The sequence below is a fragment of the Vigna unguiculata genome, chromosome 11 (assembly GCF_004118075.2).
Source record: "Vigna unguiculata cultivar IT97K-499-35 chromosome 11, ASM411807v1, whole genome shotgun sequence".
In the NCBI taxonomy this organism is placed as follows: Eukaryota; Viridiplantae; Streptophyta; class Magnoliopsida; order Fabales; family Fabaceae; genus Vigna; species Vigna unguiculata.
The window spans coordinates 9715725-9787813 of record NC_040289.1 but is presented as its reverse complement, the minus strand read 5'-3'; the positions used below and the strand labels follow the sequence as shown (position 1 = coordinate 9787813).

The 72089-nt window shown below is 35.9% G+C and overlaps 5 protein-coding genes across 9 annotated transcripts in view; 1 reads left to right on the top strand and 4 right to left on the bottom strand.

Moving 5' to 3' along the window:
* The window catches only part of LOC114168511 (dynamin-related protein 5A), a 6703-nt gene extending 1619 nt beyond the window's left edge, over positions 1-5084 (bottom strand). For 2 of the 3 annotated variants that reach the window (XM_028053356.1, XM_028053358.1), the window contains exons 1-6: positions 4631-5083; positions 3006-3197; positions 2707-2913; positions 1764-2192; positions 1165-1392; positions 882-1077 (exon numbers count right to left, since the gene is read on the bottom strand). In XM_028053356.1, the coding sequence (XP_027909157.1) occupies positions 882-1077; positions 1165-1392; positions 1764-2192; positions 2707-2913; positions 3006-3197; positions 4631-4975 (1597 nt within the window). In that variant the 5' untranslated portion in view covers positions 4976-5083. Of the gene's footprint in view, positions 1-881; positions 1078-1164; positions 1393-1763; positions 2193-2706; positions 2914-3005; positions 3198-4630 lie in introns of all 3 variants that reach the window. The other variant, XM_028053357.1, reaches the window with a different exon arrangement.
* Positions 5085-28687: 23603 nt separating this feature from the next.
* On the bottom strand, positions 28688-32170 carry LOC114170164 (beta-glucuronosyltransferase GlcAT14A-like). Its single transcript, XM_028055644.1, has 5 exons — positions 32118-32170; positions 31679-31956; positions 31208-31283; positions 30956-31071; positions 28688-29349 (listed from the first exon to the last, which is right to left on the bottom strand). The coding sequence occupies exons 1-5, from the start codon at positions 32168-32170 to the stop codon at positions 28847-28849; spliced, it is 1026 nt and encodes a 341-aa protein (XP_027911445.1). The 3' UTR covers positions 28688-28846.
* Positions 32134-36999, top strand: LOC114169913 (tubulin-folding cofactor B-like). The gene is made up of 8 exons (XM_028055304.1): positions 32134-32336; positions 32406-32560; positions 32628-32746; positions 33022-33083; positions 33254-33295; positions 35379-35512; positions 35643-35712; positions 36709-36999. Exons 1-8 carry the CDS (start codon positions 32235-32237, stop codon positions 36754-36756), a joined length of 732 nt encoding a protein of 243 aa, XP_027911105.1. The 5' UTR covers positions 32134-32234; the 3' UTR covers positions 36757-36999.
* A 6259-nt stretch (positions 37000-43258) lies between these two features.
* On the bottom strand, positions 43259-47676 carry LOC114170005 (SUMO-activating enzyme subunit 1A-like). Of its 3 annotated transcripts, none has more exons than XM_028055460.1 (11): positions 47469-47676; positions 46961-47076; positions 46720-46771; positions 46346-46541; positions 46149-46231; positions 45909-46025; positions 44978-45028; positions 44305-44371; positions 43908-44011; positions 43725-43829; positions 43259-43650 (listed from the first exon to the last, which is right to left on the bottom strand). In XM_028055460.1, the coding sequence occupies exons 2-11, from the start codon at positions 47047-47049 to the stop codon at positions 43546-43548; spliced, it is 969 nt and encodes a 322-aa protein (XP_027911261.1). In that variant the 5' UTR covers positions 47050-47076; positions 47469-47676; the 3' UTR covers positions 43259-43545. The 3 variants fall into 3 exon arrangements, with proteins under 3 accessions (XP_027911261.1, XP_027911260.1, XP_027911262.1); XM_028055459.1 differs by having other exon boundaries at positions 47436-47653; XM_028055461.1 differs by having other exon boundaries at positions 46152-46231; positions 47436-47653.
* A 4006-nt stretch (positions 47677-51682) lies between these two features.
* LOC114170162 lies at positions 51683-63243 on the bottom strand. The gene is made up of 7 exons (XM_028055643.1): positions 62491-63243; positions 55944-56009; positions 53152-55587; positions 52933-53070; positions 52282-52854; positions 51952-52125; positions 51683-51835 (listed from the first exon to the last, which is right to left on the bottom strand). Exons 1-7 carry the CDS (start codon positions 63241-63243, stop codon positions 51683-51685), a joined length of 4293 nt encoding a protein of 1430 aa, XP_027911444.1.
* Positions 63244-72089: the final 8846 nt, after the last annotated feature.

The following is a 72089-nucleotide window of genomic DNA, read 5'->3' as shown; positions in this document are numbered from 1 at the left end:
ATATACACAAAATCTAGAGGATAAAATTGAACAAGAGCATTCTCAAAATATACACGAGATAATAAAAATAATTCCATGAAATTGACATAAAATGAAAATGAATTATTACCATAGGAACATAGTGAAAGAAGATAGCACAATACTTTTTTATTGTTGTATCATTTCAGTTCTCGGAGGACAAGAAAATTTTCAAACGCTAATTCCATGAAATTGACATAAAATGAAAATGAATTATTAACCATAGGAACATAGTGAAAAAGAAGATAGCGTAACACTCTGTAATTGTTGTATCATTTCAGTTCTCGAAGGACAAGAAATATTCAACTTCCTAAACAAATTAAATTAGCGTTTCAACTCCTCCCAATGGCATTTTGTAAGAATCTTTAAGCTGAAGAAATCATAACCTCTGATAGAAACCGGTATCTGACTACAAATCTTAATGAGTTTATGCCTAATCAATCTCACAAAACTAGCCTGTAAAGAAAGAATTGCATTGCACTTATACATTATAATTTGAACTTATTCCTTCCTAGTGCATATGGGACTTCCAACAAGAAAGAATATAGGATTTCTCCCTCAATACACTGTCTACCCTGCAGAACTTCAAGGCCCTCCCATCCCAGAGGCCTAAGTTTTGAGTTGACATGACATCCCTCCTTTATTTATATACAGCTGGTCTACCAACAAAATCCCACCTTCAATTGGACCTAATGAATTGCTGTCCCATTAAATAACCCGTTGCATTTCTTAGACTAAAATAGCTAACTATCGAAGAATGACATGATGCCATGATTTAGAACAGAAAAAGGAACAGCTATCGAAGAAAATTGTAACATTTAAGTAATGAAGACAGAACCTAATAACTAAGGTTCTTCACTTACATTCTAAATCTTGAATACGGTTTCTTTCTAAAGCTAAATCAAATAAACTTCCCAAGACAAAAGCAAGTCGGTCACAAGCAGTGTCAAGAAGAGGAGATAGCCATGATTTAGCAGCCGCTCGAGCAATCTCTGCAGCAGCTTCTGTTCTTGCTCTTCCCCCACCTCGACCAGCGTGGGCGAGTAATATATTTGCAACCTGTTATAAAAGATACCTAAGAATTCGAAGTTGAAAATTGAATGATAAAGGAATATATTCCTCACACGTTTATGAAAAGTAAATCACCTTCTCCCTCGACACTGAGGGGCATTCTATGGAATATGCTGCACAACGAAATTCATGCATCACCCTCTCAAATGCAGCTCCTCCATAAAGACGAAGAGTAGCATTGGGAGGATTTACAGAGGCAATGACACCAGGCCAAACGCCAATACCACTTTGTGACCTCTCTTCTACTGTTGTTTTCCCCCACTGCTCAGGGGAAGGATCTGCAGCACCATCGATCAATGCACCCTGGAAAAGTGCAAAAGAAATGGTTATTAACTTCAAATAAACATCCGTAATCCTTGAAACCATTTTCTAAAAGGATGCTTAATATTGCAGGTCATTGGTGTGCAAAGAAGCTACATGCCTATAGTTTACTTTAAACCAGTGTCCAAAGTTAAAGGTTGTAAGGCAATGAAAACCATTATTCATACGTTATCCATCAGAAGAAAACAAATGAAAACGAGAAGAAACTTGTTACGTATAACTAGCCATCAATGAAGAAAAAGTTTCAAATAGATAAGTGCTATCACAAAAAAAAAATGGTTCAATACTAATTGTTAATTTAGTTCAACATCAGTTCATGCCTAGCTAAAATATTAGACATAATGATTACCCACCACATGGTTGCTGATAGAAGCCACGTGCATCATTGCAAATTTCCTGAGATGGGAAACATCTGAGGTGGCCTGTATTTTCGAATCCATTCTAGCAAGTTCAGAAGTCACTTCACTGCAGCGTTGCTCTAGTAAAGCAAGCGTTGCTGGGGCGGCTTCTTTGTATTTCTTCTGAAGCTCCGACTCCAAATAATCTCTCAAACGGCCAAAGCCAATATAAGATTTGAATTTTTCTTCATCGAAACCTCCCTTTACACCCTCACGCAGATGACGAAGAACCTCTGAATCCACCTGAGAAATCTGCCTCCGGAACTCATCATTTGAAACATTACCCCTATCCTTTGGAAGTGCCACAAAAAAGGGGTGAGTGCTATCCCCAAGGTAACCACTCGCACTCAAATAGCGATCCACTTCCCACCGGTCACCAAATTCCTGCAAGCATTGCAAAGCTGATCATTAAAACCAGTCTCTAAAAATACAGCGTACTATGTGACCATTATATGCATCAAACTATGGTGTGATGAAGGATGAAACATCTCAGTGGCTGCCACTACTACAACCACATCAAGTGGCCGTTACGGCTGACTGCATTGCCACAATGCAACCACAACTGCAATCACAATTTAAATCCATGCTTATGCAGCCTAATGGCAATATCATCAACCTCAAGATATACATCGATTGTTGATTACATACTAATAGTTTATTTTCCTTTCCTGTCATAACTTGATGAGTAGTGTGATTCATTAACTCCTGAGCCAAAGACATACCACCACAAAAGTCTTATCACATTGCGTGAAATCGACTACATGGATCACATTAAAATGAATACTAAATTCTCAGGAATAACATTCAGCATAAAATCTCTCTAACAATTTCTGCCAACCAACCAGTAAAATAGATTTGTCAAACTTTTACTGTTGCAACAAAAAGGTTTCGTCCATACCTTTAGACGGTTATCAAATTTGGAGACAACAATCACTGTCCGTCTATATGTTGGGTCAATTTCGCGAATGGCATCCAACCACAATGAGGAGCACCACTCAACACTACTCTGCTGAAGGAACAAGAGAATGCGATGAGGAGGACTAGCCAAGGACTTCACCATGGAAAGGATTTCATCAGGTGTGTTCTCTGGCTCACCCTTCTTTGCCTGCAGTGTCAGATGAGTTCCCATAAATACAATTCAGCGGGCATAAATGTCAAACCTTCACTTCTCACAGGCCAAGAATTTCAAGAACTCACCTTAAGAACAAACCCAGGTGTGTCAATAATAGTAAGGTTAGGACAATGTGCATACTCGGCTCTCATTACAATTGGCTTTGGAGAAACTGCTGCCTTTGTTTTCTTCAAAAGTGCCTCAGTTCTGGACTTTATAACGTCAGCAATCGCAGATGCCAAAACTATGGGACTTCCATACTCTTCTGAATCCTCCTCCTGTGTTTCCAATACTCGAGAATAAAACATATTGGCAAAACAAAAAGAAATGTAAATTCAAAACCAATGCTGCCAAATGGTCAAACTATGAACCAAACACCTAACTAATTTTAATTTAATCTCAACCAAATTAAGTTATGCCTTTTCAAAGAGTCAAAGCTTAGAACCAATCAACCCGAACCTAGCTTGGCGGCATATAAACAATACAAAATAGAAGAACCCATTTTAATTTTTTGTTTTTAGTTTTGTACTTTTAATGAAATTAAAATCTTATCACTTTTTAATCTCGTGATCTGAATTTCTTTTGAAGTACACCACACATTATACAAAACTCTTGATATATTTCATTCTATTTTTTCACCAAAACCTACCTTTGTGAGTGTTTAACAGACAAATAGATTGAAATGCAACATGCTGCAATGTTTTTTTTTTTAGTTTTATTGACTAAATTGACTGATACTTGTTGAAGTTAGGAATCAAATTGGTTAACTTAGATTATGCTTGGATTGATAGAATGAGAAAGAATAAAATGGAATGCATTATTAAAATTAAAATGTGATGAAACAAACATCTCCATTACATTTTTTTGATGTTACCATTGAATGACACAAAACTTCAATTCCATTTACTCCTTAAGATGAAGGAGATAAACATGAAATAGGATTCACTAGTTTCTACTATATGCTTCATTATGTCTTTAGTTAGTGAAATTTGGAGTAAATCCGATTTTAATCTCCTAAATTTAACAAAAAAGAAATTTTAGTTCATCAAATCTGAAAAGATGTTCATATTAAAGAAGTATTTTATTCAAATTTGAGGAACTAAATTAATTTTATCTTAAATTCGAGAGATATTCAATCCCAATTTTAGAGAAACTAAAAGCATAGGTCTTTCCATTGTATGTCATCCTCAATTTACCAATTCATATGACAAAAACACATTTGCCTCCATCGGTTCTACACCTGAATTAATGGAACATGACAACAGTATATTCCATTCCCCTCAACAAATTGTTCGAATTTCCAATTTCGGGCAAGAAAGTTTCCTTTCTAAACCAAATCCACCAATAGATAGAACTTCGAGAACTTAGTACATATTTGGTTGAAAATTACAAAAGTATTCTTTCAAATTCCAATAGAAATATGCTCGTTTCAAACCATGAATCGAGAAGAAAATATATGTTGCTTCTAGAGTAAAAATACTTTAACCTCTCCTAACTTTAATACAAACTAGTATAAGTATATTGCTATAATACACCCAATGTCACCCTCCTCTCTGACTCAAGCAGCAAATACAAGCCCAATGAGGAAAGAAACATTCAAAATTCAGAAACCCAACGGAACCAAACAATATCTCTACCAAACTTGGATTCTTGAAAGAAGATCCACTCTGCAACATTCAATTCACTAAAAGAGAACGGGAAAATTGAAAACCTGGAAGCGGCATCGTGGTTCGAGAGCGGAGGCGTCGTGAACCATCTGGAGTATGAGGGGTCTGCGCGTGCCCATCTCGACCTCGCGCACGTTGAACCGGAACCCGAGGAGCGCCTCCAAGAGCGAGCTCTTCCCGTCTGACTGGCCTCCGACCGCCACGATCTCTGGGATCGGCATCGTCTCGCTGAATGCCACAGCCGCGGCCTGTAGCCGGTTGTACGCCTCGAACCGCGACTTCGACTCCGCCTGGCTCCGCCGACTCTTCATTTTCGACGACGGGGTTTTCGACGGTGTTGAGGTGAGTGAGGGGGGAGTGTCGGAATCGGCGACGGTGAAGGACGACATAATGGAGACGGTGACGGTGGTGTGGAGGTGATGGAGTGGAGTTGAATGGAAAGAGCGAGGGAGAGACTTGAGTTTGAATTTGAATTTTGTGATGGGATTAATGCGGATTTCTTTAAATGGGCTTTGAGATGCAAAAGACCCAAAAGAAACGACCCTTTTGCCTTCTGAGTGCGATTACTCTTTTCGATAAGTAAGAAAATAATAGCCGCATAGGCTTTTTTTTTTTTTGGTTTAATTATACCTTTGGTTTCCATTTTGGAGTTAAAATCCCAAAATGATACCCAAATGTTTAAAAGTCTCAAAATGGTCTCCTTTTTTGTTGACGCCGTTAGAGAGAGTGCCACGTGTCAGTTCCTCGATTTTTTGAATTTTTTTATTAATTTTTTTTTTGAATTTTTTTTATTTTTAATTTTTTTATTAATTTTTTTAAAAAAATTAAAAAAATTGTCACGTGTCAAGTTGTCATCGTGCCACGTGTCAAGTTGTCATCGTGCCACGTGGCAATGACAGTGACACGTGTCAGTGTTACGCCACATGTCATTTTCTTAGTTTCAATTTGGTCCCTTTATTTTAATTTGTCTAAATTTAGTCCCAATTTTTGTAAAAATGGAGCAATTTTATCCCTCTCCAAATTGAAATCAAATTTAATTTCTGTATAAATGTACACAAATATTTCCATCAAAATTGATATTTCAAGTAAATATTTTTAACCAAATTAAGTTCATTTAATTAATATTTTACATTGAACTTTATTTAAAATGGTTTAAAAGTTGTTAATAGAAAATAATGTTAATAGAAAAAAAAAATCATAAATTACTTAGTTCATGTTACAATAAAACACATATAAATTTAAAATTTGAAAACAATTTTAAGTAAAGTAATTTAATAAAAATATTGGTATAACATTTATATAAAATTAAATTTTGTTTCAATTTGAAGGGGGACAAAATTGCTCCTTTTTACAAAAAATTGGGACTAAATTGAGACAAATTAAAATAAAGGGACCAAATTGAGACTAACAAAATGACACGTGGTGTAATATTGACACGTGCACTGTCACTGCCACGTGGCACGAGACACGTGACAATTTTTTGATTTTTTTAAAAAAATTCAAAAAAAAAATTAAAAATAAAAAAAATTCAAAAAAAATTAATAAAAAAATTCAAACAATTGAGGAACTGACACGTGACACTCCCTCTAACGGCTCAACCTTGACTTACCGGGAAGGGCAAATGTGAGACGTTTCAACAAAAAAGGAGACCATTTTGAGACTTTTAAAAATTTAGGTACCATTTTGAGATTTTGACTCCAAAATGGGAACGAAAGACATAATTAAACCTTTTTTTTCTTCCTCTTCACCCTTTTTTATTACAAAATTTTTATTAAACTATAAAATGTTTATAGTTTTCTGAAATAAAAATATTCATAAATTATAAAATAATTGTTATAAAAAATAATCATAAAATAAATATTTTTTATATATTTTTTATTTTGTAAATAATTTTTTATTATGACTAATCATTTGAATTTAAAATAATAGTTACTTGAAAAATAATTTTTTGAGTAATTATTTAAATTTAAAAAAGTAGTTATTAGAAAGATAAATTAGAAAAAAAAAATATTTTAGTCATGTGTCTTGTTTGAATTTTTTGTTAATCATCTTCTCTTTCGTGAACAAGTTCTTCAGATCTTGATTCACATAAATTATAGTCCATGCTTTATTGTGACAAGTGTCCTCTTATTATTCCCTTTCTATAAATTTTCCTAATAATAATAATAATAATAATAATAACTAATGTGTTTCCACAAGTTATATATATATATATATATATATATATATATATATATATATATATATATATATATATATATATCAATGATTTTTTTAATCAAGCATAAGTCACAAAACAATCATCATATGAACAAAAGACACAGCAATCCCTTTGATCCATCATACTAAAATGGATACGATAAATATAATACTTCAGCATTTCATTAGCCAACCAAAAAGTGTTATTTAATATTTGTTATACAACTGCAGAATGATATATATTCATTACTTGGTTACTATTTTACCACATATTAAGTTGTTATTAACAATTTTTTACTGATATGTGATTAGATATGTTAGTGCACACAAATAAATTCTGATAATAAATAAATACTAGTAGATGAAGTGGCGCAAACAACAATGGATTCATACATAAGATTATATATTTTTTTAACTTCAAACTATATTTGTATTGAAAATAATATTTAATCTTTACTAAATACATATTTTATATATTTAAGCATTACGAAGATATTAGTGATCCCCTATTTCAATGTGAGCATTACAAAATCAATATGTGGTATCATAAAAGGATAAGGAAACAATCTACTAATCTAAAGTTCCAATAATGTAGTAGTAATGAGAAAGTTGAACTACCATTGTTAAAAGAACATCCTTTTGTTCTGAACCAACTTCTTACTGATATTAATTCATTATAAGTAAGAACTACTAGTAAAACATTAGAACAAATTACATGGTGTTAGCGTTTTTCTCCCATGGAGCAAAGATAGATAGGTCTATTAATAACGGACGAGGTCCACCAAATATAAAAAATATAGGGTCAATCATGCCATAGAATTAGAAGTCTCTTACCACCAATTAGTGTAATTTCAAAGTTTGCACAACTATACATTTATGATATTGAGAATGAATTGCATAATAGAATCCAATCAGAGGTTAGTTTCTACATATAATAAATTATATGTAAATGAAATACGTATCAAAATCCAATCTTCGAGGTTAGACACCAATAATGCAACACAAATTAAAGAAATGAAAGTCAAACTTGGAGATGGTAAATTGTGTGAACCAAATGATGGTTTAGTAGAAATTGAAATTCCATAAAAAAAAGTTATATTAGACTTTAATGATCATATTCAAGCAATAGTCAAAAGCAAATACCCACATTACTGGAAAAATTACTCAAATCATAACTTTTTGCAATCTAAAGCAATTTTGGCAAGTAGAACTGAAACTATGAATGAATTAAGTTGGTTTTTTATATTAGTTTGGTTTTAAATAGCAAATTACATCCAATTCTTCATCAAATGATAAATGATTAGGTTTTGATGATAACAAAATCTATTATGTAGTGAAAATATATATTAAAGTGATTTGATAACTTAAAACATAACGTATTTAAGTCACAGATGAATAGAAAGTGTTTTACACAGACTAGACAAAGAAAAAATAACCAATGCTAGACTATAAGAAACCCATTACATGAATGTGTTGATTATAGTTATTGAAAAGATAATCGTTAGAATTTTGCTGGATTTGATTCTTTATTAACTTTTGTTGGTGTCATATCATATAACTCTTCATATGGAAAGTTTTGATAATATCTTCAAAATGATCTTTATTTAAAATTTCAAATATCTTCGTTGACACTTTAATCTTTTCCTTTCCTTCTTTGAGTCAGCAAGAACTTGATTTGAAAACTTTGATTTTTATCTCCTTTTCAATTTCTAGAAAATATTTGTTAAAGGAAACTTGTGCAAAAAATTATGTAATATCTCATTAGCAACATTATCAAAGTAAGATCAAAGTAATATTATTCACATATCAAAATATATAAAATATTTCTATATAAAGATAAAAATGGCTTAACATTTAAGGGAATTTTTTATTTGAAGGATAATTAATTTAAAACGTCTTTTCAATAATTAACGTTAAATTATCTAGAAATAATTTGAGCATTGTAACTTGATGAATTAAGATCAATTTAGTAACTTAAAAATGTGTATTTATCAATGCTATGGTCAAACAGTTGTAGTTTTGATGACTAAAGCTTTATAGTATCATCTGATTAGTTAAAGATTTAATTATCTAGTCAGCATGAGTATGATCTTCAACATGTATCATCTTATCGATTCAAGATTTAACCGTCTGGTTAGATGTAATGAGTTTCAATTGCAATAGTAAACATTAAACTATTCAAAGTATTTATGTTGAATCAATAAACTGTGATAAACCATTGTATCGTTTGATTAATGTTTGATATTGTTTCCCAACATAATATTGTTTTATCAGTGTATCAAACTGGTCATTTGATTAATGAGCTTGCAACACATATTCTTTGAATGACTATACTCATGTTATATGAAAAATAACATTTGTTATCATTAAAATTGCTTCATCTAATGGGGTTTATTTTCATTTGGTTCTAATATTTTTTACATTCAAGATTGGCACGGATGATGTTCATATAGAACTTAAGAAAATAAAGGCTATCCAAGAATGATCCACCTCTAAATATGTATAACTCTAAAGTTTTCATGGTTAACTAGCTTTTATAAAATATTTGTGAAAGGATTCTCTATTCTCGTTGCTCCTTGTAATGAACTTATTAAGAAGGATGCACGCCTTTCATATTGATGGGGGAAACAACAACACAAACAATATACCAGAGAATGCAACGGGTATAATTTCCCCTAACTTGCAAGAATCTATGAGGAGCAACAATCAAAGAGCAACAATACAAGATTAATGGACTCAAAGTCACAAAGAAGAACAAGATCACCACTTGTAGTAGTAGTGACATAATCATCCTCTTTCTGCTTGCCCTTCTTGTCTACATTGTCCTTTTTCCACTTAAAACAATATTTCTGAATGTGCCATGTTTTATTACAATAATGGCACTCTATATTCTTGTATCTTGACTTTGACTTGCTCCTGTTTTTCTCTCAACCACCTTTCGGTTCCTTTTTCTGACTTCTCCCCTTAATTTCTATAACAAGCATATCAGATTGAGATGAAGAACCATGTGTCTTCCTTCTCATCTCTTCATTAAAAACATCGCTCTTTGCCATCTGTAAAGAAATAATGCCCTTCAGGATGGAGTTTGTTATTGAAACCCCAAATATCTCCCAAGACTCTGGTAGAGTATTCAATAGCCATAGTCCCAAGACTTCATCATCAAAGTTTATACCCATTCCTGATAGTTGATCAAGGAGCCCTTGAAACTCATTTAAATTATCAGAAATAGAATAATTCTCCCTGTACCTCAAATTCATCAAGCAATCCAACAAATACAGTTTATTATTGTCCGACTTAGGAGCATACAAAGACTCAATCTTCTCCCACAAAGTTCTAGCATGCATCTCATTAGCAATGTGATTATAAACATTATCTTCAACATATTGTCAAATAAAACCACATACCTGTTGGTGCTCAAAGTTCCATTCTTCATTAAACATAGAATTTGACTTTTGTGTAGCAAATACGGGAAGATGCAACTTCTTCACAAACAAGTCTTTCATCTTGCCCTTCCACAAGTGATAATTTGAACCATTCAATGCAACCATCTTTGCATTTTCCTCCATCATTCAAGCATGTAAATATAGCCTAACCAAGAGCTCTGATGCCACTTTGATGGGGAAAACAACAACACAAACAATATACTAGAGAATGCAGCAAATATAATTTCCCCTAACTTGCAAGAATCTATGAGGAGCAACAATTAAAGAGCAACAATAATAAATCACCACAATCACAAATAAAGGCACCAAGATTTTTAAAGTGGAAAACCCATCAAATCAAGGGTAAAAACCACTAGTCGTCCAGACAAAAGAAATAGCTCCACTATGATCAACAAGAGTACAAAAGAGTTTCAATCAACAATACAAATTAATACCAACACTTGTAAGACCCGAGAAATCTGAATAATTAAATTAATTATTATTTAATAAATGCTAGTAGTAGAAGCCTTTATGACATTTAATGCTAATTGTTGTGACATGTAAAAGTACTAGCTTAAATGGTTGAGAGTACTTTGGTTGTGTGAGAGGACTTGGGTTCAAGTCCTATGTATGCTAATTGTATGTTATTTTTAATTGTGCATTTTTTTATGTTATATATTGAATGGGAATAGTGATAATGTAATCCTAAAATTATAGGAATTATCATGAAACATGAGTTCGTTGAGAATTGGTTGTGTTTGACTTTGTGATTCCATGGTTGTGTGTTCAAACCTTGTTGAGGACGAAATTGACTTCTTTATTTTTGCTAATATAATTGTGGACTGAATGTGAAAGGTTGGGAAAACCCTAAAAGGCCATTTTTCGTTTTTTTGTCATTTACCATAATTAGGGACAATATAAAAGGGGAAAATAAGGTAATTAGGAGGTTTTTTGAAAGTCTGAAACCTAGAGTTAAAAGAGAGCACGAAATTTGAGTGAAAAGAGGGTTAGAGGGAATCAAGAGAGCTGTGTTGGGAGAGCACTAAGGGAATCCAATTTGGGGCAAGAAGAACTATCAACCTTCTCTTCTTTTTAGGAGCAAGGATCTTCCAGGTTAGGGGAGCTCTTTTGCATGTCTATATGATTATGAAATTGCATGTAGTTTGAAATGCATGTGTGAATGTGTTTGGCCATGAATTTTTGTGCTCTATGTGGTATGATTTAGAGGTTTCATTGTTTTAATGCTGTATGAGTAATCCCTTACGCGTTTGTATGAAAATGATGAGGGGTTTCTGTTCTATGGATTGTTTATTGTTCAATCTCGAATTTTATGGTAAATTTGTGGTCTAAATCATATTCATGAGGCTTGAACTCTGTGGTGAATTGCTTGGAATGATTGAAAACGTTTTGGGCATGAAATTCTGGTTTCTGTGCGCGTACACAAGGAGAATGCCGGCTATTCTTGCTCAACCGAGCAAGGCTCGTCCATGCGAAAATAGCAGAAACTCGAGTCTGGTTGTACTCGAGCATCTCATTCAGGCGAGCGTATCTCACCTAAGCGAGAACTCGTGAGTACTGAGAGGTTTTGTTTAAGCACCTCGCTCAGGCGGAGAACCCTATTTTTTGGGCGACAGAGCACCTCGCTCAGGCGAGAGGTTCTCGCTTAAGCGAGAGATCGTGAAAGGTCTTGTGGTTTTGCTTAACTCGCTGGTTAGGCGAGGGTTTTGGTTTTAGGCGAAGGACGATCTTGCCCAAGCGAGGACAGGCTCGCTTAAGCGAGACTCCGCAGTCAGCCACTATAGCACGCTCGCTCAGGCGATAAAGCTTAGCTTATGCGGGATAGGCCTGGTCGCTCAAGCTAAGGCTTCTAGCCTAAGCAAATATAATGCAGTTTGTGTGCGTTGTTTGTACGCATTGATGCAGATGTGGATCAGAAGATGTTGTGCCATGAGCGGGTAGGTTCATGGATGGTGGTTAACATGAGATGGTACGAGCGGGGAGTTTCATACTCAGTTACTCTCATGTGGGGATACGAGCGAGGTAGGTTCGTATGTTCCGTGCTCACATTTGAGAGATGCTTCGTGCGAGGAGGTACGTAGCTGGTTGGTAGAGGTCGTACCCCACCAAATTAAAACACTTAAAATGCAGTATGTGACAGTTGAACCAAGTCGTCTCCCAACGACCAATATTTTCGTCCAAAGCTTTAATTTCCAGATGAACACAACAGTCGGGGGGTTTGGCAGATTCAATATGCTAATTAACAGATTAAATCCAATTCGACAATGATTAAAAACGTATTGACATCCTTGATTCAAACACAATTTCACTTATCATAGGCCACCAAATTAACACCTTTGTCTTCTCTCAATGCACTAGATAATAATCCTCTAAGCGAAAATTACAATCCAGCTTCATTATGCAATTAAGCAATGCACACATCCTTAAATTCGTGACAGCCAAGCTACATACATTAAGTATAAACATAACTTAACCCAAACACATGCATTTACTCTATAAATTAAGCACAAACAGATTCACCACATACATTCCCCAAATTCAAAATAAAGAGACATGGCAGATTTCACAAAACAATCACAACCTCAAAGCTTCATTGCATTTTTCATCAAGGAGTCAATACACGAATTTAGCTAGACATGGAAATGGGGTAATTAAACACTTCAAATATGAATGCAACAAAACAGAACATCAAAAACCCTAACCTACGAAATGTTAACACAAATCAAGAGCAAAAGAGAGATTTTAAAGCTTTAATGGAATGAAAAACGCTGCTGTGATAGATAAATCTGAAAACCCCATCAAAGGGTGTTGTTCCAAGTCAATAAAATCCACAAAATGAGCTACCCAAGCTAGAAAACGAATTCAAAACATAAAACCCTCATTGGGAGTTGTCAAATGTGCATAAAAACAGTAAAAACTAGGCAAAAACGTGAAAAACCGCAAGGAGCACCTCCATGGACACCCACCAAAGCTTCGAGAACGAAAATGGAGGTTGGAGAAGAGTGAAGAAGAAGGTGTGTGCGGCTGGTGCATGGTCAAGACCTAATTTTCGTGGTCAAATCAACTCTGCTAGCACTATTTACAAAAATGTCATTCTGCCACTCAGAATTACAAAAATGCCACTATTGGACCTCAAATGTTGGCCATCTCACTCAAATGACATGGAAATGACGTGGAAATGATGTGGAAATGATGTGGCAATGATGGTAAGTTTCTTCAACTAAATATTAATGTCCAAGCTCCAAAATTGCTTCACCTAAATACCTAAAAATAATTACAAACGAAAATTAGGCCAAATAATGTGAAATTAACCCTAATTCAGAACAGTGGCCAAATAAAGCCTAGCAGATGAAAAACACTAAAGATAAAAAATTAAGCACTGAACAACTATCAAATGGGTAGACTAAGGCTAGTGGAATGGAGGAAAATTATGACTCATCAAAATCGACCACAGTTACCCTTTTGCACTCTTGGGCAAAATTAAAGAGTAAAGCAAAGCAAGGACATCACAGACATAACAAGAGAAACAAAAAGAGACACAAGACAAACAAACTTGACACACAAATGGAAACACATCCAACACAGAAGGATTCAAAGTTGCAAGGTCTCCATGAACATCATCCAAGCAATTTAAAACATGTCAAGTACTCAGGTCAGCTCAAAGAGAGAATTGAAAGCAACATAACCTCACAAAATATGCATTGTATCACTCAAATCTCTAGGGTAATATTTACTCTCAAAGCACCCCTGAAAAACAAACATCAAACAGACTTGGCAAGCCTCTAGAACCAACAACCAAACCAAAACACATGCAGGTCAAGATTAGAAGGACTTTTCAAGGTTGTAATGGGGCTGGGGACAAGGTGTGGAACATATGGATAAGTAGCTAAGCAACAAAGGAAATAGAGGAGCAATGGGGAATAAGTCTCAATCAAGCATGAAAGTAATCCCAAACACCAACACTTCCAAATTCAGTTCTCACACAATGCTCAAATTCAAACTCCTTTTATTTCTTTTCTTTGTTTTCTTTTCTTTTCTTTTTGTTTTCTCTCTTATCTTTTTTTTTCTATACAAAGAACATGCAGAGAAACAACAATTTTGAAATCCCACCTGGGTATACAAATGAGCAATTTTAAGAACCAATAACAAGTGCGCGCACAACCACACTTGTGCGCAACCACACTTAATTGAGCACCCAATCCCAAAATAATTCCAAAGCTCCAAAATTTCCTAAGGTAGGAATAATAATGGGTTTTCATGCTAAGGGCTTATAATGAGTTGTAGATCAATGAAAAAGGGTACGCAGGCTTAAAAAGGGGTTATCAAAGGAAACAGTTCAAGGTAGGCTCATCTGGCTATAGGCTTACAGAACAAAATTGCCTAAATCATATCCAAACATGCATGTGAATCACAAAAGCATAAGAAAGAGTCAAGCCAAGTCCACTGTGAAAGCATTCAAGAGGCATATATCACACATCAAAGAATAGAGAGTGGCTCAAATCCTCACACAGGGTAAAACAATTCAAAAGCAACTTGACATGCAAGCAGAAAGCAAAGATATCAGTCCATAGAATAACCAACAACTCATTCTCCAAAAGTGAAGTGAGTGTTCCAAACATAAAACAAAAACATAATTACAACTTAACACAAATTAATAAAAAGGAAACAAACAAAAGAAAATAACAGCAGACAAACTTGGACAAGTGCAATAAAAGTAAAGAAGGAGAAAGAAAACTTCCTGAATCATGGTGAAATAGAAGTGGGGTCAAGCAAGGAAATCTCCTCTACAACAGTATCTACCAAGGCAAGATTGTTGAGGAATGGCTTCAGACGATGCCTATTCACTTTGAAGCTCTTATCGGTGGATTGTCTTTTGATCTCAACTCCACCATAAGGATAAACATTAGTCACCACAAAAGGACCAATCCACTTTGACCGCAACTTACCCCCCATGAGTCCAAGTCTGGAGTTATACAATAACACTTGCTGACCAACAACAAACTCCTTTCTAACTATGGAGCTATCATGGAATCTTTTGATCTTCTCTTTGTAGAATATAGAGTTCTGATATGCTTCTAGACGGCTCTCATCTAACTCGTTCAACTATAGCTTCCTTTCCTCCCCAGCTTGATCAAGTAGGAAGTTGCATGACTTGACAGCCTAGTAGGGTCAGTGCTCAATCTCCACTAGAAGGTGGCATGGCTTACCAAAAACAACCCGATAAGGAGACACCCCTATAGGTTCCTTGTAAGCAGTCCTATGAGCCCAAAGAGCGTCCTCAAGTCTGTTGCTTCAATCCTTCCTATTGGGCTGCACAATCTTCTCCAAGATTCGCTTAATCTCCCTATTTGAGATCTCGGCTTGCCCGTTAGTCTGGTGTAGAAATCTTGTGCACAACCCCATACTTTTGAAGCAAAGCCCCCATGGACCTATTGTAGAAATGGGTGCCCTGGTCACTAACGATAGCTCTAGGAATTCCAAACCTGTAGAATATATGAGACCTGACAAAGTCTATAACAACTCGAGCATTGTTAGTCTTGGTGGCTTTAGCTTCCACCCATTTTGAAACATAATCAATAGCCAACAAGATGTAAGTGAAACCAAAAGAGACAAGGAAAGGGCCCATGAAATCTATACCCTAGACATCGAACACCTCACAAAATAACATGGGTTGTTGAGGCATCTATTGTCTCCAAGAAATGGCTCCTCCTGCTCGTTGGCATTCCTCACACGTGCTACAAATTCTCCACGCATCCTTGAAGATGGTGGGCCAATAAAATCTGCAATCTAGCACCTTGGGAGCTGTCCTTTGTGTGCCAAGATGACCACCAGGTGTAGATGAATGACAAACTTTGAGGATCGAGTCAATCTCATGGTCCGGAATGCATCTCCTGGTAACTTGATCATTGTATATTTTCCACAAATAGGGCTCATCCCAAATGTAATACCTAGCATCGCTCTTGAGTTTATCACATTGAGCTTTGGATGCCAGGGGAGGAAAAACAGAAGGAGCAAGATAATTCACGATGTTAGCAAACCAAGATGAGGGAGAAGTAGAGAGTGTCAACAAACTTTCATCGGGAAAGTCATCCCTAATCGGTGAAGCATCATCAACAGACCTCTCAATCCTGCTCAAGTGGTTTGCAACCAAGTTTTGTGCTCTGCTCCTATCATGGATCTCCAAATCAAATTCTTGGAGCCAGAGCATCCATCTTATAAGCCGAGGCTTGGATTCTGCCTTCTTCAATAGGTACTTAAGAGCTGCATGGTCAGAAAACAAAACAATAGGAGAACCAAGCATATAAGATCTAAACTTTTCAAGTGCAAAAACAACCGCAAGAAGCTCCTTCTCTGTTGTGGTATAGTTTGCTTGGGCAACATCCAATGTCCTAGAGGCGTAGTAGATTACCATCGGCTGCTTGTCAATCCTTTGAGCTAGAACAACCCCCAATGTATAATTGGATGCATCGCACATCAGCTCAAACGAGGTTGTCCAATCGGGCGCCTGAAGTGGTGGTCAGGGCCTTCTTGAGGCAATCAAAAGCCTTTTTACATCCTCCATCAAAGATGAAATCAACATCCTTTTGCAGCAAGTTGAACAGTGGAAGGGCCTGCTTACTGAAGTCCTGAATGAAACACTTGTAAAACCCTGCATGGCCAAGAAAAGAACGAACATCTCACACAGAAGAGGGGTAAGGAAATTATGAAATAATTGAAATCTTGGCAGGGTCAACTTCAATGCCCTTACTCGAAATTATGTGCCCCAATACTATGCCTTATTCTACCATGAAATGACATTTTTCAAAATTGAGAACAACGTTAGATTGGATGCACCTATTCTATTCACAACTTTGTCCAAACTATCTAAACATGCATCAAAAGAGGACCCATACACAGTAAAATTGTCCATAAACACCTCTATGTATTTTTCAAGAAAATCACTGAAAATGCTAAGCATGCACCGCTGAAATGTGCCAGGGGCATTGCATAGGCCAAACGACATCCTCCTATAGGCAAAAGTGCCAAAGGGGCAGGTGAATGTGGTTTTCTCTTGGTCCTCAAGTGCAATATGAATTTGAAAGTAACCAGAAAACCCATCAAGAAAGCAATAGTGGGACTTACCTGCCAAACGCTCAAGCATCTGATCAATAAAAGGTAGGGGGAAGTGGTCTCTCCTGGTTTCTTGATTTAGCCTTCTATAGTCAATGCAAACTCTCCAACTATTTTGCACTCTTGTTGGTATCAGCTCCTCTTTCTCATTCTTGACCACAGTAGATGACCCCAACTTGTAGAAGCTTGGTCACCTCCTTCTTGACAACATCTGAGATGACAAGGTTGAGTCGTCTTTGTGGTTGTCTCACTGGCTTTGCTCCATCTTCCAACAATATCCTATGCATGCATGTTGATGGGCTAATACCAGGAATGTCAGCCAATGTCCATCCAATTGCCTTCTTGTGCTTTTTAAGAACATGCAATAACCTATGCTCTTGTTCAGCAATGAGGGAGGTGGAAATGATGATAGGCAGTTTGTCCTCCTCCTCTAAGTAGACATACTTGAGGTTGTCTAGCAGGGGTTTCAACTCTAGAGTGCTGGATGCTGGCTGAATATTAGGAACCAGAGGGGAGGGAGAAATGGGTTCCAAATCCTGTACCTCAACATAATAATCAGATGCGTATGTACTTCCTGCAACATGGTTAGTGCAATCTGATTGTATAACATCAAATTCAATAGGTACGACACCCAAAGAGTCAAACTCAACAAATTCAACATTATCCACATCATATTCAACATCATCAGAATCATAATCAAGAACATCAATGCATGCAAACTCAGATAGCTCAAACACAAATGAATATTTTAATGCATGTAAAGAGTGGAAATAAGAAATGTGTCCATCAACAGCATGATCAATGATATCAATGTGAAAAATAGAATGATCCTCAGAAGGATGTTTCATGGCATCCAAAATATTAAAACGCACGACAATGTCATCAAACTCCATGGATAAAGTGCCAGCATGGACATCAATGTTGGTTCAGGCTGTCTTTAAAAATGGTCTCCCTAAAATGAGTGGGGCAAAACCACGGGAAAATCCCTCTTCCATATCAAGGATGTAAAAATCAGCAGGAAAAATCAGTTCACCAACCCGAACCAAGACATCCTCAATGAAACCGACAGGGTGGGCAACACTTCTATTTGCAAATTGAATTACCACACCCGTCGGTTGCAATGGTCCAAGAGATAGAGAATTGAAAATAGACAGAGGCATGACATTAATCGAAGCACCCAGATCAAGCATAGCATTCTCAAACTTATTATTACCAATAATGCAGGGAACACAGAATGTACCTAGGTCTTTACACTTTTCAGGGATTTGAGGAACAAATTTACCTATTAGTGCAGATATGTTTCTCCCCATGCTGATCCTCTCATTGCCCTTCAGCCTCCTCTTGTGCGTACACAACTCCTTCAAGAACTTGGCATATCTGGGAATCTGTTTGATGGCGTCCAAAAGAGGTATGTTCACCTCCACCTTCCTGAATGTTTTTAGGATCTCCTTGTCAACCTCTTCCATCTTCTTGTTTGGAATAGCTCTTGGAGGGAAGGAAGAGGTATGGAAGGTGCAACAGAAGTAGAAGGCATATTGGGGGAAGGTACAACAGATGTGGAAGGACGGGCTACATGAGCATCATCATGCTTTCTTTGATTTGTAGCAGCAGGGTCAACTTCCTTGTGAGGTGTAGGCTCAGGAGTGAGAACTTTAATGTTCTTCCTAGATCTTAATGTGATGGCACTCACATTTCTCAGATTCTCCACTTGTTATGGCAACTTATCAAAATTTTGAGCCTGTGCTTGATTAAGTTGCGTAGCCATCTGCCCCATTTGATTTGTCAAAGTCTGGATTGAGGCTCTAGTCTCCTGCTGGAATTGCATATTCTAAAGTGTCATCATTTGGACCAACTCTTCCAATGAAGTAGAAGTGGAAGGTGCAGGTGCAGCAGGAGCTGGTGTGGGTACAGGTGGAACATGAACAGCTTGTGTAGGTACAACTCTTTGTCGAGGAGGTGGCTACGCATTTTGAAATTGTTGGTTTTGCTACTGTTGGTTGCCCTAGTTTCCCCATCTCAGATTAGGGTGATTTCTCCATCATGGATTGTATCTATTTGTTGACAAATCATGGTTTTGTTGCTGGTGTTGGGGCCTATTGTTGTTGAAAATATTAGTTGCATACGCCCGAGGAGTATCCACTGGTGTAGAAGAAGTAGTAGCCTGTTGTTGCAATGCTGGGCAAGAGTTTGTAAAATGATCAACAAATGTACAAAGGCCACAAACTCTTGCAGCTAGAGCTCTCTGATTGGAAGCAAGTTGATTAACCAGTGTGGTAAGAGCATCAATCTTACTCTCCAACTTCTTGGTGTATTCGACTGCCCCTACATCATGAACTCCTCTAACAATTATGACATCACTCCTTGTGCCAAATTATTGAGAATTGGAAGCCATGTTCTCGATTAGTTGCCTGGCTACTGCTGATGTCATGTTACCAAGAGCACCACCGCTTGCGGCATCAACCATATTTTTATCCATGTGGTGCAGGCCTTCATAAAAATACTATAGAAAGAGATGTTCAGAGATTTGATGGTGGGGTGGGGGCAGCTTGAACAAAGATTCTTGAACCTCTCCTAGTACTCATAGAGGGTCTCCCCAGATTGTTGCTTGATGCCAGAAATTTCCTTCCTTATGGTTGTAATCCTTGAAGTTGGGAAGAATTTGGCAAGGAATAATCTTTTCAGGTCATCCCTGCTCGTGATGAACCTAGGTGCAAGGTAGTACAACCAGTCTTTTGCATTGCCCTCCAAGGAATGAGGAAAGGCCTTCAAGTAGACATGGTCTTCCTGGATATCTGTAGGCTTCATGGTGGAACACACGACATGAAACTGCTTTAAGTGTTTGCATGGGTCCTCACCTACAAGACCATGAAACTTTGGCAACAAGTGTATTAATCCAATTTTTAACACAATTGGTAGGATTGTCCTTTGAGTGCTCAAACAGTACCATAAAAAAATCAACTCAAAAATCAAAGTGCAAGTTGTTGGCATGAGAAGACAAGGTGGTTTGCTTCTTAAAGATTTGATGAAGATTGAATGAAGCTCTTTTGAACTATTTTGAAGCCATTACCATTGGAATGAAGCCTACATTGATGAAGGAAAGGATATTTGATGATAACCATGTTGATCAAGGCTAGAACGTGTGCTCTCCATGTAGTTATATCATTTAGAAAGTGTATTTTAAGTTTGTAATTCATGTTGTAGACCTTATAGCATTAATTAGATATTTTTGGTCTTAGGTGTGTCATTTAATCTGTTGAATGGTTTTTCAACAGGTTAAAATGCCTCTTTTAGTCTGTTGAATGGTTTTTCAACAGGTTAAAAAGTTGGTTGCAGTAGTCTTAATCTACAACAAATTCAATCAGTTGATTTAGTTTTTAATCGACTAATTTCACTTAAGACAAGTGAAATCAACCGATTGATTTGAAAATCAACATGTTGAGTCATGCACCAAAATACATTAATTCTACTGGTATTGGCATAACATAGGGTATAACTACAAGTATACTCAAACAAACTCCAAATGACTTGAAAATTGGTAGGATTATCCTTTCAGTGCTCAAACAGTACCACACAAAAAAATCAGCTAAAAAATCAAACTGCAAGTTGTTGACATGAGAAGACAAGGTGGTTTTCTTCTTAAAGATTTGATGAAGATTGAATGAAGCTCTTTTGAACTATCTTGAAGCCATTACCATTGGAATGAAGCCTACATTGATGAAGGAAAGGAGATTTGATGATAACCATGTTGATCAAGGCTAGAACGTGTGCTCTCCATGTAGTTATATCATTTAGAAAGTGTATTTTAAGTTTGTAATTCATGTTGTAGACCTTATAACATTAATTAGATGTTTTTGGTCTTAGGTGTGTCTTTTAATCTGTTGAATGGTTTTTCAACAGGTTAAAATGTCTCTTTTAGTCTGTTGAATGGTTTTTCAATAGGTTAAAAGGTCGGCTGTAGTAGTCTTAAACTGCAACAAATTCAATCAGTTGATTTAGTTCTTAATCGACTGATTTCACTTAAGTCAAGTGAAATCAACCGATTGATTTGAAAATCAACCTGTTGAATTTCGTAACAGTTTGACTATAAAAGCTGGGATTTTCGAAAGAGAGGTTTGTTGATCATTTTAGAGCACGATTTTGTTCTGGAAACTTGTGGAAACTCTCTCCTTCGTGATCATACGTGTTACAGCTATTGAAGATTGATCTTGGATCAATTCTTGGAGCTTTTGGCTTGGTTTGAAGCTTGGAGAAAGTGGTTTGTGGTAGGCTAGGTTGTGCTACCACTAAGGTTTGATCTTTTTCAAGATTTGTGTGTGTGCCTGGTGGTTTTCTAGGTCTGCAAGAAGGTTCTTGCTGTGTTGGTGTGATTCTTGTGTGATTCAAGAGTCTTTTGTGGTGTTTTTGCATACTTTGGAAGTGTAAGGGTGGATACTTTATAAAACTTTTGAAATAGTGTAAAGTCAAGCTAAGGTTGCCTTGACAAATTGGATGTAGCTCAGGTTTGAGTGAACCAGTATAAAAATCTCGTGGTGTCCTCTCTTATCTAACCTTTTTCTCTTGCATTTTCATTTTAAAGTTTCAAGAACTTGTGCTTTAATCATATTTTTCATGTTCTTGCATTTTTCCATGGCATATGCAACATTGAGCATGTTTGTATAATCATTTGGAACTGGTCTTGATCATTCTTGAGCATTGTTTCTGGTTTAAAATTCAAATTTGTGTTTTTGCATTTTTCTCAATATTTCAGTCGACTATTTTTCAATTTCAATTGATTGATTATACCAGAACAAAATTTGTTTAGTAAAATCAATCTGTTAACTCTATTTTTGATCGATTGAAAGTGTATAGTTCAGTACTGTTTGCATCCTAACTTGGTGATATATTTGATTCAATTAAAGGTGGTTTTTAGCTTGCAAAGATAGCCTAAATTTTTAACTAGCCAATTCAACCCCCCCTTCTTGGCTTTTCAACCATTTCAAAACTAATAATTGGTATTAGAGCAAGGTACTTGAAATTTGATCAAGTAAGGTCCTAAATCTGTTTTGAACTACTTGAAATGGCTGAAAACAAGTTACCCTTTGGTGAAGGTGCCTCAATTCATAGACCCCCTATGTTTAGTGGCATTAATTACCAATTTTAGAAAATTAGGATGAAAATCTTTATTGATTCAATAGATCAAGGGATATGGGATGCAATCATAAATGGACCATATACTCCTAAGCATATTGTTGATGATGTGCATGTTAATAAGCCATAGACTCAATGGAATGAGGAAGAAAGGAAGAGAGGCCAATATGATTGCCATGCAAAGAATATCCTCACTTCATCTCTCAACATGGATGATTTTTTTCGTGTTTCACAATGTAAGAGTGCCAAGGAAATGTGGGAGGTTCTTGAAGTGACTCATGAAGGAACCAATGATGTTAAGAGAGCATGAAAGCATGCCTTGATTCAAGAGTATGAGCTATTCAAGATGAAATAAGGAGAATCCATAGCGGATGTGCAAAAGAGATTCACTCATATAGTCAACCATCTCATAGGTTTGGGTAAGGAATTTGACAAGGAAGAGTTAAACATCAAGGTGCTAAAGTGTCTTGATAGATCTTGGCAACCAAAGGTCACGGCCATCTCAGAAACAAGAGATCTATCCACTTTGACTACAGCTACGTTGTTTGGTAAGCTTAGGGAGCATGAGATTGAGATGCAAAGGCTTAATGAGCTTGAGTCAAGTGAGAAAAAGGTTAAGAACATAGCCTTGAAGACTAGCATAAGGAAGAATGAGGAACTCGAGGATGAGGTGGTGAATCAAGTGAAAGTGAGAACCTGAATCTCCTTGTCAAGAGGTTTGGTAAGTATCTCAAAAGGAAAGGTATCAAAGGTAATTCCAAGAGGTATACTTCCAAACACAATGAATCAAACTCTTCTAATTTTACATGTTATAACTGTGGAAACAAGGACATATCAAAGTTGAATGTCCAAATGCTAACAAAGAAAAAGAGAAGAGTGTTGATAGGAAAAAGGAGAAGAAGCCAAAGGAGAAACATGCATACATTGCATGGAAGGACAATGATGATTCACAAGTAGCTCCTCACAAGATGAGAATGAAGAAGCCAACTTGTGTCTCATGGCTGGTTATGAGTCATCTTCCTTAAGCCAATTAAATTCTCTAGACTTAAATGACTATAATCAATTGTTGCATGATTTTGAAGAGTTGCATAATGAAGCAAACAAGATTTCTGCATTAAATAATCGGTTGAAAGGCTTAAACAATTGGCTGGAAAACAAAGTTAGTCAACTGGAAAAAGAAATAGCTGATTTAAAAACTGATTTTGAACATTTGGAAATGATTTATAGTAATTCAACCGTCTGTTTTAGAAATCAGTCAACTAAAAAATCCTGTGAAAACTGCACAATTTTGAAAAATCAAGTGAAATACCTTATAAAAACCTGTGCAAGGTTCACAAGAGGAGAAACAAACTTAGAAGTTCTCTAGTTTCTTTTCAAAAAGTATGCCAAGTTACATGTCATTCATTTCATGCAACTACTGTATGCAAAAAGGTCATGTTATTAAGAATTGTCATGCTAGAAAATATGATGTTCCTAAAGGGATTATGAAATGGATCTCAAAAGGATCTAGAAAGGCATAACCATGATGGACCCAACCTGTCAAAGGGTACCAAATAATCCAAATCTATTTTGCAGGTCATGAAAGGTGATAAGAAAGATTTGTGGTACCTTGATAGTGGTTGTTCGAGACATATGACAGGAGATAAAACCAAATTTGCAAAATTGGAGTTGAAGGAAGAAGGGTTTGTAACCTATGGAGACAACAACAAAGGAAGAATCCTTGGAAATGGAGTCATGGGAAATGAATCCTCTTTCAACATAAAAAATGTACTGCTGGTTGAAGGACTCAAACATAATTTGATAAGTATAAGTCAACTATGTGATAAAGGCTTTAAAGTCATGTTTGAACCAAATAGTTGTTTGATATATTATGCACATGGTAGTATTGTTTTGATAGGCAAAAGAGTCAATAATATATATCTACTTGACCTGCATCATGCATCATTTAGCATCCATTGTTTGCTTACAAAAGAGGATGATACTTGGTTATGGCATAGAAGACTTTGTCACATACACATGCAGCATTTTAATCGGCTGAATAGAAAATAACTGGTTGAAGGACTACCAAAACTCAAGTTTGAGAAGGATAGAGTGTGTGAAGCATGTCAAAAAGGAAAACAAACTAAGGTCTCTTTTAAATCCAAAAATGTTGTTTCAACTGAAAGACCTTTAGAGATGCTTCACATGGATCTATTTGGTCCATCTCGAACCATGAGTCTTGGTGGCAATCTTTATGCATTAGTCATTGTTGATGATTTCTCTAGGTACACATGAACTTTGTTCTTAGCTGCCAAAAATGACACTTTTCATGCTTTCAAAAGACTTGCCAAGATGCTTGAAAATGAAAAGAGTTCCAAGATAGTGTCTATTCGAAGTGATCATGGTGGGGAATTTCAAAATGAAAAGTTTGTATTTGTGCTTGTGTTGTAATTAATATAATTAATTAATTTATTAATGTTATCCAAGTCGGAAAATGTTATATTTATATAAATTTATTATATAATTATTATGGATTACCATTGATCAATAAATTGTTAGCTGTTAATATCAATTATATTGCCCATTATTATTAGTTTATAGATAATACATATTATGCTTTTTATGAATGGTCCGTAATGGGTTGGACTATTCAGTGAACGATTTATGATGAACTTAACTATTCAGTAACTTGTTGAGAGCTCTCTATTCTCTGCTGGTAAGAATATAAAATCGATACACCTATTAATCAATTTTAAATAGAGAAATAAGATAAATAGTAATATACGTTCTTTGTTTGAGCGTTCAATATTTTGGCATGCCTTACCAGAAAGAGAGCAATATTGTCTCACACGTGTTTCAAGAATGACAAACAGATGCATCCTTCATTCATATCGGGTACACAATTCTTTCTAATCACATACTTGAATATACTGTATTTTTTTATCTTAGATTAATTTTTCCATCAATTGTGGGTTTAACTCCCCCCACTAAAAAAATACTAACAACTAATATTTGTCGATCAAAAACAAAAAAGTAGAGTCAGGATATCTCTTTCGTGATCCCCAATTCAATACACAATCTAAACATCTCAACATATAGTATTTTATCCCTAGAGATAATTATATTTTCAAGTCATCATATGAAACTCATCACATAAATACATATAACTAATACTTCATTACATACATAATTAACATTCATGTTTAAATTAATTAAAGCATCAAACACATAAAAAAACAAGCAAAAAGAAGAGAAGAAGAAAAGAAAATAAATTCTACTTTCTTTAACTTTGAGCAAAAATATTTTTGGTTAAGTGAAAATTGTCTTCCTTAAGGGAAACTCTTTTGTTTGAATGAAAATTTAGTTGAGACAAGGTTTAGTTGTGTTGGTAGAGATGACTCTAAAAGGAATGGAGATTGAATAGATCATAGGCTCGTTTTGCACGTTGTTCAATATGAAATAAAATAGTAAATAAATAAAGCATTAAAAGAATTTTTATATTGGTTCATCCCTAACGCTTGGGCTATGTCCAGTTCTCTCTCAAGCACAATGCTTAAGATATTCCAATATTAAAAACACTTGATTACAATGAGTACAACCTCTAGGTATCACGAGTATCAACCTCTCTCATTATAACCTTTTTCATCTTCCCCTAAGATTAGGAACTCTTAAACAAAGATGAGAAAAACACTCTAAAAGAAAGAGAGCACAATTTTAACACACAAGATAAATTTCACAAAGTGAAAAATATTACAATGGTTAAGCACGAGTTGTATTTCACACAAGATTATTTTCTCTAATTTTGACTCTATGCACTCAATATTATTTCAATCTTGCTTTTGATAACTCTTTTTCACATGAATGTATATTGTAGCACATCTCTTTCTTTTCATGATCAACTTATCATCCTATTTATAGTTGTTTAAATATAGCCATAGAGGATTTTGAATTTCCTTAACTTGATCAACATCTTCGTGATTGTTCTTTATGAGGGATGAGTTGATAAATTCTTTAACTTAATTCTTCAAGTCTTTGAATTACTTTTTCCGAGACTTCCCGTTCTTTTCCTTCATTTCTTGAATCAAAGATTGCTCAATTTGGAATTCTTTGATTTGATTCTTCTCTCCAATGTACAAAAGAAAACTTGTGCAACATATTCCGAAATATCTCATTATAATTAGTATTATAGTAGTTGTTATTATAATCAGGATCAATTTAATTGTTAGTAACATAAAATGTTTCTATGTATGCATATAAAATGAGTGATTGATTTAAAAAAAATTGTGCTTTAGAATATAATTATCAAAAGATAATTTTATGTGTTGTGACGTCATAAAAATATTTTGACTATCAATAATAAAATTGAGATAATTTAAAATCTTCTTCCTCCACGACTCACTCTTTGTTTCTTGAGTAGTATCAACATTATTCACAGTGGTTCCTTTGTTGTTTATCTTGTAGCCAAGTGGGAAGTCATGCTTCTTGTAGCAATTATCAACAGTATGACCATTCTGACCACAAAAGGAGCAAATCTTTTTTACGCTTTTGGCATTCTTGTCAATACTATTCCCAGGAAAGCCATGTTTTCTATAGCACATTAACTAATGTGACCATCCCTTTTACAATAACTGCAAGTAACGTTGGTGTTGTTGATTTTGACCTCATTTCCACTCAGAGAATTGTTTCTGCCAATCTGCCTTTCATGCTGAACCAGATAAGAAAAGATCTTTGAGATAGGAGGGATTGGATCCATCATCAGAACGTGGGAAGTAACGTTGTCGTATTGTTCATTCATACCCCTCAAGAACTGCATAGCATGGTTTTCGATCTTCCTCTAATGAAAAGAACTGATGAGACTACAAACACATTTAACAGGGCAACTACAAACCAAATCTGGACGAAAACTGTCAAGTTCATCCCAAATAACACGGATCTTTGTGAAATACTCAGTAACCGATAAATTTCCTTGCTTAAGAGAGGATGCTTCAAGTTGTAATTTTGAAATACCAAGTAAATTTCCTTGAAAGAATTGGATTTTAGGTCTTTCCATATCTCTTTAGACTTGTCCATCCACAATATGCTTTGTCTGATTGAGGGCGAAACAAAGTGCGTCAACCAAGATACCACCATGTTATTACACCTTCTCCAAGCCTGATAGGTCGGATCTGTCTTTGCTGGCCGAAGCAGTCCCATCAATGAACTCCATCTTGTTCTTTGCACTAAGGGTAATGGCAAACGATTTACTCCATGAGTGATAGTTGTGTGATTCGAGAACAGGTGATACGAGATAAATTGTTGGATTTTCACTCGGATGCAAGTAAAGAAAACTATGTGGGGCATTGAAATCGTTAGCAACAACAAGAGTCTTGGAATCATTCTTCACGACCATCAAAGAAAGAAAATAGGGACAAGAAACCCTAAAAAGAAACAAAGAAAGAACGAAAGAGAAAGAAAAGAGAAAATAGAGTGATGCACAACAGAACTCTTCAAAAGAAGAGCTCTGATACCATCTTAAGAAACCTGATTCTCATTAGCAGAGGAGAAATTGTCAAGCGGAAGTGGTGAATGTTGGTGCACATGGAGAGACGAAAGAGAGAAAGCAAGACGCAGTAAGAGACAAAAGAAACTGATATTATTGCGAAAGAGAAAAAGTGTTTTTCTATTAACAAAAGCAGAGACTATAAAACACATCTAGAAAAACATTAAGGAATTGTTTTAGAAATATTGGATCCTACAACAAGACCCAATTCCTTATAGCGCTGATTGAGGCCCAATTCATCATGAGTGCTGATTGGGGATACACATAATAACAATTATATATTTATCATGTTTTTAAAAATTATGGTAGACTTTTCAATATATATATATATATATATATATATATATATATATATATATATATATATATATATATATCCGTATCATATCATATTATTTTCAAAATAAACGTATGTGTATCAGATATATGCCGTATTCAATACACATATCGTATCCCTACATCATAACATATTGCTAATTAAATAAAATTACCTTGGTTTAGTGTGGTTGCAGATTTTTAAATTCGGTTGAAGATTTTAACATTTTTATGTGTTGATAAAATTCTATTTCAATTTAGTTCTATTCGAAACTACTTGTATAATTTGAACTAATTACCATAATTTTCTTTGAACCACTAGAATTTGAAACTAACTGCGAAAATTCTCAATCAACACTGTGACTCTCTTTCCACCTTTGATATTGAATATGGTGTCAGGTGTGAACTTTGACTATGTTCATATCTAGGACTGTTGTACCCTGCAATTTAAGGTATAGACTGAATGTTGGAGTGAAATATCTGGCCATTAAAGTGACCTTAATCTGTTTCACTCCTCTAACTCTTTAACAATAAAAATTCCCACAACATATCTATTTACACTGTTTCTGACCAAATTTAGCCATCCAAGTTAGCCTAGTTACAAGGAAGCGCAGCCTTCGAGATCCAGGACCAGGTGTAATCTTGTAAATGTTGCCAACCTTTGAACATGTCGGATTGCCAGAACACCAACCACCTGGGGTGAATAGTTGATCCTTTTCCCTATTTAGTAATTGTTTATCAATCTCATCCAAGACTGGATCATTGTGCTTGAATTTCCTTGCAAAAGCAGCTTTGCTTGCAATCATCTTGTTTGTGTCATTGATTGTAAGGACATGAGGGTGCTGTTTGGGGGGATTGTCCCATGAAATATAATGCAAGTCACTGTTCACAACAGTTTTGGCTAGTTCTGGCTCATTGCATATCACAGTCTGAAAGTAGCCTTCAGGGGAGGAGATGAAATTAGTGTAGTACATGAGAAGGGTCCTTGGAAGATTATCCCAACCCCACACAACATATTCTACAAAGGAGCGTGATAAAACCATCCATGCTGAACCTGCAATGTTGATACCGACCATTATTTAACAAAAGAATGCAATTGAAAGAAAAGGGCATGTTTGATTCTCTCTAACTTTATGGTTTTAAAGAATGTATCTTAACATAACCTCATGCTTCTCAGCAATCAAATTCTCGTACTATAATAGGTTTCAGCTTCCTATGTTTCATTTTGTTTAGTAAGAGTGTGTTTTGTGTTCTGTTTGAGTTTGGTGTAGTTAGTACCTGTGATTTTCTATCTTGTTTCTTTTCCTTTTTATGATATGATATGTGTGACGTCAAATTTTGACGAATTTTATGTTCTCAGTCTAATCGAGATGTCAAAATTTATAATAATGTTTGGTATGAATTTATGAAAAAATGTCAAAATCGAAAATTCATAACTAGGAGATGTTTTCACATCTTCTGTGTACATTTTGTTAAACCACTCCCTCAATTTCACACTTTGTTCTGTGCCTTTCATTACCTTCCACCAGTTATCTGACCAACCTTTTTTCTTGAAAATTAAAAGATATTTTGAAAATGGAAATTGTACTATATGTCCCTCGGTCAAGCGGCCAAATCTAATTCTTAGGCCCATCGGTCAATGTTGAAAAACTATTACATCGAACGGTCAAACGGCCTAAGAATAAGTTGTTAGACCATCGGTCGAATGGGCTTAATCAACCAGCCAGGCGATCATTAAACTATAAGACTCTCGGTCAAACGGTTAAACAAGTAAGTCATGAACAAATCATGTTCATGACCATCGGTCCATCGGTTGCACCTGGTCGAGCGGCACGAACCCTCGATGGCATACCGGTCGATCGAACAAGTACGTGTAATACCTAACTATAACACAATCAATGAACCAACCCTCGGTCGATCAATCTCTTTAGACTTCTGAAGTCCCTCGAATGTGTCAGTCGGTCGGCCAGACGTTCATGAAAGGTTTTATTTATCGAAAACAGCATAACTAACCCGGCCAAGCGGCCATCGGTCGCATTATCAGACAGCCAATCAATCGAGTTAATTAACGTTAAACAAGTCAATAATCTTGATTAAAAGATCATTGGGCCGTGATTAAGGAACCCTAATCACAGACCCACACAGAAAACTATAAATAGGGCCCAAAGGTAGGTTGGTAAGGATCTTAATTTCGCATTTATTGTAACAGACATTTTGATACAGCGATCGGTCCTTTCTGACTTAAGCATCAGAGTACTTTAGACAGGTATCCCGATCGTCATCTCAGCCGATCGAGCTTAGGAGTGAATTTCGCTGAAGTTACAAGAGTGGAAGAAGGCAGCGCAGGTCGAAGAGGTTCTTAGCAGGCACTTGGCCCCTACCCCGAAACAGAAATCAAACACGCCATAAGTCTTATTAGAAAAGGCTATATGACATCATATTTTACGCATGAAAAACTAGAATTTTCAATGCACTTAAGAATGAAAAAAGATAATCCTATTGTAGCAGTGTATTCACTCTCAAACTAGTCAGTAACTAGTCAGACTAAACAGCAAAAGTTTAGACAATAATCCAGATAAACATAAGTGGACCATTTCAGTAGTGATCAAGTAATAACTTATTAAGGATGAATAAATGGAAACCAAAAGGGACAAACTAACCAGTAAATAATTTAAATGCCGTTGGCAAAGTTCTCTTAGGACCAACCCAAAAAACATCAGACTTGTTTGTCCTGTAAAGACCTGGATCAATAATTAAAGGCATTGTCCGTTTTTCCCTGCACAGTTTGGGTCAAATCATTTTGGTGCATATCAGGATTTCATATCTCAAGGGAATAGTTCAATTCATTATTATGTGCATAACTACATTTCAGAATTGATTATGAGAAGGAGAGGAGAAAAGAAGAAACTCACTGCTTCCATCCCAAATGACTAGTGTGCTCTATGAAGTTAAGGCTTCTGTCTACATCAGAAAAAGTATATAGAAGATCTGAACAAAAACAACACCCAAGAAAGTGCAAGTATCTAAGAATCAGGAGCAACCACATAGAGTGTGAATCAGAACCTTTTGTTTTTTGTCGAAAAAATATTTTTTAGAAGAGTGGTGTTAGGTAGAGAAGCTTATGAAATTTTTATCAGGGACACTGTATATAGAGCTAAAGTGTAAGACAAAATCCAAATACTAACAATATCTTCATCATAAAATCAAACAGATAACATTCTTAATCATAAAACTTATATTAGTATCATTATCTTAACATCCTAAAACTTTGAAACCTAACAAAAACTCATGAAATTGTTCACTTTTAGACAGCAGATATGTAGGCATATTTTCAACATGAGGAGAACAGAAAATTGAAACAATTATATAGATGAGACACTAACCATCTTGAGTCACGAGAGGGTAATCTGAAGCACTGAGGTTAATAAACCAATCCCAATCCATAGTTCTCTTGAGCAGAATGGCACAAGCATGAAGAGTGTGAGAAATCATGGTTGGTCCTCTGTAAGTGACCATATTAGCTTTCTGAATCATGAAAATATTCCCAACCTCAGGGAAAATAGGCTGTTTCTCAATTCTAGAAGCAAGCTCCAACCTCACCTCTAGTGTTTCCCACAATGTCAAAAGATCACAGCGAAATCTTATCACAATTTCATGTTGGCTACATTAGATGTTTTATAACCTTTTGTTTAAAGGTTTGGATGTTTCCTAAATGACTAACAACAGTATTGAATATACATGGGATACAGATGAATGAAATAAATGCAAACATTGATGATTTCTAAGTTTTTTTTTTATGTTTAAAATAATAATAAAATTGACAGAGCCGTGTGAAATGGATGTAAAATTGAGACAGTGTGTGAAAGTAGCGGCATTATCCAAATAGTGTGCAGTGACAGAGGGAGAAAAGAGGAAGAGAAGAAAGTGGTGAGGGAAGGAATGGCGTCGAGCATCGAACTCCATGGGGAGGACTCGGTGGTGTTGCGGGTCACTCATTCCAATCTGAAAACCTTCAATGCCGATATCCGCTTCTCGCTTCAGGTTCGTTCCTTCCCTTCCACTCCCATTCTTCTAAATGCATTGTTTAACACATGGCTTCGTCCATGACAGCTCACGGTGGAAGGCGTGAAGGATAAGCTGTGGAAAAAATGCGGCACTTCTGTCAATTCCATGCACCTCGAGCTCTACGACGATGCTCGCAACGACAAAATCGCCGATCTCTCTGATAATTCCAAACCCCTTGGCTTCTATTCCCCTCTTAATGGGTTTGTATTTTAGGATTTTTCTTTCGACTCCTTTTGCGCGCTTTACCACTGCGTTTTCTTGTACCAGGTTTCGTTTGCATGTTGTGGATCTTGACCCAACTTCCATCTCTTCTGGTGGTTGGCTTGAAGATACTTCGTTGGTCGAAAAATACGAAATTTCCGATGAAGCCTACAATAAGCGACAAGGCATGTCCCCTAAAAAAGCTCTCTTTTTTTTTCATTTTCGAATTCCTATGGAAGATGATCTGTGCATATGTAAAAATATTTGTGTTGTCACCCTTGTATGTGTAATGGTATGATCTTGTTTTATGCGATCTATGTATGTATGTTGTCAAAATACCAACTTACACAGGTTATCATCAATGCATGTTTTTGCTGGGAAAATATTAGTATTTTATAGTCTTATTTCCATACTAAGTGGCTTTGTAGCTTATTAGGTATGTTTTACTTTAATGTAACAGACACCTTCAGAAAATATAAAGAGAAAATTACTTCCCATGTTCATGCGACTGAGGAGGCAAAGGTGAGCATTTGATTTATTCGTCCTTCCTAGTCTGCTGTTTTAGTGCTTTCTGATTGCACGTACAGATCAAAGCTATTATCTGTATTAGAGTTTGTTATCTCTGTTACTTGAAAATTGAGATGGACCCATGCTGGCTTTTGGGTAATTGACCTTTGACGTTCATTGCACAGATATCAGACACCAGTATGGAAGAGCTCTGTGCTAATATCAAGGTTTGTCTGTTATATTATTGTAAGTTTTATTTTATCTGATATGATTGTTGAAATTAAGGTTTAGGTGGAAAAAGAGGGAAATAGAATAGAGATACTGTGAATAATATGAGGTTAGATTGATGTAAGCGTGATGATAGATGTGTATAGAAAACTAATCTAATATTCCCCTTCTCGTTGATATAAACTAACAATAAGGTAATGTGCTTTTGTACTAAAACTAGCACAAGCCTAGCCCTATAAGTAATAAAACTCCTGACGAGCACCATAAATCTAATACTTGCCCCTGTTCTAGAGCTTAAGTTATAACCTACAATGTGAAGGGTCAGTTATTCCCAAAGCTTGTGTTGTTGGCGAAGGTTTGAATTCAACAATAATTTAATCTATTCATGCAAGAGTCTCTTGGTCTTTAAGTAAAAGTCATTACTGCTCAAGCCCAGCTTACTTTGTGTCAAAAATTCAACGTAATTATGATGTACGGGGAGTGGCAATAATCAAATTCGTGGTGCACCCTTGCTCCCTGAAACAAATACAAAGCATCTTCTCCATTCTGAGATCTCAACTTCTCCATTCTCCACTCTCCCATTTCAGCTTTCATGAGTAATCAACGTTCTTCGTTTTCTTCCTCATTGTGATCCCTGAGCTCTAGCAAACCTTCTCGGTTGCAGTCATGAAATACTCCCTGAAGTAGGGAGGTGTGGTATGAGTTTGATAAAAGCTAAACCATTATCACTGAAGAAAAGAAATAAACAGCCAGCCAGAAGAACGTGTATTGTTTAGTATTCTCTCCACTAATTTTTAGTGTGATTGCAAGATAGAAGGTGAACTAGATACTTGAGGTATTTTGGTATTCTCCTCCAAACCAGTCCAGCTCTTACCCATTTTTCCTACCTACCTCTTTCTCTTTCCTAAACTAAAACTTATAACTCTGCCAAGTGTGCACCACACCAAAATTCAATTAGCTAGGATGCTTTTCACCTCTATCTTGCATATACTTCGTGGTGTAATCCTCTTTTGGAATCAGAATCCAGTCACAATATTTGCAAGCTTACTTGATTGGAAGCAGATTCCTGCAAATAATTTTTTGGGTAAATAACGAGAACAAGGCGAGTGCAAGGCTGCCAAATCTGTCTGCTTATCAGAAATAACTGTCTCCTCGTAACTGTAGTACAATTTAAAGCTAAATTTTCAAGTTAACTCTATTATAGCCTACATTTTTTATCTTTTCCCTTGGATGAGTAGGAAAAAAAAAGGAAAGAAAAATATGGCTAGTTTTCGGCTCAACTGAAACTAGTTTTAAACAAGGGAGGACAGCGGGTGGGGATGGATGGCTCCAGAAATAAAGAAAGGTTTATAGGACGAAAATAAGCAAGGGAAATAGATGGGCTAACCAACAAATTAAAGAAGGCATGTTAACTAAATAGAATATGAATTGAAATGCTTTTAACAGTAAGTTGAACAATGTTTTGTAAAAGTTACAATTTGTATAATGTCAATTGCTAGTAGTATAATGACTGAGACTAATTATATCTATCACCTGCTTGTGGATGCAGTAGCCTCAAATACTTGAGTATTTGGATGAATTTTGAATGTTATTTATTTGATACTTGGTGTTTCTTTTCCTTTTTGATTCCTTCGTTTTTTAATTTATGCTACTTTGCAATTTTGTATGGTTGAATGTAATAGTTGTCATAATAACTACCTTGTAAAACAGAATTCAGTAATTCTGTTTTTGAGTTAATTCTGGTTTTGTTGAATCAGAATTATAAATAGGCCTTGTATATGCTTTTAAAGGGCAATGAGAGTTTTCTAGTTTTGTGTAAACCTCTACAATCTTCCTTTGAAGTTGTGAGTGAGTATTGCTAGAGTGATTTTGGGGTTACTTGAGAGTGGTGTGAGTTCTCTTTACTGTGAAAGGAGCAGGAGTGAGAGTAATATCAGTTTAGATATTACATTGAAAAAGTGATTTATATATTCTTGTTCATGTTATTGTTTATCGTAGGTATATTTCTATGCATTGAATCTTTTTTAACTGCTATTTTGTTATTCTACTGTTTCCAATATCCAAATTTCCAAAAATATTAAGGTAGGATCCAGATGTGAAGTTGAACATGGGGCAAAAAGAGGTGTTGTAAAATTTGTGGGTCGGGCAGAATCACTGGGTCATGGTTTCTGGGTCGGAGTACAATATGACGAACCCTTGGGCAAACATGATGGCATGTAAGTACAATTTCTACATCTACTTATGGTGTGCAAATTTGTGTACTCAATTCCAATTAAACTATCATCTTATGTTTTTTTAAGTATTACATCAACACTTCTCTCAAAATTTTCCTGGGTTATGTTACAGGGTTAAAGGAGTACGCTACTTTCAATGTCCTCCGAATCATGGTGGAATAGTTAGACCAGACAAAGTGAAGGTTTGTTTAGAAACACATTGCAATTATATTTTAAATATTGGGATATTTTCCAATGTTAATGGTGGTTCTCTAATATGATAAAAGTGTTGATTAACACAAATAAAAAATTACAAAAAGAATATCAATGGAGAGAAGCTGCTCAATCCCTCCTCAAACCTCAACATCATGACAAAAATTCCAATTAAAAAGTCACATGTTTTACACCAAATAGAATCTAAAATGGCTATTCTTATCCAACATGTTTTTTTTTCTTGCACAATGTGTCCGTAGAAGCATATTATATTATCTACTCGTAGCTTTACTTCGAGGAACAGATTTTGTTGGGTGTAGATGTGTTTTACTTCCAGTCATGAATTCTCTCTTCTTTTTTTCTTGACATGTTGCATGGCTCATGTTTTCTTTCTCCATTTGGAAACAAATATATGTATGGGCATATCTAGTGAGGGCATGAGAGAAGGTAATCATGTTGAGACAATAAAAAAATTGGATGGCCAAAACTGTCAATATGACCAATGTGAAAACTTTATCAATCAGAGCCAAACAAATCTTTACAAAACTTGAACGTTAGAAACACTTGTGCTAGAGGATAATATTTGATCCTTAATTGCAGCATTAGTATCCTTATGCTTTGTGAATAGAGGGTGGGGCAAGCCAATTTAGATACAGATAAAAGATTTTCTACAGAAATAAACTCTATATTTCCAATAGAGAAGTTTTCAGAAGCGCTTATAGCTTTCTCCAATTGCATCATATTCTTAGAAGTTGGTTGCTTCTAATGGTCTGAATCAAGCTGTCTTTTAAAATATAATAGAACCAAATCAATGAAATCGTGCAAGCACTCTTATTAGCTGCAATATAAAACTAAATGGTTGAGGTTTATGCAATTTCACTATGGTATTTCATACTTCATTGCTTACCTTTATTTGCATAAAATGCATTAAATTTCAGTTTACTTTTGTGCAAAAAATGTCATTTACGTGTACATTTCCCTGTCAGGTTGGTGACTACCCTGAACGAGATCCCTTTGAAGAAGGTGAAATATGAGTTTGAAGGTTGAGGGTTTTCCTTGTGTGAATCAAGTATTTGTTTCCAGAACTTAATCTGTTGGCAGTGGATATATCTAGAATGGTTTAATTGTGGTTTTTGAATAGTTTGTGTTGTTTTTAGAAAGAAAAACCAGTGCAACGTAAAAAACATAAATTGGATGTTCATTACATTGGTAATATGAGAGCCAACAAAGCGGGATGCTACTTCTGAGAACATTCAAATTTGTTTTTATTACTCACTGAAAGGACTTTGCATAAATTTTTAAGCTCATATAATTTGGTAAAGGCCAACACACGTAAGACTAATTATTTTAAGAATTACATTCATAAGTAAGCGTTTAATGCTTTTAGCTCTTAAAAATGAATATATATATATATATATATATATATATATATATATATATATATATATATATATTATTACGGCCTGTTAAAGTTTTTTTCATTTTTCATCTTTCAAATTAATTTGCTTACATATCAACCAGAAGACTAATATGTGGTTTCCTCTTAATCAAGGCTTTTGAGTTTGAGTGTTGCTGAATGAAAACAGTGTAAATGGGAAGAGAGATCCAAAGTGAGAATCAGTGAGTTCCTTTTTCGGTAAAGATTAATTTTAATTGCTAGCAAAGTCTATGAATATTCTACATTAATAATATGATATGAAAAATAGTAATAGAAGAACACCAAATTAAATGTTATGTTGTCTGGAAAAATATGGGATTAAAAGTAAATAAAATTGACCATCCACTAATTACGCTGAACAACTAGTTTTAAAATATATATTTTTATTTTTAAAAGATAAGATTTTTTTCTAGAATTTGGGGTAAATCTTTTTTACTGTCGCATTAAAAGAAAGTTTATTCTCATTCCTCACATTTAGTAAATTTGGATTTGTATAGAAGGACTATACACAGTTTTTTAAAATTTATTTTAGTCTCTCAAACTTAATGTCCAAAGATTAAAATCACATTTTCTCAATTTCAAATATTTTATTTTGCTTGAATTATTCCAAATAAGGTTACGTATTTAGTAGTATCAACTTAAAAATAAAATGCAAAAAGGAAAGTTAATTAAAAATTTATCTAAATTGTGTTTGAATAAAAGACTTTTATCATTCTAAAATTTGAAATGCATGATATTTAAATTATTTTTTATTTAATTTTGTATTTTATAAATATTTTGTTTGAAAAGAATAATTAAAACGGTTTATATTTTAATATTTTTGTTTGAATAAAATAATTGATTTTTTAAGGTAAAATTTTATTATAAAAATATTTATTTTAAAATTTAAATTTAAAAAATATTAATCAAATTGAAATATTTAAATTGTATTTAACAATATCATCTTTGAATCATATATGTGTGCATAAAAGAAACTTACCAGGTATGGAATTTCAATTTCTTTACTTCTTCTTAATGTGACATCCCATTTAAATAGAATAAATCTACTCAATAAAATATCATAAAATTATAATATTAAAGGAGCAATCAGATAAACAGGAAGCATAAGAAAATTAACTGATACAGTCATCCGTAAGAGTACTGAAAAAGGAAGCTTAAACATACTACCATGCCATGAACAAAATAGAATCTAAGAGCAGACAGTGTAACAATTTGCAAAAGGGGGGTTGGCACTAAGACAACTATTACAAAAAGGCCCCATGGTCGTGACACTGCTCCTAAGAGCCATCATAACATAATACTCTAAGTTGCACCACTGCTACCACTAGACCTACCTTGAATGTTTCTCTCATCTGCTCCCACCAAGAGGTGATCATCGCAAAAGAAAAAAAAAGAAAGAGAAGCACAAACACGAAAATGAAAGGGTAAGCTAGTGTAAAATCATTTGAACATATTATGGCAATCAGGTACATAAAACAATTCCAAGTATACAACACATTAGGCACACTGAATCATGTTATGGCAAGCAAGCAGGACACTATGACTCAATTATCCGGATAAATATAATAAGATCGGATTCACTGGACGCTTGCACTTGTGGTGGCCTCTACTGCTCTGCAGAGCCATTGCCAATGAGTTTCACCCTACCACACACGAGGTTAGCCTTTAAGCGTGTAAGGCCATTATCCTGCCAGAGACTAGGGCCTCCCGCTACTCTCACCACTTGAGTCAGTTTGCTCTACATGAGACTCACTGGCCCTTTAGAGTTTCGGGATGTGATCCTTACTTGAATCCTTATCTTAATATATACACTACACACCACCATCAGATCTCCCCACGAGACTCATGAAATTACGCCTATCTCACAAACAAAACCTTGTTTCTCATACCATTTCCATCTCTTTTATTTCATTCATCCAACTCTCATGTTAAAACACCACCAACCCACAATTCAATGATCAATCTCATACCAAGCATGCCAATTTCATTCATAGGATTCTAACAACCAAGCATATTCATGTACATCATGTTTAGGAAGAGTAATCTAGACAAAACATGCAACATATCATCCCACCATTCAAGAAAACAGTGTCAGAACGCATCACTGCACTAGCCTCGCTCAAGCTAGGAGCCCTCGCTCAAGCGAGGGAAGTTGCCTCGCTTAAGTTGCAGGCTCTCGCTTAGGCGAGACTGCAATAGTGGCCCCTGGGAGGTTTCACGAATTCTCGCTTAGGCGAGACCTTCTCGCCTGAGCGAGACAGGGTGTCGCTCAAAAGCGAATGGGCCGCCTAGGCGAGCGCTTGAGGCAGAACCTTAGGCGAGCCTCTGATATTCTCGCCTAGGCGAGACGAGCTCGCTTGAGCAAGAATATCAGTTCTCCCCCACTATTCCACGCATGCAAGACAGAAAAACAACACAGAGTAACATCCAGACTATAAGCCAACCATTTACACATGATTAATATACCATTCAAGCACCCAAAACACAGAACAACCCTTAAAAATACAAAAATCGCTTCAGAACTTAAAAACCTAGCTTCCCATACCTTTTTAGGCACAAGAGAAGGGAGCAGCAACTCAAAGAATGTAACCCAGGCACAACAGCTCCACGAACTAAGATAGTGAGCTGAAACAGAAACCCTAGGACCCAAAACGAGTATAAAAGGATGAACTTTATCGTAACTAAAGCACCCAACTAGAAAGGGAAAGAAAGGCTATAACAGACATGGGGAGTAACTTACTTGGAGACAGAACAACCGTATCTAGCTCAAAGATGAAACAATCTTTGTGCCCTAGCGGAGCTCTAGCTGGAGTCAAGGGTGTTTGAGAGAGGGAGACAGTTTCTGAAAAAGGAGACAAGTGTAGAATGGGTGAACTGAAAGGGGTATTGAGGTCCTTTGGTGGGTTGGTCCTGGACCTACGAAAAGGCCAGGTCAAACTCTTATAAGCTGAAAGAAATGGAGCTTACACTTAACATGTTCTAAATTTGAGTGCTCTTCTAATTTTCCATCCAAATAACTTATTTTATTAAAAATAAATAAATTCATCAATGAATTATTCTTTTAAATTCACTAAATTTTGATGGTCTATGTTCATTCATTTGAAATGGTGCATAATTTTTTTCTCCACAAATATTTACTTACAATGAGAACTCGAGTACAGTTAACTTAATTTTCAGCATACATCAACACATAGGTAATTAAATAAAATTAGTCAAATCTAATGGTGATGAATTTGATGGTCTTATGTCATTGCATTATCAATTTGGTATTAAAAAATAGTGAAGAAGAAAATTTATAATTGACTGCAACACTGTTTCTGTGTTTATATTGAATTTGAAGTTTATATTAGATTTTTTTTTCTCTTCTTTTACTATGTCTTTATAATACATTAATTATCATTAATTTTGATGTTTTAAAATATATTAAAAAGATATTTAGAAAATCAACACTATATAATCTCACTCTATAATTACAGTATCTCCAAAAATGTTGGAAAACATGTAGTAGATAACGTTTCAATTTATTTTCGGTTTCAACTTCTGAAATTTTCATTCTTTAGACCAAGAGTTTAAAGAGAGAGGAAAAAAGTAAGAATATCTCAATACATTTTGATATAATACATTCTTTCTATTAATTTCTTTTACATTTATTTCCATGTATGTTTTCTCTTCTTCTCCAACATATATCTTCCTTTGAGCAATTCCAACACTAATGTAAAACCTTCATAACAATTTATGAAGAGGTACATCTAAAAAAATTATCTTTTTCTATGACAATATTACCATGCTAGTACGTTATGAATAAAGTAAATATTATGAATAACAGATTGACTAAACATACTTCTTTTACAAGAACTATAAATACTTTGTTAAAGTATAGTAATTTCATTATAATAAAAATAACTGAATGAAACATGTCTTTTTAATCTTAATTTACTACATTAATCAGTAACAAACTAAAGCTAGTACGTTATTAAACTGATGATGTTATTTTAAATTTCACTTTCTTGATCATGGTTAAATTATAGTTGTACAGTAATAAATATATTCTTTAAATTTATATTATGTAATAAGTATCTTAATTATTTATTATTATAACTCAATAAAAGAAGTATCACATTAAGATAAAAAAAATCATTCAAATGAAACAAAACAAAAAACACTTAAACTAATAATTAGTGTCCCTTATTTTACAGTAAATTATCATTCTAGCCCTTGAAAATGTATATTATTATTAGTAATATTATTACATTAACTCCTCAACTAAAAAAATTCAAATTAATCTCTGAAAATACAACTAAAGTTTTGAAACAACTACTATATTTCTCTATCATTAACCTATCAAAAATGATAAGATCTAGCTTCTACCCGTACAAAGTTATTGGAGCTATAGAAATTATCAATTCTCTTTTAGAAAATGAGAACTATAAAGTGATGAAACATCCACATGATGATGATACGTATTTCGAGAAAGAATTTATTAAAAAATAAATATCAATAACACATAAATCAAATTAACATAAAAAATTCTTGAAGACAAAAAAATTAATTTAAATCCACACTAACCCAGTATACAAAAAAAATTGAGTGTTCAGCAAAATTTGTTTTATGGCTAAAGCTAAGAAACAAAAAGTTTTGACTACATAGCATAGGATCCAAATGTACAAAGAAATCGTGTAAGTAACAATTATACTCTCAAATGAATCATATGTTGAAATTGTTCACATTTTTCAAAAGTTCTTCACTTTTCTCTTTAGCACCGTCTCATCTTTATTCAATTGATTACCTTTGAAAATAAATGCATCCTTAAAAATTTGTTCAACGCATTTCAATAAAAGTAGTATTTTCAACACTTTATCATAGATAGATAGAGTTTTATAAATATCATAAATATTTTGTTTCCACACACAACACCATAAATCTTGGTTTGGGTAGAGAATCTAATATCACATATCACAATGCAAAACAATTGAATTTTGTGGCTGCTATTTAACTCATGTCAATCAATGTAAGTCTTTATCAACTTTAATAAACAACATGCGTGACCTAAACAAACATTTTATTGTTTTTTTTTTCTATATAAAAATGGTTCATGTATTTCAATAAGAACAAACAATTATGGCTTAAGAGCATGATTCTTGCGAACTAAACATTATTTTTAACGTTATAAAATCAATCTTAGAAATAACTGACGAATCTTTCATATTCCAGAACAAACCTTATAGCCACTATAAACTTAACACTTATTCATAACCAAGTTTTTTTTTTGTCGTTTTAGGTGAAAGTTAAGAATATTATTCACACTCACTACACGCAACAATTCATATATAGTAAATAAAAATCTGTTTTATATTATTATGGATAACCGAACCATGAAGAAAAGTATGAATACGGGGTGTGCAAAACTTTGGCAAATATTACTTTAGACAGAATACAAGTTTTTTTATTAAATAATTTTTTTATGATCAAACATATGGAAGATTAACATAAAAAGAAAGCTGGGATTGAAAATAAAATTAAGATTGTGGGAAAGGATGTACAAAGGTTTTCTGATAAGTTGGCAAACACTAAATAGAGATCAAAACAATGGCCATAGAAACAGTATTATTCAACATAAATTAACGGGGGGAAACTAATTTATAATAATTTTCAGGAATACATCATGACACGCAAAAAAATTGTAGATATCTGTGTGTAAATTTATTGCTAATAAATAATTCCAGCATCAGAATTACAAATAAATAACAAAAAAAAATAAACTTCATATAAATAATCATTGAATGACATCAATAAATATAAGTACAAAGAATAATCAAATATATCCTCAATCGTCTTCATTGGTGTTAAATGAATATGATCTGATTTCATCAATTATACAGAAAAAGTACTACAATGACTTATTTTGCATACACATAAAATGTAAATTGTAATAACCTGTATCTATCATGCTTTGTTACCTATCATGCTATTTAATAAATAGTTAAGTAAAAAAAAATGAAAAACACAGTAAATGTTAAAAATATTTAATTTAAGAGAAATAGAGAAGATTTGAAGAAAAGCAAATAGCTACGTGTACCCTCTAGAAGAACACATAAACATAAGGAAAATAAGGCTTCATAACTTCAAAAGCCATTCGATGATGAAATACAATCCACGGTCCAAAGTGCTTACATACATTTGAGTGACTAGTTTCTTCACAATTAGAAGATCCTAACTGTAACTGTCATTAGTCTAGATAAATAATTACCAACTAAGAAACTAATACGAGCAGTTAATAAGAAGGGTCAGTTTCTTTTCAGAGATCTTAGAATTTTACTAGTTTTTCTGTGCTGTTTTGACAAAACCTTACATCCCAGATTTAGATTACCGAAAATTCAGCCATTAATCAATTCGCAGATATGTCTTCTATAATGCCCTTCCCATCGAAAACATCAAAAAAGAAAAAATTCTTTAGCGGATCTCCTTTTCCAGAAATTGCTTTGATAACCTCCTGAGACGTTAAAGTCAACCTCGTCAGTTAAATATCACAAACATTTTTGCAACGCAATGAAAACTAGTTAGTACCTGTCCAAGAATTCCCCCCATAAGAGCACAAACAGGAGGAAATTCTGTTGCATTTGTCACCAATCTTTCTAAAAGAGTGTCAGGCACATGAGATTCGTTGAGAGACTGTCAACACAAACATAAATATCAGATATAAAGAGGATTTTGTAATACCAGCAAAATAACAAATTTCAGGAAGCATACTTGTGCGGTGCATAGGTCCTTTTTCAGCTTGAGAACAGCAGAAAGATCTGCAATTGAAACTTCCCCAGCACTACGTCCTTCGGCCTCTTCAAACTTTTCAATTACTGCAATGGACAACAAAACGTTACTAACTGCAAATTTGTCTACAGACCAGACTGATCATAAAATTCAAAGGAAGAGAATAAAAATAGATATGTATTAATTGTTTACTTCAGAATGAAAACAAACTTGTTTCACACACAAGAAGCAAGCTTTCACTCCACGTCTTTCACTATATCTTCTTTGTTAACACAGTCTAAGGACCCAATCAACAGTAAAGTTTTCAATTTCCAATTGATTAGAATCACTTCGTTTTCTTGTGTTTTACTTACAAACAGAGCAGTACAGTTTACCATACCTCTCATTGCAAAGTACAGCTTTGACATTCTCTTGGGAAGTGACCTCCAAGGTACTGACAATGCATCCTGCAGGAAAAAAGAAATAGCCACACTCACGAAAATAGCTCTCAAATACAAAAGGATGGTCACTCCAGTAAACTATTAAAGACATAGACAACCAAGACAAAATCACAAGCACAATAACACTAATCCCACATCTGCCATTTCAGATTGTTTTACAGGCCCACTTTTATTTTACAAAATCAACACAACTCTGAAATTTTAATTCCAGCAAAGAAATCATGTGGGAAGCATGGCAGACCTAAAGTACATGATAGAAAAGAGGATACTTCTCTTTCCTGATTTCTAAATTATGATACTAGGATCGCTGAATTTAAAAGTATTATGCATTTGAAGTCATACCATGGGGGTACCTGATGCAAATTAATAGTATGGCCTCCTATAATGATTACCGGTTGCATCAACTACCCTTCGGGTCAAAATAAACATGTTATTTCAACTGTTATTTTTATTTCTTTATGCAGATGATAAAATAGATAAATGTAGGTATAAGTTTTGAAGGTCTTAGGAATTGCAACACATACTATTTTGGGAAACATTAAAGGATTTCTTCTCATATTGAAAAGAAATACAAAGTAGTATTGCAACTATAACGAATTAAGACTGGCATACCTCAAAAGAAGGATATTTCAAATCGCATTCAACGGTTTCATCCTGTTTTTTCTGCCAAATAAGAATAGAGTGTTAAAAAGAAAATAGATGCAGCTTTAGAAAGCACTCCGGGATCATCTAATGCTTACAATTTACTACTTGCATTCACAAACAATTTATTTCTTGTCACAAAACATAAGCAAGGTTGTTAAACTCAACAGTCTATGTAAACTTGGAAAGATCCATAAAGTTGAACTGAAAACTCGTAAGAGTTACTAAGAACAGATGACAAAGAGCACCTACAACAACAAAAGCAGGGACAGAAACTCTTCTCTTACGCCCTGCGATCACAATGCCTGATTGACATCAATGCTGCCAAACATCACCAAAAACCATAATTTTGGGAAAAAGGTTTTTACCACAACAAGGTCCCAGGATTGTGCAAGTTCAATTGAGCTTGCTAAAAACATGTTTGCAACCAAGCTAATCAGCTGCATCTTCGTGGAGACGTAAACCCGTCCCAAGTCTACGGGTTAACACAAAAGTTTAATAACCATGAGCATAACAAAAAAACAAAAATGATTTTGAAAAGTCTTAATGAGTCTAATTATCAAATAGTAAGACATACAATCCACAATCACGGGCAGCAATGTGAATATAAGAATTTAAGTGTCATATATCCCAACTTATGCGTTCACTAATTTTTCTGTTTTTATGAACTTGTACTTATGCTTCCCTTGTAGCTTCTACCACTAATAGCAAGAAAAAAAAAATCATACCAAAAATGACGACCTTTTATTCATTGTAATCACAAATATAGTACAAATTGAGTTCTTTACAAACCATCGTCATATAAAAATCACACAAATTGACTCGACACAATCAAAGAAAAAATATCTAGTCGTGAAATCCAATAATTGTGACAAATTAGTTTCAGTGAAGTGAAGCGTACCTTTGAATATTTATAATCCTGCAAATCAACGAAAACTTCACCACAAGAATCCCTACAGTCAACAGCATAAAATGCTACACGTTTTGATAGCTTTCTGCATTTGTCATTAGCCAGTTTCTACAAACAAAGAAAAAAAGGCAAACAAGAATGTTAAAAGACACTTTACAGTATGGGAAATGTGTAAAGTTATTTTGTGTACAGCAACTATGTACAGCATCGGAAGTAAAAAATATTCCAAACTACTTTGGCTGAAAGTGAGCAACAACTGACGACCACAACATCGAGCTTGCTGAAGAATTCAACACCAAAGCTTGACAAATCCCCTGAAGCCAAGATGAACAACATAAAAGTACAAACACAACATAATGTCAAAAGCCACAAGAAAGCAATGCAGAAGCAGAAACCAAACTAAGAAGGGACGGGTTTGAAACAAAAACCTTTCTCAACTGAAACACGAACCATAGGATTGAAATCTTTAAGAGAATTACAACAAAGCTCGGCAAGGGTCTTTCCACCATACACATCCTCAACAGGAGGGATGAGAAAATTTGAGGAAAGTGCCTCCTCAGTAGCAACCCGATCATCTACTAAAGTCAGACTACCTACTCCAGCAAGAACAATATTCTTGCAAAACTGACCAACAAAAGTAAACTCAAACACCACACAATATGACAAAAACATGAGAAGGATACAAAAGAAAGTGCAACAAGAAGAACCGGTAACCAAACCCAACATCCTATTTTAGTCATTTTTATGTTTTGTGTGTCAAAGTCAAATTAGAGAAACAAAAAATATAAAGTGGTGGATTTACCTCAGCTACAGTTCCTTTCATTCCATAGACCAAGACATGAGCTTTGCTTAATCTAGGTAAACCAGAATAACAAACAGAAACTATAATTAAAATGCTGCATGGAGAATTTATTTAAATTTTTAAATTAGATACGATGAAAAATAAAAATAGCAGAATGTAATTAGGTTATGAGAACAAAGTAACAGAATAAACCGAGCATAAAACAATTAAGAATTTCAAAAGTAAAAGAAGAAGAAGGAACCTTCTTTGAGCATCGGCTCCCCAAACCCTGATTTGTCGATCATACAAAGCAGTCTCCTGCGCCGTCAACTCCTCGCCGTCGCCCTCCATTCATCAATTATCGCTAACAGCCAAAATCTGTATCCATCAACAATAGTACAAAATCAAATTTTAAGCATTTCATCCAAGGTTATCGAACTCGCGGGTTGACTCGTAAACCCGTACGAGTCTGCGAGTCATGACACTGTTGACGAGTTAACTCACATATAAATTCGTTATTTTTCAAACTCGGAGTTAATTCGCTGACTCGTACCAGACTCGCGAGTTTGAGACCGAGTTACCGAATTCGAAAAACGGCATGAAATGACAGAAAAACATGTCGTTGGCATTCAGATTTTAAGTCCAAATTAAAACCCCAACGACCCAAATCGAAAATCCAATTGTAAGCAGAGATCGAAGCCCAAATCCCAAATGGAAAATCCTAATCGAACGTTGACCTATTTCGTGATCTCGAGTTTGATCTTCATCACCTTCGACGCCGTAGCTCCGCTCGTCGACGTCGCAGTTCCGGTCGCTTCGCGTCGCAGCTCCGTCGGGTCTCTGGTTCAGCGGCGTCACTGTTCCCTTCTTTTCTTTTCCCTCTTTCTTGTTCCCTCGTGCGTACGTATTCCCTTCTTATTCTCTTTCTCCTTTTACTGAACATTATATCTTGCTTTTATTTTTTCATTTCATTTTTTTTTTTATTTTTCTGACTTTCGTTTGCTGCTGTTACGCGTGTATATATATATATATATATATATATATACATACTAGACTTAGTGCAAAAGCACGGGTCTTTTTTTTAAGTTAAATTAAAAAAGTTAATATTATTATTATGATTATTATACTTAAATAAATATTTTTATACAATTATATTGGAGTGCTATAATTATATATATAATATTTAAATAATAAATTAGATAATATGATAAATATAAAATAATAATTTTTTTTACTTTTTTAATAACATATTAATTAAAAACAATTATCAATAATAATACTGTTATCACTCATTATCAATACAATTATTTTAATATTAATTTTTTTAAGTAATGATATATATATATATATATATATATATATAATACTGTTAATAATATCAAACTATAATTATCAATAATATTATTAATATTCATAATAATAATAATTTTGTTAATATTACTAATAATACTATTAAATTTAATAATAATTATTATTAATAATAATAATATTATTATTATTATTAAAATTTTATATTTTAATTTTTTTTATATTCATAAAAATTTGAAAGATAATATTTTCTGTTGATCTTTACCACTTGATTTTCAATTTCTATGCAATACTCATTATATATATATATATATATATATATATATATATATATATATATATATATATATAAATGTTTTTTAGACTTAACTTTATAAACTAAAATTTCAAATATTTTATAATAATTTTCTTACAATACTTTTAGAAATTAGTCATAAAATAATTAAATTTTATTTGAATATTTTATAACTAAGTTAGATATTTTAATTATATAAAAAAAATATTTTGACTTTTTTACTGAAAATTTATCCGGTAATTTATCCGGTAATATTATATGTAAAAATATTTAATATTTGTATTTTGTATAATATATATATATATATATATATATATATATATATATATATATATATATATATATATATATATAATTTGGTAAATCAAAATAATTTCATAAAATTTATTTATTCATTCTAAAATATCATTGAAAAAATTAGATAAATTAGTTCATAGGAATTAAAAATAATATAATAAAAAAATAAAATATATATCAATATCATTTTAAATCATTTCTTCATTCCCTTGATTAAATAGAAAATACTTTGTATATAAGAATTATGTATATTTCATTCTTATATTATTTTATTAAAACCTAATAATTTTAATTATGTAATAAAATTCATATTTATACATTATATTACAATAAACCTATAATTTTTTAATTTTTAGTTTTTAATTTCTATTATAAGGATTTTAGTTTTATACATTCAAAGTATTAATAAACATCGTCAATGGGATTTGATATTAAAGTTTATAATTAAAATTTAACTAGAATGATGAGTAAAATATATTTATTTTTGTTTATATTAAATTTAAAAGTATTATTTTATAATTAATGTTTTCGAATTTTTTTTCTAAATATTATTTTGCAAACTATTTTTTAAAATTTATAATTAAACTTATACAATAGGAAATGAACACTAACTTTTGTTTACTGAATATCAAATCAACTTTTCAACGCAAAAGTAATATTAACATTAATGACAAGGTTTATTAGTGAAAGAGATTGAAAATATAGATCCTCAAACTCATATTGCACTGAACTAATAAGAATTAATAAATATAACATGAATATATATTTTTTAAATAATTTAATAATATTATTTTTAATTTTCTTAACTAATTATCTTTTAGTTTCAGTTCATATGTATTTTTTATTTAAACTATATTAAAAATAATCTTATTGTGATATCCCTTTTAAATAGAATCATCTACTTAATAAAATCTCACATAATCATAATAATGAGAAGCAATCAGATGAACAGAAAACGATAGAGTGTATTTGATACAATCATCCAAGAGTATTCAGGAAGATTGAAACTTAGGCATATCACAGTGCCCTAACCAGAAGGAAATTTAAACGAGAGGGACATTAAAGCCATAACAACTACTATTAAGAGCTACAGGTAACTGGTCCAAACTATGCAGCACCGCTACCACCAGCAGATCCACCTCCAGAGCTCTTTCCATCCGCTCCCACCGTAAGGTGATCATTGCAAAGTAAAGGAATCAAGGCGAGAACATACACAACAAAGATAGGGTGAGCTAGCGTAATTTAAAGTTAACATAGTATAGTAGATAAGTACTTAAACAGTTCAAGCATTTTAACATAGTGTGTGCAGAGAATCATGTTATTGCAGACCTTTATCTGAAAACATCCAATTCTCATGCAATGTCTCAACCAACCAAAATCCATGCGTTATTCATGTCAACATACCAACTTTTAGTTCAGAGGATTCAAGCAACCACATATATTCACATGCTTTAGATTTGAAAGAAAAGGGGTAGATAAATAACTCACACAATTCACCCATCAGACAAAGAAAGAAAAACAGAATTGAAACCACCCGCTGCAGCAACCTCGCTCAAGCTAGGAGTCGTCGCCCAGACGAGAGAAGTTGTCTCGCTCAGGCGACGGGCTCTCGCTTAGGCGAGCCTACAACAGTGGGTCATTGGAGAGTTTCACGATCCCTCGCTTAGGCGAGGCTGTCTCGCCTGGGCGAGCTGTGCTGTCGCTCAAAACGCAGCCCCTCGCCTGGGCGAGTGCTCGAGGCAGAACCCTGAGCGAGTTGCTGATATTCTCGCCTGGGCGAGAATATCAGTTCTCCCCCACTGTTCCACACATGCAAGGCAGAAAAACGACATAGAGCAACATCCAAAATATATGCCAACCATTTTTACACGATTCAAACACCATTCAAGCACCCATAACATGGAACAGAACATAAGCATGCCACAATAACTTTAAACTTAAAAACCTAGCTCCCCTTACCTTGTTATACGCTAGCAGAAAAGAGTAGTAACCCAAGAAAAGTAGTGGAGCACAAGAGCAAGGTACAGAGCTGAAAACAGACCCACACAGAGTTGAGAAAGGGTGCTAGGGAGAACCCAAGACAAAACTATTAGCCTCTGAACTGGTGAAAGAGAAGGACAAGGTTGGAGTTCGACTTACCTGGAAGTACAATGTCCTTTGCTATCTCGAAACAAGGAGAGAACCTTTATGCCCTAGCAGAGCTCTTACACTAGACGAGGGGAGGGAACAAGGAGCTGTTTTCTGAAAATGGAACAGAATGAAGGGGTTAGGGGCTGGCAAGGGTATTGGGTCCCCTTATTGGGCCGGCCTTAGGCCCACGAAGGCTAGGCCCCAAAACTCAACTGAAAAGGAAAAAGGGGCTTACAATATCTCCCCAACAACGAAAATTTTTCGTCCCCGAAAAATCAGACTTACCAGAATAGATATGGATATAAACTCCTCATCTCCTCCTCTAGCTCCCAAGTAGAGTCCCCTGTCCTCCGGTCCCAGATGACCTTCACAAGGCTAGTGGCTGTTCCCTTGCGTTCCTTAACTTGGCGATCCTCTATGACTACGGGTTGTACCACTACCCGGAGATCCTCCCTGACTTCCACATCCTCCACCTCTAACACGTGTGATGGGTCAAAAACATATTTCCCTAGTTGTGATACATGAAAGACTGGGTGTAGATTTGCCAACTGGGGTGTCAGTGCAATCTCATAAGCCACGGGCCCTATCCTCCTCAAGATCTGATACGGACCCAAGAACTTAGGAGATAACTTTCTTGAGCGGATAGCCCTCCCCACACCAGTGGTTCGGGTCACCCTCAAGAACACATGCTCCCCAGCCTCAAACTCTAAAGGCCTCCTCCTCCGGTCGGCATATGCTTTTTGCCGACTCTGAGATGCTTGCAACCTATCCCTCACCAACTGCACCTTCTTTGTGGTTTGTTGCAACAACTCAGGTCCCACCAAAACCGACTCACCATCCTGGTACCAACACAAGGGAGTCCTACATCTCCTCCCATACAAAGCCTCATAAGGCGCCATTCCTATACTCGCTTGGTAACTGTTGTTGTAGGTGAACTCTACCAGTGGTAACACCTCATCTTAACTGCCAAGGTGGTCCAAGATACATGTCCTCAACAAGTCCTCCAAGGATTGAATCACCCTCTCTGACTGGCCATCCGTCTGAGGATGATAAGCAGAACTCATCCTCAGCCTGCTGCCCATAGCCTCCTACAACGTCTGCCAGAACCTGGAAGTGAACCGGGGGTCTTTGTCCGACACTATGCTAGTGGGCACTCCATGAAGTCTCACTATCTCTCGGATGTAAAGCTGGGCCAACTTGGCCATAGACATTCTGAGATTCACCGCCAAAAAGTGAGCACTCTTCGTTAACCGATCCACCACCACCCATATAGCATCATGCCCTCTCACGGTGCGAGGCAAGTGGGTAACAAAGTCCATAGCTATGCTATCCCACTTCCACACCGGAATGTCCAAGGGCTGAAGCGTTCCACCGGGTTTCTGATGCTCCACCTTAGCCTTTTGACAAGTTAAACAGGCTGATACAAACTGTGCGACCTCTTTCTTCATGCCTTGCCACCAAAAGTTCTCCTTGAGATCTTGGTACATCTTAGTCATGCCAGGATGCAGACCAAGACGACTCTTGTGTCCCTCCTCAAGGACCGATCTCCACACCTCGATATCATCTGGCACACAAACTCTGCCTTTGAACCTCAACACACCATCACTGCCCAAGGCAAACTCCTTGGCCTGATCCGACCCAAGTAGCTCTTTTACCCTCTGCAGACTAGCATCTTGTGCTTGCTTCTCCTTAATCAAGCTCAGGAAGTCACTAGATATAACCAAGGTGCAACACCTAATGAATTCCGGCTCCAACTCAAACTGTAGCTTCATGTCCCTGAAACTCTCAAGCAACTCCATCTCTTTTATCATCAGGTGGGCCACATGCACTGTCTTCCTACTCAGTGCGTCTGCCACCACATTCGCCTTTCCTAGGTGGTAGAGAAGCTCGAAGTCGTAGTCCTTTAGGAACTCTATCCATCGCCTCTGCCTCATATTCAACTCTTTTTGGTCAAAGAGGTACTTCAAACTCTTGTGGTCACTAAACACACGGAACTGTGCACCATACAAGTAGTGCCTCCAGATTTTTAAAGCAAAAACCACCGCTGCCAACTCGAGATCATGAGTAGGATAGTTCTTCTCATGAACTTTCAACTGCCTCGAAGCATAGGCCACCACCTTCCTCTCCTGCATCAAGACACACCCCAGGCCTTGATGAGAGGCATCACAGTAAACCTCAAAGGGTTTACTCACATCCGGAATTACCAACACGGGAGCACTCGTCAACCTCTGCTTAAGCTCCCTGAAGCTCTCCTCGCACTTATCAGTCCATGCAAACGGTTGGTCCTTCCTGGTTAACTGTGTCAGGGGTGCCACTATCTTGGAGAACCCCTCTATAAATCTCTTGTAGTAGCCAACCAAACCCACGAAGCTCCGAATCTCAGTCACTAACTTGGGACATTCTCACTGTATCACAGCCTCTACCTTAGCTGGATCCACAGCTATACCCTGAGCTGATATCACGTGCCCCAAGAACTGCACCTCCCTCATCCAAAAGTCGCACTTTGACAACTTGGCAAACAGTTGTTTCTCCCTCAAGATACCAAGCACTATCCTCAGATGCTCGGCATGTTCCTCATGCGTCCTGGAGTAGATGAGAATGTCGTCTATGAAGACCACGACAAACTTATCTAGAAACGGACGGAAGATCCGGTTCATGTAGTCCATGAACAAAGCCGGGGCATTAGTCACACCGAATGGCATGACAACATACTCGTAATGCCCGTATCTGGATCTGAAAGCATTCTTCTCAACATCTTCTGCCTTTACCAGAATCTGATGATAACCTGACCGGAGATCAATCTTGGAGAACACTGACGCCCCATGTAGCTGATCCATCAAATCATCTATTCTTGGTAAGGGGTACTTGTTTTTGATAGTCAGCTTGTTCAGTTGCCTATAATCCACACATAACCTTGAGCCGCCATCCTTCTTTTTTACCAACAAGACAGGCGCTCCCCACGGCGAAGCACTCGGCCGTATAAACTGTTTCTCTAGCAGTCCTTCTATCTGTTTCTTTAATTCCACCAACTCTGCTGGGGCCATGCGGTAGGGAGCTATTGATACAGGGCCGGCTCCCGGTACCAAGTCTATGGAGAACTCAACTTCTCTCCTCGGGGGCAAACCTGGTACCTCTTCGGGGAACACATCTTCGAATTCCCTGACCACTGGTATCACGGTGATCCTCTCTTCCTTCTCAACCTCTATCCTGGCAAAAACCATAAAGCATTGTGCGCCGCCCTGGATCTCCTTCATAACCCCATGAGAAGACAACAACTCAGGCTCCTCTGAGTTTGAGAACAACAGCTTCTTCTTCCGACAGTCTATGAGAACATGATTGGCAGAGAGCCAATCCATTCCCAAGATCACATCTAGCCCTTGCAGAGGGAGGCATATGAGATTGACTTTGTATACGCGCCCCTCTACCTCAACTGGACATCTAGCACACACAGAGGAAGTCCTAACCAACCCAGATGTCGGGGTAGATATCACGAGGTCAAACGGTAGCTCACACATCGGCAGACCCAATGCCCGCACACAAGACTCTGACACAAATGAGTGTGTCGCTCCAGAATCAAAAAGCACGCAACAAGACTTGCCAGATATCACATAACAACCAATCACAAGGTTACCTGAACCTGCTGCCTCTGACCCGATCATCGCAAAAACCCTGCCTGTAGCCTGAGGCCTGCTGCCTCCCCTCATCTGTTGAATCTGACCAGAAGTCTGGCTCGGAGCTTGTGGTGAAGGTCGTGCCACTATCCTCCTCAGAGTGGGACAATCTCTACCAAAGTGGCCCTCCCTGCCACAATGGTTGCACCTGCGAAAACCTGACAGCTGCGGGCAGAAACTCTTCACATGCGGTCCTCCGCAATGGTGGCACTGAATCCTGCTGGATGGGGAAGAAAAGCCTCTAGACCCCTGTGGCTGTGGATGAGGCCTAGCATACGGCTTCTTCTTCTCATCAACTCTCGGCCTGGACCCGGATGGTCCGCTAACTCTCTGTTGTGGCTGCTGCTGGGCTTCAACTTCTACCTTCATACACTCCATGACCCTGGCCTTTTCCACCAAGGCCGCAAAGTCCTTGATGGACAGCGGGGCCACCATCAAGCGGATGTCTCCTCTGAGACCATTCTCAAACTTTCTGCATCGCCACTCTTCATCTAGTGGCATGGTGTAGAAACACCCCAGATGCTTGAACCTCTCGGCGTACTCAGCCACTGACTTGTTCCCTTGTGTCAGCTGGAGGAACTCTACCTCCTTAGCGTACCTCACGCTATCAGGAAAAAACTCAGATAGGAACCTCCTCTTGAAGGCTTCCCATGTGATATCCTCGTGCTTCTCTTCCATTACTAACCTCATACTGGCCCACCAATGCTCAGCCTCTCCAGTGAGCATGTAGACTGTGAAAGCAAGCCTGCTCTCATCGGGGCACCTCTTGGCATCAAAGATGCGTTCCATATCCTTCATCCATTGGTCCGCCTGGTCGGGACTCGTCTTGCCATCAAACTTGGCGGGGCGGTGCTTCAAGAAGTCTTCCAAACTCCATTCAGGGGGTGGAGGTTGGGGATGAAGACCATACATCTGAGCACCTACAGCATTCTCCCCTAACTGACGGAGAGCATCCACATGCTGCCTCTGTGCGTCCTCAGCAGCCTGCCTAGCAGCTTCCATCTGCTGCATCATGAAGTTCTGTTGCTCAAGAGAGGCTTCCTGGCGCTGCATCGCCGCCTCGTGCTGCTGCAACATGGCATTGCTTTGCTGGGTCAAAGCAGCAGCCATTGCCTCGATCGCCCTAGCCAGGTCTTGCCCATCGCCCTGAGGGGTGGAGGAGGAGCGATACGCGGGGGTGCCATAACACTGGACACACAAAAAGAACCATCAGAACTCGGTTAGATTGGAAACTCATCTAAACATGACAAGAAAGACACAACGAAAGCTAAGCAAACACATAGCCCACAGACGCTTAGGAACGAAGGCTCTAATACCATAAAAATGTGACATCCCTTTTAAATAGAATCATCTACTTAATAAAATCTCACATAATCATAATAATGAGAAGCAATCAGATGAACAAAAAATGATAGAGTGTATTTGATACAGTCATCCAAGAGTATTCAGGAAGATTGAAACTTAGGCATATCACAGTGCCCTAACCAGAAGGAAATTTAAACAAGAGGGACATTAAAGCCATAACAACTACTATTAAGAGCTACAGGTAACTGGTCCAAACTATGCAGCACAGCTACCACCAGCAGATCCACCTCCAGAGCTCTTTCCATCTGCTCCCACCGTAAGGTGATCATTGCAAAGTAAAGGAATCAAGGCGAGAACATACACAACAAAGATAGGGTGAGCTAGCGTAATTTAAAGTTAACATAGTATAGTAGATAAGTACTTAAACAGTTCAAGCATTTTAACATAGTGTGTGCAGAGAATCATGTTATTGCAGACAAACAGGACACCATGACTCAATTATCCGGATACATATACTAAGATCGGATTCACTGGACGCTTGCACTTGTGGTGGCCTCTACTGCTCTGCAGAGCCATTGCCAATGGGTTTCACCCTACCACGCACAAGGTTAGCCTTTAAGCGTCTGAGGCCATTATCCTACCAGAGACTAGGGCCTCCCGCTACTCTCACCACTTGGGCCAGTTTGCTCTACTTGAGACTCACTGACCCTTTAGAGTTTCGGGATGCAATCCTTACTTGAATCCATATCTTAATATATACACTACACACCACCATGAGGCCTCCCACGAGACTCATGGAATTAAGCCTATCACACACCAAATTCATGTTTGTTACCATATCCAACACCTTTATCTCAAAACATCCAATTCTCATGCAATGTCTCAACCAACCAAAATCCATGCGTTATTCATGTCAACATACCAACTTTTAGTTCAAAGGATTCAAGCAACCACATATATTCACATGCTTTAGATTTGAAAGAAAAGGGGTAGATAAATAACTCACACAATTCACCCATCAGACAAAGAAAGAAAAACAGAATTGAAACCACCCACTGCAGCAGCCTCGCTCAAGCTAGGAGTCGTCACCCAGACGAGAGAAGTTATCTCGCTCAGGCGACAGGCTCTCGCTTAGGCGAGCCTACAACAGTGGGTCATTGGAGAGTTTCACGATCCCTCGCTTAGGCGAGGCTGTCTCGCTTGGGCGAGCTGTGTTGTCGCTCAAAACGCAGCCCCTCGCTTGGGCGAGTGCTCGAGGCAGAACCCTGAGCGAGCTGCTGATATTCTCGCCTAAGCGAGACGAGCTCGCCTGGGCGAGAATATCAGTTCTCCCCCACTGTTCCACACATGCAAGGCAGAAAAACGACATAGAGCAACATCCAAAATATATGCCAACCATTTTTACACGATTCAAACACCATTCAAGCACCCATAACATGGAACAGAACATAAGCATGCCACAATAACTTTAAACTTAAAAACCTAGTTCCCCTTACCTTGTTATACGCTAGCAGAAAAGAGTAGTAACCCAAGAAAAGTAGTGGAGCACAAGAGTAGGGTACAGAGCTGAAAACAGACCCACACAGAGTTGAGAAAGGGTGCTAGGGAGAACCCAAGACAAAACTATTAGCCTCTGAACTGGTGAAAGAGAAGGACAAGGTTGGAGTTCGACTTACCTGGATGTACAATGTCCTTTGCTATCTCGAAACAAGGAGAGAACCTCTATGCCCTAGCAGAGCTCTTACACTAGACGAGGGGAGGGAACAAGGAGCTGTTTTCTGAAAATGGAACAGAATGAAGGGGTTAGGGGCTGGCAAGGGTATTGGGTCCCCTTATTGGGCCGACCTTAGGCCCAGGAAGGCTAGGCCCCAAAACTCAACTGAAAAGGAAAAAGGGGCTTACACTTATAATTCATTATCTTAAGTAATTAATATGATTTTTTTTTTCTATAACAACGATCAATTTTACAAAAAAACTCAATCAAATTCCTCTATTTTTTATTCTTATTTCTTAAAATAAAAATGCATAATGTCCATGAGAGATGGAAAATAATAATTTCAACTTTTTGTAAAAGATGAATTATGTTTATCTCATTTAAAGCTAAAAATAAAATTTATACTTTTATGTGAAGTGAATTTTGAATTGAATATATTCCATTTAAATTACTTTATATAAACTACTTTGAGTATTAAACTAAAATCTAAACACACTTTAACATCCCAATAAGATATTACTTAAAATATAATAAAATAATCAGGCAAGATGGTATACCTCATTTATTAAATAGTCTATTTCCTAAAAACACGGGAAATTTAAAACTTAAAACATTAATGGTCTATAAATTCTAAAATCCATTTGTACAACTTTAAGATTAATATTCAAAACCGTAAAAACAGTTAAAAAAATCCCTTCGTGCGTTGGTCCCCTCTCCGCCACTAAGCGTCTCCTGGCTCACCTGAAACATCATCTGCTCCTAGATAATAAATTACCCAATCATCGTCACACACAAACAGATAGGGTGAGCTATGCACATAAACATAAATAAATATGAAATTACTTCCCAGTCCATTCATAAATTTACAATTGTTTATAAAACACCCACTTTCCCACACTCATAACCAATATGAGTTCATACATGTACTCTAAATCTGGGATTTCATGTGCTTCCACGACCTTTCTCGCTCGTGGTCCAACCTACAAGCCTATCCCACTTGTAGTCATGCTTCACGGACTCCCTCGCCCGTCATCCATACTCCTCACTCGGACCTAGACCGCATACCCGCCTTTCCTACTATGAACTCCCTCGCTCATAGCATTCTCAAGTTGAGCATGAGATGAACTCCCTCGCTCATTCATCCCAACAAGAGTACCTTCGGTGAACTAATTGTTCACGTTCCGCATGCGGTCCACCTATCACGAACTCCTCGTTCGCGACTCATTCCAAGCACACCCCAGAATCCTATGGACTTAGTCCTTCAAGCCCAATCACCACAAACACATGCATATAACTTCCTATAAGTTAGGAAATATCAAGTAACAGTCCAAACAATGCATAAGAACCTGGCTCCTCGCCATTCTCGCTTAAGCCATGCATGTTCGCCCAAGCTAGAACACCGTTCTCGCTTAGGCTAAACTACCTCGCCTGAGCGAGTATGAAACAGTGGATGCTCCACAACATCTCGCTTAGGCGAGCCCTGCTCGCCTGAGTGAGACTGCTTTCGCTCAACACACAAAACTCCTCGCCTGGACGAGAATTCAACGCAATCAGCACCAATGTCTCATCGCGACCTCGCTTAGGCGAGCCATTCTCGCCTAAGCGAGAGTATCAGTCGCTCAACACCTCAAAACCTCTCGCCTGGATGAGAAGTCGCGCTCAACACGCACAGGCTTCATCGTGACCTCGCTTAGGCGAGCCGAGCTTCTCTCGCCCAAGCGAGAGCATTGGTCGCTCAACCCTAACACAAGTCGCTTAGGCGAGAAACGCAAACCAAAACCCAAAACGAGACTTTACAACTCTCGCCTAGGCGAGGAGGAGTCGCTTGGGCGAAACATGCATAATTTTGCCTTTGTTCATGCTCTCAAATCGCCAAAACCATACCCAAAACCAAATCATTCAATACCAAACACTCCATTTGATCAGGCAACCACAAAAACAGGTTTTAAACAAGTTTGAACCACCAAAACAAAAAGATTTGACCATGATTAACCAATACAGTTTAAAAACCCTCATCCAATCCATAAAATTCACCACAAACTATGTGCACAATATCAATTCCACCCATTTTCAATCATAGTGCCTATAATACGAATTTAGCATCATGCAGAATCAAATGGAAATAACACAAACACAAAATCACAACTGATTCTATATGCACATAATGACAGCTCCCCTAACCTGGAAACTTGATTAAAAACTGAGAAGAATGACAGTTCCTTGGTTCACCCAGGCTTTTGTTTCAGCCCCTCTCTCAATTCAGCCCTTGCACACCCCAAAAACTCACCTCTCACTCTCTAATTCGTTCTCCTCTCTATAGGTAAGATAACCAAACTGCAGAAACCCTATTTCCACCTAAATTTTGCCTTTTATAATTGTCTCACTAGAGGTTTAAGTGCAAAAAAACGAAAATACCCTTAATGAGGTGTTAATTGCTATTCAAGAGCCATCATTTGGTGGTTTTTCAGCCCCTATTGTTTCCCCTTCTGCTAGGTTTTTCTTTGCCTCTTCACATTCAAACCACAACTAATATTTAGTAAAAAGAAAGTCAGATTTGGGTTCACCAAGGTTTGAACCCATACCATTCCAAGTACAAAGCCAAAGCACAACCAACCAACCAATTTACATTTTGTGATACATTCCCATCAGTATAGGGTTACATTACCACTTCCATGCTCATACATATTATTAAAATTAATAGTAAAACAACAACACTCGAACCCAAGTCCTCTTATCAAGTACTATCAACCACTTGAGCTAGTACTTTTCCATACCACATCAAACAATATTTAATGCTATAAAGGCTCTTCCTACTCGCATTTATTAATTAATTAATTTTCACGGGTCTTACATTCCCCCCACCTTTAAAAGTTTTCGTCCTCGAAAATAGGACTTACCAGCAAACAGGTGAGGATAAGACTTCCTCATGAGATCCTTTATCTCTCAAGTCATCTCTTAAGTGGCCTCATCCCAGAGAACCTTCACAGTCTGAATCTCCTTCCCTCTAAGTTGTTTGACTTGAGAATCCAGAATTCTCACCAGTCCAACTCCCATAGTCAAATCCTCACGCACCTGGACATCATCCTACTCCAGCACATGAGTAGGATCTGCCACGTACTTCCTCAGCTGTGATACATGGAAGACGTTGTGCAGATTTGCCAAGTGAGGTGGCAAGACAATCTCGTACGCTGCTGGTCCGATCCTCCTCGTAATCTAGTATGGCCTGATGAATGTAGGAGTTAGCTTCCTCGACTTGAGAGCTCTCCCAATACTGGCTGTCGGGGTAACTCTGAGAAACACATGATGACCCGCCTCAAACTCAAAAGGCCTCCTCCTCTTATCTGCATAAGACTTCTGTCGACTTTGAGTCGCACACATACAATGTTGTATCACTTTCACTTTCTTAGTGGTTTGCTGCAAGAATTCTGTGTTGGTATCGCGCAGCGGAATGTTTGAGCGTGCGGACAAAAACCAAGAGGGGGTGAATTGGTTTTAAGTAATAAAATTAATACTTTAAAAATTTTTCCAAAATTTATCAAATAAATCAATAATTAATTTCTTTAAACACAATAATAGATGAAATAAGGAGATAGAGAAGAAGATTGAACACAAGTATTTATACTGGTTCGGATCAAAAGACCCTACGTCCAGTTGTTAATCTCACAAAAATGAGATTAACCAAATCACTAATAAGTAACAGATTTACAATCAGATATTAAGAGTGTAAGGAAAGAAAACACCTCTCTTGAATCACACAAGAGATGAACACCTCTCTGAATCACACAGAGAATCTTGACCTTAGCTTTCCTAGCAACAGCAGCAACACTCAATCTCCTAGAACACCTCTCAGGAAAAGTTATCGCTCTACCCACACTAGGTTTTTCAAAGCTTCTATTGAGAACACTCAGAGAACTCTCTTGCAGTCACAACACTAGTACTCTAACTTCTAAAAAAGGTTGTTGAGAAGTAACTCTGAGGTTCCTTAAATAGGGGTTCCTGAAATTAGGTCAAAAAGCTGAACAGTCGCGCCCAACAGACCAGGATAATCGATTATCACTAGTGATAATCGATTATTCCAGTGTGATTTATGGAAAACAAATTTTTGAGCAGATAATCGATTATCAGAAGTGATAATCGATTATTCCAGTGCTTTCTTGAAAAAAAATGGTTCAGCTCAGGATAATCGATTATTCTAAGTGATAATCGATTATCATTTTGATATTTCGAGAAATACTAGAATTTTCTTGTACAATACTGCTTCTAACTTAATCTAATTACATTTTACAAGATAGCTTTAAACATAATAACATGTAGTCTTCATATTGTCTTCCAGATGGCTTTTAGGCTTCTTTTATCATCATCAAAATCTTGTTTCAACATTTAGACTTGTATTGCTTTTGCCAACAATCTCCCCCTTTTTGATGATGATCAAAACAATATGTTTAAAGTATCTGCAATCAAAATATCTTACAAGGAGATTTGTTAGTAGCACTGTTTGGTTTAAACGTTTAAACTTTTTCTCCCCCTGTTTTGATCATATGAAAAAAGTTTTAATAAAGAAGTTCCCCCTCAATTTGGCATAGGTAAAGAATAACAAGACAAATATACTTTTATTAAAAATAAAACTGGAAAACATATTACAATTGCAAACAATTAGACTATGATGTAGACTTTTAAAAGTCTTGACTCATGTCATCATCGTCCTCATATTTATCAAATTTATGTTCTAAGTTAGAGATCCTAGAATCTAATCCTCTAATTAAGGCAGTGACTTCTTCATGTCTGTGAGTGGAGAGAAGAAAGAATTCTTCAAGCCTCTGGTTGAGATTTAAAATGTGATCCTCTAAAGAAGAGGATGAGCCACCAACACCACTGGATGATCCAATATGTGTGTCAACAGGAGGAATAGGAGCAGTGGGAGGATTCTCTTCTTCTTCATTGTCCGAAGAAGGCATATCATCCTTGTGAATGTAGGTATTCCCAAAAGGAATAAATTTCATCTGCTTCAAGGAGTTTTCTGCAATTTTGTTTGCTGCAGTTGTCTTATGAGACTGTTCATCAGAGACATTTACCCCTTTATACTCACAAATACGAGAGATGAGCAAGGAATACGGAAGAGGATATTGAGGCAATCTTTTGGCTTTTAGCATGGTGCCAAGAATGATGCTTGGCCAATAGATGGGGATGTGGTTGAGCATGGCATATATGATTATAAGATCTGCTTCACTGCACTGTGCGTGATTTGTACCACGTGGGCATAGAATCCAAACAATGTGATAGTGAAGTAGACGCTCATCGATTTTGAGAGGTCCAGCTAGTAATTGGCGGCCAATTTCTTGATCTGGGCGTCGCATAAAGGATCTATATGCAAAAATTCTGTTGAACCCTTCTATGCCAGCCGTGAGAATGGGAGATGTGCCATCATGAATGGGAAATTGTGCAACATTTTCCCAAATGTCATCATCTAAAATGATGTCGATACCTTTCACTTTTGTGAACCCAACTCCATCTCTGAATTTGTAGTTGAAATAAAAGGCTCGTACCAAATATGGATAGTAGGTGCCTTGCATCTTTGTGAAGAATTTCACACCTTGTTCAACCAGAAAGTTTTCAATTGTGAAATGGCGATTTACAAACCATTGAGACTGGATGAATTTTGGAGTGATGAGGGGTTTGTCTTTCCATAGTGTGATGAATTCAGAACGTCTTTCTTCATCCGAAATCCATCCTTCAATGGAGGTTGTTCTTGGTACAGTTGAGGGATGAGAGGCACGAGATGCAGTCCTTCTGCGTGTAGGAATTTTTCTACGAGAGGATTCAGCCATGGTTTAGGTAAAAGAGAGGGAAGCCTTTGAGAGTTTTGTGAGAAAATGAGAAAATGAGAGGGTCTTTAGTGTTGATGGAGAGAAAAGAGTGTTCTGGTGACAAAAATGGCTAATATTTATAGAGAGAAGACTCCAACAGCCATATACACGCGATTTGATGCAAATCTAGCCGTTGCAACGGCTAGTTTTTGAGTTTTATTGGTCCAACGACGTGTAATAATCGATTATTTTAAGATGATAATCGATTATTGGTTCATGAACTGGGCAAAATATGAAGTCTGACGAGTTGATAATCGATTATCCTAAGTGATAATCGATTATTCCAATGAGTTTTGATTTTTGGCTCAGAATTAAGGATAATTGATTATGGCCCTAAATAATCGATTATTACAAAATGTTTTTGAATTTTAAGGCTGAGATTTTAAGGATAATCGATTATTACCCAAAATAATCGATTATTCCAGTATGTTTTGGAATTTTATTGGAATTTTTTGAAGAGAGTCTGATAATCGATTATTGACACTTGTAATCGATTATTAACGCTATTTTTCGGATTTTTTAAGGATTGTGAGTTTTTAGCAATTTAAGAGATCTCTAATATGCCTAAGTATCTTCTTAGTTCATAAAATCTATGTTTAGCTAAAGGTTTTGTAAAGATATCAGCTAATTGATGCTTTGTATCTACGTATTCTATTTCACAATTTCCCTTATTAATGTGATCTCTTAGGAAATGATGTCTTATTTCAATATGCTTTGTCCTAGAATGCATTATGGGATTTTTGGTTAAATTAATAGCACTGGTATTATCACATTTCAGAGGTATGTGATTTAGAAAGATATTGTAGTCTTCTAGTTGTTGTTTCATCCAAAGAATTTGAGCACAACAATTTCCAGCTGCTATGTCTTCAGCCTCTGTAGTTGACAAAGCCACACAAGCTTGTTTCTTTGAGTGCAAAGAGACTAATGAACTACCTAAAAGGTGACAAGTACCACTGGTACTTTTTCTATCTATTTTACAACCACCATAATCAGCATCTGAATAGCCTATTAAATTAGGAGATGCTCCTGAAGGATACCATAGTTCAAAACATGCAGTTCCTTTTAAGTATTTTAAAATTCTTTTTACTGCAGTAAGATGTGATTCTTTTGGATTGGCTTGAAAACGAGCACACACACATACAAATTGCATAATGTCAGGCCTACTAGCAGTAAGATACAACAAAGAACCTATCATGCCTCTAAACATAGTTTGATTTACCTCTATTCCTGATTCATCTTTGTCTAAGTAGCAGGAGGTTCCCATAGGAGTACTTGCTTCCTTAGCAGTATCCATTCCAAATTTCTTAAGTACTTCTTTACAGTACTTAGATTGAGAAATGAAAGTTCCATTTTCCATTTGCTTAATTTGAAGACCCAAAAAGAATGTCAATTCTCCCATCATTGACATTTCAAACTCTCCCTGCATTATGCTTGCAAAGCCTTTACATAGTGAACTATCAGTAGACCCAAATATTATGTCATCTACATAAATCTGAACTAGCAAAATATGCTTATTTACTCTTTTGATAAACAGAGTTAAATCAATTTTACCTCTTTCAAAATCATTTTCTAACAAAAATGTACTTAGTCGTTCATACCAAGATCTTGGTGCTTGTTTTAATCCATACAATGCTTTCTTTAATTTATAAATGTGATTAGGAAACTTACAGTCTTCAAAACCAGGTGGTTGTTCAACATACACATTTTCTTTTATAAATCCATTTAAAAAAGCACTTTTGACATCCATCTGATATAGTTTGAATTTCATGAGAGAAGCATAGGCAAGAAGTAAACGTATAGCTTCTAACCTGGCAACTGGAGCATAAGTCTCATCATAGTCTATACCTTCTTCTTGTCTGTATCCCTTTGCTACAAGTCTGGCTTTGTTTTAGGGAATGAGTTCCCAAACTTCATTCCTTTCAAATTGATTTAGCTCTTCTTGCATTGCTATGCACCATTGATCATCTTGAAGAGCTTCGTCTACACTTTTGGGTTCTATCTGTGAAACAAAGGCAACAATCATACAAAAATTTGACATATTTCTAGTAACAACTCCCTTTGATATATCTCCAATGACATTTTCTAGAGACAATCCTCTAGGTGATTTCCAGCTTTTGGCAAGATCTTCAGGTTCAGTCAGTGGATTCTCATTTAGATATATCTCATCAAGGGCTTCTTTGAAATATTCTTCATCACCTGCATTTGTTTTATTTGACTCAAGAGGGTTCTCCTCAAGGTCCACAATTTCATCAAAAACAACATGCACAGATTCTTCCATATTCAAGGTTCTTCTATTAAACATCCTATATGCTTTACTAGTTAATGAATATCCTAAGAAAATAGCTTCATCAGCTTTAGAATCAAATTTACCCAAATTTTCTTTTCCGTTATTTAGAACAAAGCATTTGCATCCAAATATTTTAAAATGTGCTACATTAGGCTTTCTTCCTTTAAACAATTCATAGGGGGTAATTTTTAAAATTGGTCTAATGAGCATTCTATTTAGTACATAACAAGCAGTGCTCACAGCATCAGCCCAAAAATATTTAGGCACATCATATTCGTTCAACATTGTGCGAGCTAATTCTTCTGAAGATCTATTTTTTCTTTCTACAACTTCATTTTGTTGAGGAGTTCTAGGAGCAGAAAAATTATGCATAATTTCGTTTTCTTCACAAAAGTTTTCAAATAATTCATTTTGAAATTCTCAGCCATGATCACTTCTTAAAACTTTAATTTTCAAATCTTTTTTATTTTGAACTGCTTTTGCAAACTTTTTAAAAGCTTTAAATGCTTCACTTTTTAGTGTGAGAAAGAAAGTCCATGTATATCGTGAGTAATCATCAACAATAACAAGAGCATAATAATTTCCTCCAAAGCTTTTTGTCCTTGAAGGACCAAACAAATCCATATGCAAAAGTTCTAAAGGTTTTGATGTGGAAATCACATTCTTTGAATGAAATGAAGATTTTACTTGTTTTCCTTTTTGACATGCATCACATAGTTTATCTTTTTCAAACTTTATTTTTGGTAATCCAATTACTAATTCTTTGGAAATTAGTTTGTTTAATTGTTGCATGTTAATATGAACAGCTCGTTTATGCCATAACCAAGGATTTTCTTCTTTAACAACCAAACAAGTTATATCACTAGATGATACAGTATCAAGATCAATTAAGTAAATATTATTGTGTCTCATACCTTTTAAGGCTACTTCTTTGGAGTCCTTTTGATGAATAGTGCAATAGTCACTCTCAAATATTACTTTGAGTCCTTTATCACATAATTGGCTTATATTGAGAAGATTGTGTTTTAGTCCTTCCACATACAGTACATCCTTGATCTCCAAAGTATTTCCTCCACCTACATCACCCGTTCCAAGTATTTTTCCTTTGTTGTTATCCCCATAAGTGACAAATCCTTGTTCCTTTCTTTTAAAGTTCTTAAACTTCTTTTTTTCTCCAGTCATGTGTCTTGAACAACCACTATCAAGATACCACATTGATCTTCTGGATTTAGAAGTCATCTGCAAAATAAGGAAACAATTTATTTAGGTCCCCAACAACTTGTTTGGGTCCTTGGGGTTAGAAAAAATATCTAAGTATGAACAGGCACCCAATGATATTTTCTATTTGGAACACCAAAATGTTTAATATTGCATTTGTTTGAAGTATGACCTATTTTCATGCAATAAAAACATGTAGCAGTACATGCATATGTATTCATAGAATGATATGTTCCTTTTTCTACCCAAACTCTACGAGTTCTTTTAGTTTTATTTTTAAAACTATGATTATGAGCATGCTTGGTCTTATTTGGGTTTTTCTTGAGATCAACCTTTTCACAGTTTTTATTTTCTAAGGCATCTTTAAGATGTTTTTCCAAAATACATATATCAAACATGTAACTTTTACATGATGCACATTCAACAGTTTCTTTTTCTTTATTTTCTAAAATTAAAATTTTACTTTTCAAAAATTCTTCTTCAAGAGAGATTTTTCAAATTTACTTTGTAAATCTTTAAAATCAGATTTTAGTTTTTTATGAGCAGTATCCAATTTACTAGATTTAATAAGCAATTGTTGAAAGACATCATACAAATCATCATAATCATTTTCGTGGCAAGTAGAATTTACCTCACTATCAGAATCATCATGATTTGCCATCAGACATAAATTTGCTTCTTCATTTTCAGAATCGCTAGAATTTGATGAACTTGAGGCATTGTCTTCCCAAGCTCTATATACTTTCTTTTTGAAGAATTTTCTACTCTTCTTTTCTTCACTTTTCTTTGAATTTGGGCAGTCAGCTTTGACGTGTCCAGATTCTCCACATCCATAGCATTTGAAATTTGAGGATGATCCTTGATTATCCTTCTTGTTGCTCTTGAATTGATTTTTACCTTTGGCCTTCATGAATTTTGTAAACTTCTTAATCATGAGACTAAGATTTTCATCATCATTTGAATCTTCTTCTTCCTTTTGTCTTTTGCCTTTAACCACTTCGGTTTTAAAGGCTGTGTTCTTCTTTCTTCCAATATCTTCATCATCATTTAATCTGCCCAGTTTAAGCTCATGTTCTCTCAGCTTTCCAAACAGAGCTGCCATCGTCATTGTCGCAAGGTTTTGTGACTCTGTGATGGTTGTCACCTTTGGCTGCCAAGTCCTGTTCAAGGATTTAAGAACTTTTATATTTAATTCATCAGTGTCAAAAGTTTTACCTAGACCTTTGAGATGATTGACGATATGTGTGAATCGTTTCTGCACATCGTATATAGTTTCTCCTTGCTGCATCCGAAACATTTCGTATTCTTGGATCAAAGAGTTCTTGCGTGCTCTTTCTACATCGTCTGTTCCTTCATGGGTTACACGCAATATTTCCCACATTTCTTGTGCACTGGTGCATACTGAGATCCTGTAAAACTCATCTAGGGTTAAGGCAGATGAAATTATATTTCTAGCTTTTACATCATATTGGGCTCTTCTATTTTTGTCTGTTGTCCATTGCGAGAATGGCTTTGGTTCCTGCACATCATTTACAATATTAACAGGAACAAATGGACCATTTAAAACAACATCCCAAATACCTCTATCAACAGATTCTAGAAAAATTTGCATTCTAACTTTCCAGAAAGGATAATTTTCACCAGTAAATAGAGGAGGTCTGTTGATAGACACGCCCTCGGCAAAGGTTTGATTTTATCCAACCATTTTCGAAAATTTTGAATAACTATCAAAGCAAGCTCTGATACCAATTGTTGGTATCGCGCAGCGGAATGTTTGAGCGTGCGGACAAAAACCAAGAGGGGGGTGAATTGGTTTTAAGTAATAAAATTAATACTTTAAAAATTTTTCCAAAATTTATCAAATAAATCAATAATTAATTTCTTTAAACACAATAATAGATGAAATAAGGAGATAGAGAAGAAGATTGAACACAAGTATTTATACTGGTTCGGATCAAAAGACCCTACGTCCAGTTGTTAATCTCACAAAAATGAGATTAACCAAATCACTAATAAGTAACAGATTTACAATCAGATATTAAGAGTGTAAGGAAAGAAAACACCTCTCTTGAATCACACAAGAGATGAACACCTCTCTGAATCACACAGAGAATCTTGACCTTAGCTTTCCTAGCAACAGCAGCAACACTCAATCTCCTAGAACACCTCTCAAGAAAAGTTATCGCTCTACCCACACTAGGTTTTTCAAAGCTTCTATTGAGAACACTCAGAGAATTCTCTTGCAGTCACAACACTAGTACTCTAACTTCTAAAAAAGGTTGTTGAGAAGTAACTCTGAGGTTCCTTAAATAGGGGTTCCAGAAATTAGGTCAAAAAGCTGAACAGTCGCGCCCAACAGACCAGGATAATCGATTATCACTAGTGATAATCGATTATTCCAGTGTGATTTATGGAAAACAAATTTTTGAGCAGATAATCGATTATCAGAAGTGATAATCGATTATTCCAGTGCTTTCTTGAAAAAAAATGGTTCAGCTCAGGATAATCGATTATTCTAAGTGATAATCGATTATCATTTTGATATTTAGAGAAATACTAGAATTTTCTTGTACAATACTGCTTCTAACTTAATCTAATTACATTTTACAAGATAGCTTTAAACATAATAACATGTAGTCTTCATATTGTCTTCCAGATGGCTTTCAGGCTTCTTTTATCATCATCAAAATCTTGTTTCAGCATTTAGACTTGTATTGCTTTTGCCAACATTCTGGCCTAAGTACCACTAACTCCCCATCCTACTGCCAACACAACGGAGTCCTGCACCTCCTACCATGCAATGCCTCGTATGGTGCCATCCCGATGCTGGAATGGTAACTATTATAGTACGTGAACTCCACCAATGGCAACTTGTCACTCCACGTACCCAGGTGATCTAACACACAAGTCATCAACAAATCTTCCAGCGATTGTATGGTTCTCTCAAATTGCCCATCTGTCTGAGGGTGATAAGCTGAGCTCATTCTCAACTGTGTGCCCAGTGCTGCCTGCAAGGATTGCCAAAACCTCGATGTAAATCTCGTATCTCTATCTGATATGATACTTGCAAGCACAAAGCTGAGCTCATTCTCAACTGTGTGCCCAGTGCTGCCTGCAAGGATTGCCAAAACCTCGATGTAAATCTCGTATCTCTATCTGATATGATACTTGCAAGCACACCATGTAACCTGACTATCTTCCTAACATACAACTTTGCTAGTTTATCTAGAGACATCTTTTGATTGATTGGTAGAAAGTATGCGCACTTCGTCAATTTATCCACTATTACCCATATGGAATCATGCCCCCTCACTAACCTTGACCATATTAACCAATACACAAAATTACAACTGAATCCACATGCACAAGTTTTTCTTTGCCTCTTCACATTCAAACCACAACTAATATTTAGTAAAAAGAAAGTTAGATTTGGGTTCACCAAGGTTTGAACCCATACCATTCCAAGTACAAAGCTGAAGCACAACCAACCAACCAATTTACATTTTGTGATACATTCCCATCAGTATAGGGTTACATTACCACTTCCATGCTCATACATATTATTAAAATTATTAATAAAAAAACAACACATAATTGGCATACATAAGACTCGAACCCAAGTCCTCTCATCAAGTACTCTCAACCACTTGATCTAGTACTTTTCCACACCACATCAAACAATATTTAATGCCATAAAAGCTCTTCCTACCCACATTTATTAATTAATTAATTAATTTTCATAGGTCTTACATCTATTATGCAAAAAAATTATCCTGAAACGTTAAAATATTCATCCCCACCAAAATTTTATAAAATATCAACAAATTTTCAAAGCAGTTAGAAGTAGGTTAAATTTTCGCCTTATAAAATTATTAGTTGCTTTATCCCAACACTGTGTAGTAAAAATTATAGAAAGAGTCAATTAGACGTTGGTAAATAATCAAATAAATTTTACTTTTATAATAGAATGAAGTTAAAGTAGACATATATCCTAACAACATTCATTTTTTAGTCAAACTCAATTAAAGAGAGACTACTTTAAGTATGCTCTCCACTTTGTATCAATGATTTGAATCAATAAATGTTTTTCTCATACTAAGATGATATTGTTCATCTATAGCATGGGCTCTGTAACTTAGGAATAACACTAATCTACTCAACATAGCAAGCTTCGATTGCAGTACTCAAAATGACAGTAGCCACAACATCATTGTCCATTAATAGAGATCATGGAGTGGCTTTGCACTTGTGATGTCATAGGTAGATAAATATATATTGTTCCAGAGCTTGCAAAACCATTTGTCTACTTGATTAGTGTGTGAGTAAACACAAGCACTGCCACTAAAACAGCTAGAGTAAGGTATAAATTTGAAGAAAACAAAGAACCAAAAGTCTCGATCATAAAGTTGCAAAATAGCAATTCCATAATTAAAAAATTACACCTTTAAGAGAACCTCAAAATCAAAAATTGCATTTTCATTATCTGCAACAATCAAAAATATGAATAAAGAGCAAGCCAAAAAGTATGTTAGATTTATCTGCTAAATTATCGATTACTTAATCAAAAGATAGCAAATACATATGATCTAATAGAGCAAACATTTTGAGGACTGTCAAATTTTCAATTCAAACATTTCATATATGAAGAGTAATGAGTTAATGTCGTGGATTTTCTTCTTTTGTTCAAATGAAAAAAAAAAGATGCCAGCTTATAAACTTGATCCATGACACATGCCATCACTTTGAGGTTTATGAATAGGTTCCTATTTCCCTAATTGAAGTTCAACAACACATATCCTATTCTCCCAATTGGAGCTCAACAATGATAGTCTTGCATTCAGATATAACATTAACCTATAATTAAAATTCACATGTGCATTACATTTATCCTACCCAAAAAGAATAAGCAGGCATAGCGGAACATAATAGAAGTAGAACAAAAATATCCCTTCCAGAAAGCATACCAAGCAAAAGTAAGATGTTTCAAGATCAATTGTATTGACACACAACCTTCATATGCAATCCCTTTTTCGGCCCTTTCTATCAACCCTTCTGGTAAAGCTCTTCTATAGACTCAAATCCATTAGGAGGCTTATCACTAAAAGAATTGGAAAACTTGTTAGTTCAAGACCAAGCATCAATTCTTTCAATCGATTATGTAGTAACAGGCTTTCATTTTTGTATGCACAGAAAGCAACAAAACCATGGTTGAAACCCCCAAGCCATGCAACCCATTTTCCCTCCAATGTAGAGTTTGGTGACTTAGTTAATAGAGACCCTGAAAGACAAATAGACTATTCAT

What these genes read in the sequence shown, in the direction of transcription:
- LOC114170164 (XM_028055644.1), bottom strand. Translation starts at nt 32,170, where the DNA reads ATGCCGCTACTTTCACACACTGTCTCAATTTTACATCCATTTCACACG. An exon ending in CATCCATTTCACACGGCTCT is followed by an intron (nt 31,957 to 32,117) that starts GTCAATTTTATT and finishes CATCTAATGTAG; the next exon opens with CCAACATGAAATTGTGATAA. An exon ending in CCCTCTCGTGACTCAAGATG is followed by an intron (nt 31,284 to 31,678) that starts GTTAGTGTCTCA and finishes GTTTTTGTTCAG; the next exon opens with ATCTTCTATATACTTTTTCT.
- LOC114169913 (XM_028055304.1), top strand. Translation starts at nt 32,235, where the DNA reads ATGGCGTCGAGCATCGAACTCCATGGGGAGGACTCGGTGGTGTTGCGG. An exon ending in TTCTATTCCCCTCTTAATGG is followed by an intron (nt 32,561 to 32,627) that starts GTTTGTATTTTA and finishes TTCTTGTACCAG; the next exon opens with GTTTCGTTTGCATGTTGTGG. An exon ending in AGCCTACAATAAGCGACAAG is followed by an intron (nt 32,747 to 33,021) that starts GCATGTCCCCTA and finishes TTAATGTAACAG; the next exon opens with ACACCTTCAGAAAATATAAA.
- LOC114170005 (XM_028055460.1), bottom strand. Translation starts at nt 47,049, where the DNA reads ATGGAGGGCGACGGCGAGGAGTTGACGGCGCAGGAGACTGCTTTGTAT. An exon ending in AGGATTATAAATATTCAAAG is followed by an intron (nt 45,029 to 45,908) that starts GTACGCTTCACT and finishes CTTATTTGGCAG; the next exon opens with AAAAAACAGGATGAAACCGT. An exon ending in TGGGGGGAATTCTTGGACAG is followed by an intron (nt 43,651 to 43,724) that starts GTACTAACTAGT and finishes TTAACGTCTCAG; the next exon opens with GAGGTTATCAAAGCAATTTC.
- LOC114170162 (XM_028055643.1), bottom strand. Translation starts at nt 63,243, where the DNA reads ATGGCTGAATCCTCTCGTAGAAAAATTCCTACACGCAGAAGGACTGCA. An exon ending in GTATTTGTGAGTATAAAGGG is followed by an intron (nt 56,010 to 62,490) that starts GTAAATGTCTCT and finishes CGGTGGGAGCAG; the next exon opens with ATGGAAAGAGCTCTGGAGGT. An exon ending in TGACGAGTGCTCCCGTGTTG is followed by an intron (nt 52,855 to 52,932) that starts GTAATTCCGGAT and finishes GTCTTGATGCAG; the next exon opens with GAGAGGAAGGTGGTGGCCTA.